This window comes from Eucyclogobius newberryi, unplaced genomic scaffold (genome assembly GCF_026437365.1).
Source record: "Eucyclogobius newberryi isolate DKJ021-1_F unplaced genomic scaffold, fEucNew1.0.hap1 SCAF_15, whole genome shotgun sequence".
Lineage (NCBI taxonomy): Eukaryota > Metazoa > Chordata > Actinopteri > Gobiiformes > Gobiidae > Eucyclogobius > Eucyclogobius newberryi.
Window position 1 is genome coordinate 33,854,662 of NW_027315779.1, and position 72,089 is coordinate 33,926,750.

The 72,089-nt window shown below is 46.8% G+C and overlaps 1 protein-coding gene across 1 annotated transcript; it reads left to right on the forward strand.

Annotated features, from left to right (window-relative positions):
• Nucleotides 1-2,930: 2,930 nt before the first annotated feature.
• emsy (EMSY transcriptional repressor, BRCA2 interacting) lies at nt 2,931-59,779 on the forward strand. Its single transcript, XM_072447013.1, has 20 exons — nt 2,931-2,992; nt 10,433-10,541; nt 11,366-11,465; nt 12,066-12,140; nt 17,401-17,576; nt 23,068-23,223; nt 24,928-25,187; nt 26,755-26,986; nt 27,395-27,613; nt 27,697-27,846; nt 29,184-29,357; nt 31,863-31,999; nt 41,318-41,491; nt 44,912-45,155; nt 49,984-50,145; nt 50,972-51,193; nt 51,858-51,988; nt 55,283-55,720; nt 56,465-56,827; nt 57,345-59,779. Exons 2-20 carry the CDS (start codon nt 10,436-10,438, stop codon nt 57,522-57,524), a joined length of 3,699 nt encoding a protein of 1,232 aa, XP_072303114.1. The 5' UTR covers nt 2,931-2,992; nt 10,433-10,435; the 3' UTR covers nt 57,525-59,779.
• Nucleotides 59,780-72,089: the final 12,310 nt, after the last annotated feature.

Consider the following 72,089-nt stretch of genomic DNA (forward strand, 5'->3'; position numbering starts at 1 on the left):
ACAGAAGTGTCATTACAACAGAAGTTTCATTACAACAGAAGTGTCCTTACAACAGAAGTGTCATTACAACAGAAGTGTCATTACAACAGAAGTTTCATTACAACAGAAGTGTCATTACAACAGAAGTGTCCTTACAAAAGATGTGTCATTACAACAGAAGTGTCATTACAACAGAAGTGTCATTACAACAGAAGTGTCATTACAACAGAAGTGTCCTTACAACAGAAGTGTCATTACAACAGAAGTGTCATTACAACAGAAGTGTCCTTACAACAGAAGTGTCATTACAACAGAAGTGTCATTACAACAGAAGTGTCCTTACAACAGATGTGTCCTTACAACAGAAGTGTCATTACAACAGAAGTGTCCTTACAACAGAAGTGTCGTTACAACAGAAGTGTCCTTACAACACAAGTGTCATTACAACAGAAGTGTCATTACAACAGAAGTGTCCTTACAACAGAAGTGTCATTACAACAGAAGTGTCATTACAACAGAAGTGTCCTTACAACAGATGTGTCATTACAACAGAAGTGTCATTACAACAGAAGTGTCATTACAACAGAAGTGTCGTTACAACAGAAGTGTCGTTACAACAGAAGTGTCGTTACAACAGAAGTGTCGTTACAACAGAAGTGTCGTTACAACAGAAGTGTCATTACAACAGAAGTGTCGTTACAACAGAAGTGTCGTTACAACAGAAGTGTCATTACAACAGAAGTGTCGTTACAACAGAAGTGTCCTTACAACAGAAGTGTCCTTACAACAGAAGTGTCATTACAACAGAAGTGTCATTACAACAGATGTTTCATTACAACAGAAGTGTCCTTACAACAGAAGTGTCCTTACAACAGATGTGTCATTACAACAGAAGTGTCGTTGCAACAGAAGTGTCATTACAACAGAAGTGTCCTTACAACAGAAGTGTCCTTACAACAGAAGTGTCATTACAACAGATGTGTCATTACAACAGAAGTGTCCTTACAACAGAAGTGTCCTTACAACAGAAGTGTCCTTACAACAGAAGTGTCATTACAACAGAAGTGTCATTACAACAGATGTGTCCTTACAACAGAAGTGTCCTTACAACAGAAGTGTCATTACAACAGAAGTGTCATTACAACAGAAGTGTCATTACAACAGAAGCGTCATTACAACAGAAGTGTCCTTACAACAGAAGTGTCATTACAACAGAAGTGTCATTACAACAGAAGTGTCATTACAACAGAAGTGTCCTTACAACAGAAGTGTCATTACAACACAAGTGTCATTACAACAGAAGCGTCCTTACAACAGATGTGTCCTTACAACAGAAGTATTGTTACAACAGAAGTGTCATTACAACAGAAGTGTCGTTACAACAGAAGTGTCATTACAACAGAAGTGTCGTTACAACAGAAGTGTCATTACAACAGAAGTGTCCTTACAACAGAAGTGTCATTACAACAGAAGTGTCCTTACAACAGAAGTGTCGTTACAACAGAAGTGTCATTATAACAGAAGTGTCATTACAACAGAAGTGTCATTACAACAGAAGTGTCATTACAACAGATGTGTCATTACAACAGAAGTGTCATTACAACAGAAGTGTCATTACAACAGAAGTGTCATTACAACAGAAGTGTTGTTACAACAGAAGTGTCATTACAACAGAAGTGTCGTTACAACAGAAGTGTCATTACAACAGAAGTGTCGTTACAACAGAAGTGTCCTTACAACAGAAGTGTCGTTACAACAGAAGTGTCATTACAACAGAAGTGTCATTACAACAGAAGTGTCCTTACAACAGAAGTGTCGTTACAACAGAAGTGTCATTACAACAGAAGTGTCATTACAACAGAAGTGTCATTACAACAGAAGTGTCCTTACAACAGAAGTGTCATTACAACAGAAGTGTCATTACAACAGATGTGTCATTACAACAGAAGTGTCATTACAACAGAAGTGTTGTTACAACAGAAGTGTCATTACAACAGAAGTGTCGTTACAACAGAAGTGTCATTACAACAGAAGTGTCGTTACAACAGAAGTGTCCTTACAACAGAAGTGTCGTTACAACAGAAGTGTCATTACAACAGAAGTGTCCTTACAAAAGATGTGTCATTACAACAGAAGTGTCATTACAACAGAAGTGTCATTACAACAGATGTGTCATTACAACAGATGTGTCATTACAACAGAAGTGTCATTACAACAGAAGTGTCATTACAACAGAAGTGTCATTACAACAGAAGTGTCATTACAACAGATGTGCTGATCCGTGTCAAAAGTGGGCCGGACTTTGCATTGCTCCTATAAGGAAATTACCAAAAACATTTTTTTATGATAAAAAAAATTAAAACGTGTTCTAGATGTTCTTAGAAGCTTTATAAAATCCAGAAATAAAATAAAACTATTAACATGAAGTAATCCAGCAGGTCAATAACCAGACATACATCAGTTATTCATGAAACCAGAGTGTGATTCAGAGCTAAGATGTTGTGTTTAGGAGACAAAGTGGGTTCCAGGTTACTACGGCAACAGGTCTTTGGCTTTGGGATGAGTCCTTGAGTTAGAATTGGGTGTAGTGTGGGCTTCTATATACTTCAGCACACACTTGAGAGAGAATACTGCAATTGCCTCTACAAATGCTACAAAAAGTCTGCTGGAATCCATCATTTCCTGAAGATTTGTTAAGTTTAAGGTCTTTTATTGCGGGCGTCACTTCTTGCAGAGTTTGTGGTGCCGCGCTCCTGTCCGCCTCCAGGTGGCAGCACTCGGCACACAAGGATCCCTCTTTTCCGGTCAGCTAACGCCGTTAGCCGCAGTTAGCTCCACACATATAAACACTGTGTTGCTGTCATTTTACCCTGCTTCTCCTGCCTCTTCCACCGCCTCCAGGACACAGCGCGGTCAGGCTCCAGAGGCTCGTCATGTCGGCTCAGGACGCGGCTCCAGGAACAAGCCAGAGGCGGTAAAAGCTTTGCTGTCGATGTGAAAGATTTCCCCCTCGGTTTGTAAACAGTGCTAACTATGCTAACTGTGCTAACTCCATTGATAAAGGTTTCCGTTCTGAATTGAAGGAATGGGCATTTGTGTTCAGTTTTATGAGGGTGTTTGACACGTTTTTATATCAATATGAGGTTTTGCATTTAAAAAATATATCATGTTAAAAAAAGAAGGGAAGGCTAAGGCTAACTATGTTTTTGGCATTTTGACGTTACGTACAATAGCCTAAGGAATTGTCATTATTATTGAAATAAACTGGTGCAAACTGGATACAGCTGCAGAGTGACACTTTATATTGTGAGTTTAGAATGAAGTGGACAGAGTCTGTTGACATCAGAGGCCTGGGCTCCGTGGACTGCACTGATCTAACGTGTCCCAGTCATAGAGCACAGGACACAGTATTACTGTGTACTGTGTACTGTATACTTCATACTGTGTACTTCATACTGTATACTGTGTACTGTATACTTCGTACTGTATACTGTGTACTGTATACTTCATACTGTGTACTGTGTACTTCATACTGTATACTGTGTACTGTGTACTGTATACTTCATACTGTGTACTGTGTACTTCATACTGTATACTGTATACTGTGTACTGTGTACTGTGTACTGCGTACTGTGTACTTCATACTGTATACTGTGTACTTCATACTGTATACTGTGTACTGTGTACTGTATACTTCATACTTCATACTGTGTACTGTGTACTTCATACTGTATACTGTATACTGTGTACTGTGTACTGTGTACTTCATACTGTATACTGTGTACTGTGTACTTCATACTGTATACTGTGTACTGTGTACTTCATACTGTATACTGTATACTGTGTACTGTGTACAGTATATTGTATACTGTGTACTGTGTACTGTATACTGTATATTGTGTACTGTATATTGTATACTGTATATTGTGTATTGTGTACTGTATATTGTGTACTGTATATTGTGTACTGTATATTGTATATTGTATATTGTGTACTGTATATTGTATATTGTATATTGTGTACTGTATATTGTATATTGTATATTGTGTACTGTATATTGTATACTATATATTGTGTACTGTATATTGTATACTATATATTATATATTGTGTACTGTATATTGTGTACTGTATATTGTATACTATATATTGTATATTGTATACTATATATTGTGTACTGTATATTGTATACTATATATTATATATTGTGTACTGTATATTGTATACTATATATTGTATATTGTATACTGTCCACACAGTCAAAGCTGGGATGGAGGAAACAGCTGCTTAAATCCTGGGGCACGTCACATTTCCCCTGATCATTTGGTTATAGTGGTATTCTGCAGACACATTCTTTTGTTGAATGTCGTTCCAGCTCTGACGCACCATTACACCCACTGTTTACACAACAGAACATTGTCAAAATATCCAAATTTGCATATATTCAAAACAACAGTCACAATATTATCTAAATGGCAAGATATTGCATACCTTTAGTTACAAGTGACGTGTGTGCTCTCCCCAGAATCTTTTATATTATTCTATCTTATACTATTACACGGTCTAAACACACTATTACATGGTGTATAAGTCTAAACACACTATTACATGGTGTATAAGTCTAAACACACTATTACATGGTGTATAAGTCTAAACACACTATTACATGGTGTATAAGTCTAAACACACTATTACATGTGTATAAGTCTAAACATACTATTACATGTGTATAAGTCTAAACACACTATTACATGTGTATAAGTCTAAACACACTATTACATGTGTATAAGTCTAAACACACTATTACATGTGTATAAGTCTAAACACACTATTACATGGTGTATAAGTCTAAAAACACTATTACATGGTGTATAAGTCTAAACACACTATTACATGTGTATAAGTCTAAACACACTATTACATGGTGTATAAGTCTAAACACACTATTACATGTGTATAAGTCTAAACACACTATTACATGGTGTATAAGTCTAAACACACTATTACATGATGTATAAGTCTAAACACACTATTACATGTGTATAAGTCTAAACACACTATTACATGTGTATAAGTCTAAACATACTATTACATGTGTATAAGTCTAAACACACTATTACATGGTGTATAAGTCTAAACACACTATTACATGGTGTATAAGTCTAAACACACTATTACATGGTGTATAAGTCTAAACACACTATTACATGGTGTATAAGTCTAAACATACTATTACATGGTGTATAAGTCTAAACACACTATTACATGGTGTATAAGTCTAAACACACTATTACATGGTGTATAAGTCTAAACACACTATTACATGTGTATAAGTCTAAACACACTATTACATGGTGTATAAGTCTAAACACACTATTACATGGTGTATAAGTCTAAACACACTATTACATGGTGTATAAGTCTAAACACACTATTACATGGTGTATAAGTCTAAACACACTATTACATGGTGTATAAGTCTAAACACACTATTACATGGTGTATAAGTCTAAACACACTATTACATGGTGTATAAGTCTAAACACACTATTACATGGTGTATAAGTCTAAACACACTATTACATGGTGTATAAGTCTAAACACACTATTACATGGTGTATAAGTCTAAACACACTATTACATGGTGTATAAGTCTAAACACACTATTACATGGTGTATAAGTCTAAACACACTATTACATGGTGTATAAGTCTAAACACACTATTACATGGTGTATAAGTCTAAACATACTATTACATGGTGTATAAGCCTAAACACACTATTACATGGTGTATAAGTCTAAACACACTATTACATGTGTATAAGTCTAAACACACTATTACATGTGTATAAGTCTAAACACACTATTACATGGTGTATAAGTCTAAACACACTATTACATGGTGTATAAGTCTAAACACACTATTACATGTGTATAAGTCTAAACACACTATTACATTGTGTATAAGTCTAAACACACTATTACATGGTGTATAAGTCTAAACACACTATTACATGGTGTATAAGTCTAAACACACTATTACATGTGTATAAGTCTAAACACACTATTACATGTGTATAAGTCTAAACACACTATTACATGGTGTATAAGTCTAAACACACTATTACATGATGTATAAGTCTAAACATACTATTACATGTGTATAAGTCTAAACATACTATTACATGGTGTATAAGTCTAAACACACTATTACATGGTGTATAAGTCTAAACACACTATTACATGGTGTATAAGTCTAAACACACTATTACATGGTGTATAAGTCTAAACACACTATTACATGGTGTATAAGTCTAAACACACTATTACATGGTGTATAAGCCTAAACACACTATTACATGTGTATAAGTCTAAACACACTATTACATGTGTATAAGTCTAAACACACTATTACATGGTGTATAAGTCTAAACACACTATTACATGGTGTATAAGTCTAAACACACTATTACATGTGTATAAGTCTAAACACACTATTACATGGTGTATAAGTCTAAACACACTATTACATGGTGTATAAGTCTAAACACACTATTACATGGTGTATAAGTCTAAACACACTATTACATGGTGTATAAGTCTAAACACACTATTACATGGTGTATAAGTCTAAACACACTATTACATGGTGTATAAGTCTAAACACACTATTACATGGTGTATAAGTCTAAACACACTATTACATGGTGTATAAGTCTAAACACACTATTACATGTGTATAAGTCTAAACACACTATTACATGTGTATAAGTCTAAACACACTATTACATGGTGTATAAGTCTAAACACACTATTACATGTGTATAAGTCTAAACACACTATTACATGTGTATAAGTCTAAACACACTATTACATGGAGTATAAGTCTAAACACACTATTACATGGTGTATAAGTCTAAACATACTATTACATGGTGTATAAGTCTAAACACACTATTACATGTGTATAAGTCTAAACACACTATTACATGGTGTATAAGTCTAAACATACTATTACATGTGTATAAGTCTAAACACACTATTACATGGTGTATAAGTCTAAACACACTATTACATGGTGTATAAGCCTAAACACACTATTACATGGTGTATAAGCCTAAACACACTATTACATGGTGTATAAGCCTAAACACACTATTACATGGTGTATAAGCCTAAACACACTATTACATGGTGTATAAGTCTAAACACACTATTACATGGTGTATAAGTCTAAACACACTATTACATGGTGTATAAGTCTAAACACACTATTACATGGTGTATAAGTCTAAACACACTATTACATGGTGTATAAGTCTAAACACACTATTACATGGTGTATAAGTCTAAACACACTATTACATGTGTATAAGTCTAAACACACTATTACATGTGTATAAGTCTAAACACACTATTACATGTGTATAAGTCTAAACACACTATTACATGTGTATAAGTCTAAACACACTATTACATGGTGTATAAGTCTAAACACACTATTACATGGTGTATAAGTCTAAACACACTATTACATGGTGTATAAGTCTAAACACACTATTACATGATGTATAAGTCTAAACATACTATTACATGTGTATAAGTCTAAACATACTATTACATGTGTATAAGTCTAAACACACTATTACATGTGTATAAGTCTAAACACACTATTACATGTGTATAAGTCTAAACACACTATTACATGGTGTATAAGTCTAAACACACTATTACATGGTGTATAAGTCTAAACACACTATTACATGGTGTATAAGTCTAAACACACTATTACATGTGTATAAGTCTAAACACACTATTACATGGTGTATAAGTCTAAACACACTATTACATGTGTATAAGTCTAAACACACTATTACATGGTGTATAAGTCTAAACACACTATTACATGGTGTATAAGCCTAAACACACTATTACATGGTGTATAAGTCTAAACACACTATTACATGGTGTATAAGCCTAAACACACTATTACATGGTGTATAAGCCTAAACACACTATTACATGGTGTATAAGCCTAAACACACTATTACATGGTGTATAAGCCTAAACATACTATTACATGTGTATAAGTCTAAATATACTATTACATGGTGTATAAGTCTAAACATACTATTACATGTGTATAAGTCTAAACACACTATTACATGGTATATAAGTCTAAACACACTATTACATGTGTATAAGCCTAAACACACTATTACATGGTGTATAAGCCTAAACATACTATTACATGGTGTATAAGTCTAAACATACTATTACATGTGTATAAGTCTAAACGCACTATTACATGTGTATAAGTCTAAACATACTATTACATGTGTATAAGTCTAAACGCACTATTACATGTGTATAAGTCTAAACATACTATTACATGTGTATAAGTCTAAACACACTATTACATGTGTATAAGCCTAAACATACTATTATATGGTGTATAAGCCTAAACATACTATTACATGGTGTATAAGTCTAAACACACTATTACATGGTGTATAAGTCTAAACACACTATTACATGTGTATAAGTCTAAACACACTATTACATGGTGTATAAGTCTAAACACACTATTACATGGTGTATAAGTCTAAACACACTATTACATGGTGTATAAGTCTAAACACACTATTACATGTGTATAAGTCTAAACACACTATTACATGGTGTATAAGTCTAAACACACTATTACATGTGTATAAGTCTAAACACACTATTACATGGTGTATAAGTCTAAACACACTATTACATGGTGTACAAGTCTAAACACACTATTACATGTGTATAAGTCTAAACACACTATTACATGTGTATAAGTCTAAACACACTATTACATGTGTATAAGTCTAAACACACTATTACATGTGTATAAGTCTAAACACACTATTACATGGTGTATAAGTCTAAACACACTATTACATGTGTATAAGTCTAAACACACTATTACATGTGTATAAGTCTAAACACACTATTACATGTGTATAAGTCTAAACACACTATTACATGTGTATAAGTCTAAACACACTATTACATGTGTATAAGTCTAAACACACTATTACATGTGTATAAGTCTAAACACACTATTACATGTGTATAAGTCTAAACACACTATTACATGTGTATAAGTCTAAACACACTATTACATGTGTATAAGTCTAAACACACTATTACATGGTGTATAAGTCTAAACATACTATTACATGGTGTATAAGTCTAAACATACTATTACGTGTGTATAAGTCTAAACACACTATTACATGGTGTATAAGTCTAAACACACTATAATCTCTGATTGGTTGCTGCGCAAACCAATCAGAGATTACGCAAAAATCTCTGATTGCCCATCAGCCCACCGGGAAAATCCCTGTATGTCAGTTCACCCTGTCACCCTGTCACCCTGTCACCCTGTCACATTGTCACCCTGTCACCCTGTCACCCTGTCACACTGTCACTCTGTCACCCTGTCACCCTGTCACCCTGTCACCCTGTCTCACTGTCTCACTGTCTCACTGTCTCACTGTCACACTGTCACCCTGTCACCCTGTCACCCTGTCACCCTGTCACCCTGTCACACTGTCTCACTGTCTGTCACTCAATGAATCACGTACATTTGTTTGAATTATTTTCAATTCTGGTTGGATTTAGTGTGCAGTGAAGATTTAGTGCGCGCTGAGACCTTTGGAGCAGTGCACATGTGCGCAGAGACCTTTGGAGCAGTGCACATGTGCGCAGAGACCTTTGGAGCAGTGCACATGTGCGCAGAGACCTTTGGAGCAGTGCACATGTGCGCAGAGACCTTTGGAGCAGTGCACATGTGCGCAGAGACCTTTGGAGCAGTGCACATGTGCGCAGAGACCTTTGGAGCAGTGCACATGTGCGCAGAGACCTTTGGAGCAGTGCACATGTGCGCATCTTAGAGGGAACAGTGTCTGGGATCAAACCTTTGGGACCCTCTCTCTGATTGGCCCCTACAGCCTCTCACATTAAACTGTTGGACACTGACGTCATATTTGGCTGTATAAACAAAATAAGTCCTTTTCTAGTCAAAATATTCACTGATGCAAATGGACTCAAAGCAGACTGAACTGATCCTTTAGATTGAGTTTCTCCTCTTCTTTAAAGTCCTTTTTGAAAAAGATGGATTGTTTAAATGCTGTAAAGAATTAAACAATTATATTGGCCCAGAGGGGCAAATATGAAATGAGCAGCAGCAACGTATTCAGAAGCTCTGGGGCCCGCTCAGGGCTCAGATGAAGGGGTTTCACATTTAGTGAAAAACATGTTTATAATGTTTCAGGCTTTTGAAATATATACTTTTTAAAATAAATGTTTGCTGTATGGCGTCATCTTTTTTGCTTTGTTATTGGTTTTGGTTTCTTCCTGGCTGCGTTCGAACAGTCATGATCTTGTATTTCTAATGAACTTGTGTCTCTTCCAGCCCATGATTCAGCTGGAGAAGCCCGTGGTAACAGGGAGCATGCCTGTGGTCTGGCCCACCATCCTGGACCTGGGCCGGGATGAGTGCAAAAGAATCCTCCGGAAGCTGGGTAAGGCCTTTACTGCTGGAGCTGGCCAACACTGAACACTTCAAGTGCAAATGACCAGTTAGATCTATCTCTATCTCTCTATCTCTCTACATATCTATCTATATATGTCGGTGTAATCCCTCATTCGTCCAGGCGTGTTCCATAGTAGAAAAACTTCAGTTGTAGTCATCTGGACTCAGTTAGAAAAAAATTAGACGTTTCGACTCTCATCCAAGAGTCATTGTCAATAAAAGAATTTAGGTCGAGAACTCCGATATTTATACTGTTCTGTGGTAAGACCCGCCCATTGGGCGGAGCCTTCCTGAAGTAGAAAGAGTTGTTTGTTTCAACAGAAACTCCCTCCTTGTATCTACCGAGCCTATTCAGAATCTTAATGGGCTATTAGAATCCTCTTTGTCTTTGTGAGACCCTGGCTCAACCACCCTGAGTACCTGATTAGCATCTAAATGTCCTGGTCCTGGTCCTCTACCTTTCCAGGGGTTCAGAATACCAATATAGATACCAGGAAGATTGAATCATAGCCCTCCATTCCTGTTTAAAGAAGGTATATATATGAGAGAGAAGTCATAATCGAGGTAACTTATTAAATGCTGGACCTGCGTTTGTGCAGGATAATCATCCTGGGCTTTGAGCCTCTGTAGGGATGAAATGGAAGAAGGTTTAAATAAACCAAACTCAGAGGAGTAACTCCAGCCTGTTTGACTGAGGGCGTTCAGTGTCACTCTGAGACTGTTGCTGCGGTAACAGTGTTTCTGAAACATCATAGAAACTTTGAAATCTGCCATGTACATGTCATATTGAAGTTGTAAGTGTGTGTGTTGCAGAGCTGGAGGCGTACGCTGGGGTCATCAGTGCCTTACGGGCCCAGGGCGACCTCACAAAAGACAAGAAGGATCTGCTGGGGGAGCTCACTAAAATCCTGGGGTACAAGAGTATTGTCTCTGTCAGATTTGAGCACTGTTCCCTGGCCCACTGTAGGGTCTAAAGTGTGATTATATCCTTCTCTCAAATTTGGGCATGTATCATATTTATTTTGAGGCTGAGTTGCAGAACTAAGGACGGCACAACTGATACAATATGTTTCTTTGTCCTTTTTGCCTAATTTTTGTCCATGGAGCTTTTGTTTTGCTCAAATTAACTTCATATGGTCAGATGGAAACTGAAAGTAGTTCCTCCGTTTGATAGCTAGCTTGCTAATGGCTAGGGGACATAAAGGACACTTCAACTCGCCCCACAACAATCAATTTCCTCTACCCAGCCTCAGAAACGTATGATTTATGGAGAGAAAGGTTCTGAACTGTGTGTGATCCTGTGATCCCTCTGTATCCATGTGAGTGTAGCTGCAGTGTGACTGTGTTGCTTTTCTACTGCAGTTTAAATGTGTTTAAAAGCTATATTGGAAAAATCATGTTCAACCTGATTGTTTATATTACTAAGACAAACTACCAACTCCATTAAGCAGAAATCTCTTGTTGACATTTGTAGAAACTCCACAAAAATCATTTCTTCTCTTGTTCATCCCAGTATCTCCACGGAGCGCCATCGTGCGGAGGTCCGCAGGGCGGTCAACGATGAGCGCCTCACGACCATTGCCTATCAGTAAGTGAAGAAATTCATGTTTTCTTCTAGAAAAATGTTTTGTGTTGGAATCTTGGCGAGCTTGTGATTCAGTCGTGTCTTGTAGTCAATCCTCTGTCAGTAAAAGGATGTTGTTCGTAAAAGTTCTACGGTGCCCCCCTGGACATATGTGGGGGGGCACACATTTGTGTGTGCGAGTACCATCAGCGTGAGTCGTTTTTTTAATGCCGCTTCTTCAGAGCGCAAAGCGGCTGCTCGGCACGAGTCAAAAGTGAAGCCACGGAACGAGAGGGAGCCTGACGACCTCTCGACCTGACCCAAAGAGGAGTCGGGCTGAACGATTACATATGCAATTTAATCGCAATGTGATTAAACGCGATTTGCTAATCGCAATGTACGCGATTAGAATGTGGTCATGTGCAGGGGTCTCGCTACGTACATTCAGGGATGGTGCCCCCGCCAAAAAATCTTGAAAAATGTAACCTTATCCCCTACACCAGTCTAAGTCAAAGGATTGAAACTATAAAAATGAAGGTTTTACCCAGATTTCTATATCTGTTCCAGACTCTTCCAGTTTCCATCCCCAAGCGGCTGTTTTATGAGTGGAATAAAGCAATCTCAAGATTTATATGGCAAGGGGGGAAACGCAAATCTGATTCAATACTTTACTATTATCAAAAGATAAAGGCGGCTGAGAAGAACCTTTCTATATTTATGTGACCAGAATAGGAAGCTCAATGGAAACATATTGAGAGTAATGTTGTGCCGGGGGTTCCTGTGCAGGTTGCACTGGCAGAGGACAGACGCTTGAGTCATTTGGAGGAAGTGAAGAATCCCTGGGTCGAATCTGTTCTTACAACAAACTAAACAAAGATGTTCAAATCTTAAACTGGTTGGCTTATGACTCACACCTAACAGCACAGTCTCAAGATGCTAAGGTGTGGACAACGAAGCAAAAATCAAAACGTTTTAAATAAAAACTTTAAAAAAATATATATATATTGTTAGATCCAGCAGCTCACAAAGGCGCCTGTACAGCTGGCAGCCCGGTGTAAACGCTCCGCTCTTTTCTCACACTTTTTTCACACTTATTGTGCTTTATCTTCTATTTTTTGTAAATATTTTTTTCTATTTTACTGTACAATAGGGACACGCGCTGGAATCGTTTTTAATTCAACTGTTTTTGACTTTTTTCGGCTGGAATATTGAGTGTTTTTCATCGTGATGTGAGCTAGCTCTGAGCTAGCCCCCGGCCCCCCCGCGCCCCCCGGCCGGCGCCATACCGCGTTTACACAAAGGAGGAACTCATGAAACTGCGGAGAACCATCGTATTACCCGGAGATCGTCACGTTATCCCGGCGGACATCCTAAGGAAAACGCAAAGAAGCAGAAGGACTGGACGTAAACTCCGAGAGAAGAGAGGGACAAACAAAAAGCCGGTTCCCGCCGTAGTCATGGGTAACGTGAGGTCCCTTCAAAATAAAATTACGGAAATAGCGAGCCTCATACGGTCCCAGAGGATTTATAGGGACAGCAGCGTCACAGAGACCTGGTTAACAGCAGAAATGCCAGACTCTATTGTAGGTTTGGACAAATTTCATCTGCTGCGGGCGGACAGAACGAGAGAATACGGGAAGAAAAGAGGTGGAGGTCTGGCGGTGTATGTGAACACGAGCTGGTCCAAACCCGAACACTGCACAGTGAAGGAGCAGCTATGTAACAAGGATATTGAACTTTTGGCTATTGGCATGAGGCCATATTATCTGCCCCGGGAGTTCTCACATGTGATTTTGATCGCAGTCTATGTGGCCCCGTCTGCCAATGCTGAATATGCTTGTTAAGCACTGCTCTCCTGCACTTGTAGGCTGCAAACACAGCATCCACAGGCTCTCTTCCTCATCTCTGGTGACTTTAACCACGCTTCTCCCTCTTCTGTTCTACCAACATACACCCAGTATGTTACCTGCCCCACCAGAGACAATAGAACATTGGACATGTTTTTTGCCAACACCAAAGAGGCTTATTCTTCTTCCCCCCTCCCTCCCCTGGGCAGCTCGGACCACAACCTTGTACATCTGAGGCCTGTGTATGAACCCATCGTGCGCAGGCAGCCTGTGGTGTCCCGTGAGGTGAGGGTGTGGTCTGCTGAGAGCGAGGAGGCTCTGAGGGACTGCTTCAGCACCACTGTCTGGACTGAGCTCTGCGACCCATATGGGGAGGACATCAACACCATCAGAGAGTGCATCACGGACTACATCAACTTCTGTTTCGAAAACATTGTTCCCTCCCGGACGGTGCAGTGTTTTCCAAACAACAAGCCATGGATTAACCGTGAACTGAAGGCTCTGCTGAAGGAGAAGAAGAGAGCCTTCAGGTCAAGGAACAAGGAGGAGCTGAGGACTGTGCAGAAGGAGCTGAGGAGGAAGATCAGGCAGGCTAAGGCCGGCTACAAGAGGAGGATGGAGGAGCAGCTACAGCAAAAGAACATTCAGGGAGTGTGGAGAAGCCTGAAAACCATCTCAGGCTTCAAAATCCCCCCTGCCCAGACAGAGGGGGATCTACAGTGGGTGAATGATTTAAATGCTCACTTCTTGAGATTTGATTGGTCACTCGCCCCTCCCCCTGCACAGCTGCATGCTCCCTCTTCCACAGCTGGACAATGCCCTGCATCCGTTCCTCTTCATTTCTCCACCCCGGACCATCAGCTCCCCTCTTCACCTGGACTCACCCATCCCCCCCAGCACACAGTCCCCCTGCCAACCACTGACTGTCACAGCAGCACAGGTGAGGAGTGAGCTGAAGAGGATTAAAGTGAGGAAGGCAGCAGGACCTGATGGCATCAGCTCCAGGCTCCTTAAGTCCTGCGCAGATGAACTGTGTGGAGTTATGGAGCATGTCTTCAACATGAGCCTGAAGCTGAGGGTGGTACCACAGGTCTGAAGACCTCCTGTCTGGTACCTGTGCCCAAGACACCGCGCGCCAAAGACCTCAACAGCTTCAGGCCAGTGATCTCACGTCCCACCTGATGAAGACACTGGAGCGGCTGGTCCTGGACCACCTCCGCTCCACCGTGAGCTCAGCCATGGACCCACTGCAGTTTGCATACCGGCCTTGCATCGGAGTGGAGGACGCCGTCATCTCCCTGCTGCACCGCTCTCTCTCTCACCTGGAAAAGCCTGGCAGCTCTGTGAGGATCCTGTTCTTGATCTCTCCAGCGCCTTCAACACCATCAGCTCCTGAGGGACAAGCTGGAGACGGCTGGTGTGGAGTATGACCTGCAGAGTGGATCCTGGACTACCTCACAGACCGACCCCAGTTTGTGAGAGCCCGGGACTGTGTGTCTGACACTCGGACCTGCAGTGTGGGGGCGCCCCAGGGTACTGTCCTCGCGCCCTTTCTCTTCACCCTTTACACTGCAGACTTCAGACACGACATGGACAGCTGTGTCCTGCAGAAGTTCTCTAACCACTCTGCCATCATCGGACTCATCACGGACGACGATGATGTGGAGGACAGAGGACTGGAGCAGGACTTTGTGGACTGGTGTCAGCGGAACCACCTCCTCATCAACGCGGGAAAGACCAAGGAGATGGTGGTGGACTTCCACAGAGGCCACGCCCCCCTCACCAGTGAACATCCAGGGACGGGACATTGAGAGAGTGACTCATACAAGTACCTGGTGTTCATCTGAACCACAAACTGGACTGGACTCACAACACAGACTGTACAGGAAGAGCCAGAGTCGGCTCTACCTCCTGAGGAGACTCGGGTCTTTTGGAGTGACAGGGCCACTCCTGACAGGGCCGCTCCTGAAGACCTTCTATGACTCTGTGGTGCATCAGCTCCTGTAGGTGTGGCCTGCTGGAGCAGCAGCATCACAGAGCGGGAGAGGAAGAAGCTGGACAAAGCTCCGTCCTGGGCTGTCCTCTGGACTCGGTGCAGGAGGTAGGGGACAGAAGGGTCCTGGCTAAACTCACATCTATGCTGGACCATGAGTCTCACCCCCTGCAGGACACTCTGTCCCCTGCAGGACACTCTATCCGCTCTGGAGAGCAGCTTCAGTGAGAGACTGATCCACCCTCGCTGTGTGAAGGAAAGGTTTCGTAGGTCTTTCCTTCTGCTGCTGTCAGACTTTATAACAAACACTGTTAGTCCTGAATCAAATCAATTTATTTTTGTAAGGCCCAAAATCACAACAACAGTTGCCTCTGAGGGCCACAGGGAGAAATGAATCAACAATGTCTGTGGTGGCGAGGGACAATGTCCCAGGGTCCTCTGTCCTTAGACTCTCCTTCTCGGCCAGGAAAAACTACAAAAAAAACCTCGCAATACTGACCTAACCATGTGCAATTCTGTCGTATGTACAATTACTGTGAAATTCATGTGCAATTACTGTCGTGATCACATGCAATGGTATTTATGTATTTATTCATTTATTTATTTTTATCTTTATTATTTTTCTATAGGAGTTTTTGTTTGTAGAAGATCTTCTACTGAAAGTATTTTTCAAACTTCCTTTAAGTGATCTGTTCTTTTCTTCTGTATCTACCTCTGTATCTACCTGCGTTGCAACAATGGAATTTCCCCATGTCGGACAATAAAGGAATATCTTATCTTATCTCTTTCACAGAAACACAACACAATGTGGGACATACAATACCATGTATGGACTTTTATAATATCCCATTTAAATGTTCTATCAGCCCAACCCAGTTCTTCTGGTTAGAACTGGCCCTGAGTCAAAGAACTCAGACCCTGTGGTGACAAACCCACTTTGTTTTTCTTGGGACAAGCTATGGAGAATTTATTCGAAGACAATTCTAAAATGGAGACATTTTTTATTCAGACTGTCTCCATGTTTCAGTGTGTGATTAAAATCTGTAACTAAACTTTGTTTGTAAACACATGCCATGTAAGATAAGATAAGATATTCCTTTATTGTGTTAAATATCTAATGTGTATGCGATATTTGCCATAATGTACATTCCCTTATTACCTGCTAATGATGTGTGTATTTTTGACAATGTTGTAATACTTTGTCATATATATACATATATATATATATATATATATATATATATATATATATATGTATATATATCTCTATAGCTATAGCTATAGCGATTCAAATAAATACTACAACAGATATAGGAATCAATAAGAGAATTGTTGAAGAGTTAATAAAAGCAATCATCATTATCATTGTTATTGATACAATCTACATTTTTTCTAATACAATTTGAATGGCTTCTTTTAACTTTTCCACTTCCCTCCTCCCCAGCATGTCCGGTCCTAACAGTTCATCAGAGTGGTCCATAGAAGGGCGTCGCCTGGTCCCGCTCATGCCCAGGCTGGTTCCTCAGACAGCCTTTACTGTCTCTGCTAATGCTGTGGCCAGTGCTACGGCCAATCAGAACGCCACTCTGCTGCTTCCTTCTCAAACAGGAAACAAAGAAGGTGGGTCCATCCTACAATGCTCTTGACCATAGAAGTTCTCCATCTCTACCCGTCACACTCTTGACCTCTGCTAACCAGAGCTACATCAAATCCCATGTTTTATTTATTTATTGACCTTTATTTCACCCGGAATTCTCTTGTTTTGTCACAAGTGAATGGTGAAAATCTGCTCTCATCACCAGTAACATGTAAAAGAGGATGTTTGGTGTCACCAGAAGTCTACACTTAGTTACACAAGTTAGATGCCAATTATTATACACGCCGAATATGATCTAAAATAAAACATCAAACGCTTTACACAATCAACAGGGACTTTTAACGAGGCTTTGATGCCTAAATGTGGTCATTGGCTTGGTACAAGTAAACATTTCTATTCATAACGTGCATTCAGGGCTCCCGATATACCGTCCCGTCAAACACAGCCCTGTCAGTTTCATCACTTGGTGGTGGAGTGGCAACAGTATCAGGACGGTGCCAGTATCATCATCTTTAATGAGAGCCAGACGCACCCGTGTGTAAGTTTTCCTCGTCCTCCTCTAATGGTGCATTCAGACCACCGCATCAAGGCGTCCTGTTTATATTCAAAGTCTATGTGGTGCGTGTCCAGGGCGTTTGGAGTGTTTGATGCGGTGCGTGTTGGGCTTCCAGAGTGTCCGACATAGGAATTGAACAAAGGTGACCTTTGGTGGCCGACACGGCACAGTAACCATCCATCCATGCATCCATCGACTTCCGCTTATTTGGGTCCGGGTCGCGGGGGCAGTAGTCTAAGCAGAGACTTCCAGACTTCCCTCTCCCCAGACACTTCTTCCAACTCCTCTGGGGGGATCCCGAGGTGTTCCCTGGCAAGCTGATAGACATAGTCCCTCTAACGTGTCTTGGGTCTTCCCCGGGGCCTCTTCCCGGTGGGACATGCCCAGGAGGCTCCGGAACAGATGCCCGAGCCACCTCAGCTGGAGGAGCAGCGGCTCTACTCCGAGCTCCCCCCGTGTGACTGAGCTCCTCACCTTATCTCTAAGGGAGCGCCCAGCCACCCTGAGGAGGAAACTCATTTCGACCGCTTTTATCCGCGATCTTGTTCTTTCGGTCACTACCCAAAGCTCATGACCATAGGTGAGGTCAGAACGTAGACCGACTGGTAAATCGAGATCTTTGTCTTTCGCCTCATACACACCAAAGCCACTCTCTCAACCTGGTCCGCCATCACCAAGGAAACGGCTACACCGGGAAACACAACAGTTCCAGGTCGGACGCACGTTTGCTGGTGTGTTTATTTTTTTTGCGGTCTGAAAGCACTTATAAAGCTTAGTTTATGCTTGAGGAGGATAATCCAAGCTTAAAGAGAAGACGTTAGCAGTATGTTCTGTGAGTTCATGGCATTTTATTGGTGTGTTTCTTTCCACTATTTCATGTAGAGCACTCAATCACCAGTTTGGAGTTAAATTGTGAACATTTAAAATAGCGTTCAATAAGTGTACCAATACACTCTTTTTAGTTCAATCAGCCGATGGCTGCTCCATTATAGAAAATATAATCACAATATTCTTTGTCATTGTAATCACGATTATTCGAACTATTATTCACTTTGGTTTAAAAACCTAAATGACATGTCTTCTGTCCCTATAGGATAAAGAATCAATTTGTTTATTAAGATATTTTTAATAAAAGTATTTCCACTGCCTTTCTGCTTATCTACACATCTAAATGAGTTTTTGACTCATTTCTAGTTTGGCCCACTTTAATTTGCACTTCCTATCGGTCTATTATGTGTTCTTATTTATTGAATTCATTTGACCTGTTGATCTATATAGTGCTAAAATTAAATGCTTTAATGCATGAATTAATGAATTCATAATATATGTCATTAATGTCATTATGATACATAAATGATTTGTAATAATTGAATTTGATAAATGATTCAATTAAATTATAAATAATCTTTCATCAAACTCAAAGGGCGGGACTTGGTCTGCTCTGGCAGAGGTTCTACGGAGGGGTCAAAGGTCAGGGGGCACTGCCTTTTTCTATGATGTCGCTCAGATTAGTTGGAAAATTATGGAAATGTATCACTGCTGTTTCAATCAAAATGCACTTCAGAGTGTGTTTCTGAAAAACCCTAAAGCCCGAGGCACGTTCACTATATTCACACGTCTGAGGAAATGGACTTGTGCATCACGGCTGCTCCTGTCTTCAGTGGGACGAGGAGGAGGCGTGGCTCTGTCCTCGTACCACGTGGGTAAATGTTTAATGGGTAAATTGGCAGAAAGGTGATGGTCAAATATTTCAATAACAAAAGTTTGTTTTTGTTTTTATAATAATACAAATTAAGGGAGCGGAGGAACATTGGGATTGATTTTCAAGACAGTCCCCAAAAAAGTCAGTCTGGAGCCCTGCATGTGTTATTTGGGGGCTAATGCTAAGAGCTATAGTAATGCTGTGTATTTGTATGTGGCCCTCTCTGCTAATCCTGACAATGCTCGTGTAGCACTGCTCCTGCACCCACAGGTCACTGACACAGCACCCACAGGTCACGGACACGGCACCCACAGGTCACAGACACGGCACCCACAGGTCACGGACACGGCACCCACAGGTCACGAACACAGCACCCACAGGTCACAGACACAGCACCCACAGGTCACAGACACAGCACCCACAGGTCACGAACACAGCACCCACAGGTCACAGACACAGCACCCACAGGTCACAGACACAGCACCCACAGGTCACAGACACAGCACCCACAGGTCACGGACACGGCACCCACAGGTCACAGACACAGCACCCACAGGTCACGGACACGGCACCCACAGGTCACGGACACGGCACCCACAGGTCACGGACACGGCACCCACAGGTCACGGACACGGCACCCACAGGTCACAGACACGGCACCCACAGGTCACAGACACGGCACCCACAGGTCACGGACACGGCACCCACAGGCTCTCTTCCTCGTCTCTGGTGACTTTAACCACGCTTCTCTCTCATCTGTCCTGCCAACATACACCCAGTATGTTACCTGCCCCACCAGAGACAATAAAACCCTGGACTTGTTCTTTGCCAACACCAAGGAGGCTCATCCCCCTCCCTCCCCTGGGACCACACCCTTGTACATCTGAGGCCTGTGGTGTCCCGTGAGGTGAGGATGTGGTCTGCTGAGAGCGAGGAGGCTCTGAGGGACTGCTTCAGCACCACTGTCTGGACTGAGCTTTATGACCCACATGGGGAGGACATCAATACCATCACAGAGTGCATCACAGACTACATAAAGCAGTTTGTATACCGGGCTGGCATCGGAGTGGAGGACGCCGTCATCTCCCTGCTGCACCACTCTCTCTCTCACCTGGAAAAGCCTGGCAGCTCTGTGAGGATCCTGTTCTTGATCTCTCCAGCGCCTTCAACACCATCAGCTCCTGAGGGACAAGCTGGAGACGGCTGGTGTGGAGTACGACCTGCAGAGTGGATCCTGGACTACCTCACAGACCGACCCCAGTTTGTGAGAGCCCGGAACTGTGTGTCTGACACTCGGACCTGCAGTGTGGGGGACCTGCAGTGTGGGGACCTGCAGTGTGAGGGACCTGCAGTGTGGGGGACCTGCAGTGTGGGGACCTGCAGTGTGAGGGACCTGCAGTGTGGGGGACCTGCAGTGTGAGGGACCTGCAGTGTGGGGGACCTGCAGTGTGAGGGACCTGCAATGTGGGGGACCTGCAGTGTGGGGGACCTGCAGTGTGGGGGACCTGCAGTGTGGGGGGGCCCCAGGGCATTGTCCTCGCACCCTTTCTCTTCACCCTTTACACTGCAGACCTCAGACATGGACAGCTGTGTCCTGCAGAAGTTCTCTGACCACTCTGCCATTATGGGACTCATCACTGACGACGATGATGAGGAGGACAGAGGACTGGAGCAGGACTTTGTGGACTGGTGTCAGCGGAACCACCTCCTCATCAACGCGGGGAAGACCAAGGAGATGGTGGTGGACTTCCACAGAGGCCACTCTTTGTACTGAAGATGGCAGAAGTTGGGCTACTCATTCCAGCACCCACTGCTGGTATGTTTTGTTTTTGGTCAAATATAGTTGTCTGCTAAGAAGGTATCATTGTAGATCAAAAGTATTCACGCAATATTATTTCAATTACATTTCTTTTTTCCACACTGTGAGAGAGGTTTCTCTGCTCTTAACAGAGTTAAAACGGACCATAGGAACAGGATGTCCCAGAAAACATTGAATAATTTGATAATTGATTGATAATTTGCTGACCGTTAAACCAGAGTTCAACTATAACAAGGCTGTTGATGTTTGGGCTCAAAAGAGAAACCGAAGAATTTAAATGTAAATATCTTTTGTTGACTTGTTGCCCTGCGACGAGTTGGCCACTGTCCAGGGTGTACCCCGTCTAAGGCCCAAAGTCACTGGGATAGGCTCCAGTCACCCGCGACCCATAACAGGAAAAACGGAAGAAAATGAATGAATGACGTGTTGCACAACCCACCACAAAAATAGCATGTAAACAAATACATTGTTGTTGATAAAGTTATATTATTCTTCATTTGTTTGTGTGCCTCTTTTAAGGAGTAGCTATGTGCCCTTTTTAAAAAAAATTCCACTACGCCCTTTTGAAATCCTGGGGGAAACACTGCATACAAGGACCTGGTGTTCACCTGAACCACAAACTGGACTCATAACACAGACTGTACAGGAAGAGCCAGAGTGGGCTCCACCTCCTGAGGAGACTCAGGTCTTTTGGAGTGACAGGGCCACTCCTGACAGGGCCACTCCTGACAGGGCCACTCCTGAAGACCTTCTCTGACTCTGTGGTGCATCAGCTCCTGTAGGTGTGGTCATCACAGAGAGGGAGAGGAAGAAGCTGGACAAAGCTCCGTCCTGGGCTGTCCTCTGGACTCGGTGCAGGAGGTGGAGGACAGAAGGGTCCTGGCTAAACTCACATCTATGCTGGACCATGAGTGTCGCCCCCTGCAGGACACTCTGTCCCCTGCAGGACACTCTGTCCCCTGCAGGACACTCTGTCCGCTCTGGAGAGCAGCTTTAGGACTGATCCACCCTCGCTGTGTGAAGGAGACGTTTCACACTCTGTCCTTCTGCTGCTGTCACACTCTTCAACAAACACTGTTTGTGTCACTCTGCTTCAGAATCATGTGCAATACTGTGACATACTGTCAATCATCCTGGTGCAATATTTTCTGTCCGTATAACAGCTGTAAATAGGAGTGTTAGGAAATATTAAATGTTTTATTTTTTAATCAGTTATGCGTTTTTTTATTTTTATACTTTTGTGCCTAATCTGTGTTGCAACACTGGAATTTCCCCTTTGTGGGACAAATAAAGTTTCTTATCCAATCAATTTGTGTCTGTTCTCTTAATATTGTGCCCCTCATAAATCCTATGGACACCTTGGTACTGATGATTCTGTACATTGTGACATACACTTTAGAACCCTGTTTTGTGTTTGTGCGTGTGTTTGTCTTGCAGTGGTGGTGTGTTACTCCTACACCAGCACCACTGGCACCTCCAGCTGTGCTACGGCCCCTGGGGGAGTGATGGGGGCCATAGTGAAGTCCCCTCGGCCCCCCAGCCCCTCCTCCAACGTGGTGGTGCTGCCCAGTGGAAGCACCGTCTATGTCAAGAGTGAGTTTACTACACGACCTGCTACACACGACCGTGTGTCTGTGTCTGTGTCTGTGTCTGTGTCTGTGTCTGTCTGTGTGTGTGTCTGTCTGTGTCTCTGTCTGTGTGTGTGTGTGTGTCTGTCTGTGTCTCTGTGTGTGTGTGTGTGTGTGTCTGTCTGTGTCTCTCTGTGTGTGTGTGTGTCTGTCTGTGTCTCTGTTTGTGTCTCTGTGTGTGTCTGTGTGTGTGTCTGTGTCTCTGTGTCTGTCTGTGTCTGTGTCTGTGTCTGTCTGTGTCTCTGTGTGTGTGTGTGTCTGTCTGTGTCTCTGTCTGTGTGTGTGTGTGTGTGTCTGTCTGTGTCTCTGTGTGTGTGTCTGTATGTGTCTCTGTTTGTGTCTCTGTGTGTGTCTGTGTGTGTGTCTGTGTCTCTGTGTGTGTGTGTCTGTCTGTGTGTGTGTGTGTGTCTGTCTGTGTCTCTGTGTGTGTGTGTCTGTCTGTGTCTCTGTCTGTGTGTGTGTGTGTGTCTGTCTGTGTCTCTGTCTGTGTGTGTGTGTGTGTCTGTCTGTGTCTCTGTGTGTGTGTGTGTGTGTGTCTGTCTGTGTCTCTGTGTGTGTGTGTGTGTGTGTCTGTCTGTGTCTCTGTGTGTGTGTGTGTGTGTGTGTCTGTCTGTGTCTCTGTTTGTGTCTCTGTGTGTGTCTGTGTGTGTGTCTGTGTCTCTGTGTGTGTCTGTGTGTGTGTCTGTCTGTGTCTCTGTGTGTGTCTGTCTGTGTCTCTGTGTGTGTCTCTGTGTGTGTCTGTGTGTGTGTCTGTGTCTCTGTGTGTGTGTGTGTCTGTCTGTGTCTCTCTGTGTGTGTGTGTGTCTGTGTCTCTGTCTGTGTGTGTGTGTGTGTCTGTCTGTGTCTCTGTGTGTGTGTGTGTGTGTGTCTGTCTGTGTCTCTGTGTGTGTGTGTGTGTGTCTGTCTGTGTCTCTGTGTGTGTGTGTGTGTGTGTGTCTGTCTGTGTCTCTGTTTGTGTCTCTGTGTGTGTCTGTGTGTGTGTCTGTGTCTCTGTGTGTGTCTGTGTGTGTGTCTGTGTCTCTGTGTGTGTGTGTGTGTGTGTCTGTCTGTGTCTCTGTGTGTGTCTGTCTGTGTCTCTGTGTGTGTGTCTGTGTCTCTGTGTGTGTGTGTGTCTGTCTGTGTCTCTCTGTGTGTGTGTGTGTCTGTGCCTGTCTGTGTGTTTGTCAGCTTGTGTTCTGGTTCGGTCCTGGTCCGGTCCTGGTTTGACGCCCCCAAAACTCCATTTGCTCATTAAATCCTCTGGACAACAATGTGAAAATTCTCAAGGCATCAGCGTAACAGCAGCCGCCGGCCCGGTCAGCCCTCGGACAGTGGTCAGGCTCTCACCCTCTCACGGCTCAGTCTCCGGGTAAACTGACTGCACATATGCACCTGTCATGCACCTGTGCTCTGACCCCATGGAACAAAGATTCACTGGGCACTTGCCATGGAGCTTGATTTAACGGTGTCAAATTAAATCATTACTAGTTTTCTTTTTTCCAATATTTGTTTTGAAACTGGTTGTTTTCTGATTTTGGATTTCCAATTTCAAAAGGAAGATCAAATGTCCCGCAGATACACAGGCCTTTTCTCTTCCACATGTTGCCCAAAGCCACACGTCCTTCATGCATTATGGGACTTTTGGTTCTAGCAGTAACTATTGCCTAATTAACTTCTTTGTGCTCTGTAGGTGTGAGTTGCTCAGACGAGGACGAGAAACCCCGAAAGCGGCGGAGGACCAACTCGTCCAGTTCGCCCCCGGTCATGCTGAAGGAGGTGGCCAAGGCCTCTCCCCCAGTGTCCAAGAGCATCAGCGTCCCCATGAGCGGCAGCCCCAAGATGAGCAACATCATGCAGAGTATCGCCAACTCTCTGCCCCCTCACCTGTCCCCTGTCAAGATCACCTTCACCAAGCCCACCATCCAGACCACCAACGCCACCACGCAGAAGGTCAGCAACGCCACGTACACCTTCATACAACAGTGTTTGAAGGCGCGGCACTCCTTATAAAAACCTCAAAAGCAGGTTTAGTTCAAGTGTGTGCTGTGTTCACTCACCTAAAGCATTCTGAACACCCTCATTATTCACCGTGATGACTTTTTAAGCGCTTTTCACAATTGACTGTAAAGCGAACAAACATTAGCAGAATAAACAGCTCTGTAATTAGATGCATACAGCACAGCGGTCTCATTTTGACCATAAGAGCTGCTTTGACTATATATCTGAACTAGGGCACAGGGCTGTAACAATATAGGCCATATCGCGGTAGCAATCACTTCAGCAGAAAAGTGAAGATGACTACATATCCCATGATCCTTCACTGTCAGAGACGTTTGAGCCAGTGGGATCCAACACTCACGTTAACAACAACTCGCTCGTTAACAAACCCCTGCTCCTAGTCCCAGATTTGGTTTGATTTTGCCGAAACAACAAGCGACAAACATCCGCACATTTTCACATCAAGTTTTGTTATTTTTTTTTTTTTTTATAGATCAAAAAATGCCTAAGCTCGTTCTGGGCCTCGTGTCCCAGGCTTTATAAATGAGGCCCCAGAGTTCTAATGTGGACAAAACCCTGAATATAAACTTTACTGCGTCGTTTTTATTGGACCTTCACATTTCAAATTGGCACAAAACAAAGTCAAAATGCTTTACAGAATAAGAAAGTGTTATTCGTACTAATATTATTTGTATTATTCCACCAGGCTGTTCTCCGTGTAGGTTCTTGACATAACGTGAATTTCCCAAGAATCACAGGATAATAATTTGGATATTATGCTTATTATTGTACGCAAAACCTCAATATCGTGAGCCTTCCCACAATAACGCAATAGATTTCATACTGCTATAATATCTTATTGTGAGGTTTGCATATAGTTACATGTCTACTGGGGCAAAACAGATTTTACTTAATATTTTAACTTAACTCTTTAAACCCTTTTAACCCTTTAAATAAAAACAATAAAATCTGTGCACACGGCTGAACAAAAGACTCTATAACTGCTGTTTGAACACATGGTTTAGTCCGGATTAGGACTGGACCACGGTGTCAAGTTGCTAGCGTTAGCCGCTTACCTTCGCTTGCCCTGTTAAAAGATCAAGAACCAAGTATAATAAACCATGTATGATTAATATTAGTGCATAAATACTGCATCCACTGTTGGAGTTTCATCAAACCTGTTACAGTTGCATGGGGCACTGGCACAACTGTGTATTACAAATATATTTAGGAAAGACAAATGAAAGGCAGACTGGACAGACTTATAGAGTTCTAAGATGTTATAGCCAAATAAAATGCCTAAATACAAATCTGTAAAGTAAGAGGAAGTGTGGACCAGCTTCTATAATGAATCAAATGTATAACAATACTCTGGTTTACAATAAACTAAATGGAAAAAAAAGGAATTGCATATGTTACAAAATACCAGAAAACCCCCATCCATGAAGGAGCTGTGAACCTCACCCAGGACATGACATGTTCTCACACCACGTTCTGTCTTTGTGTTGTGGTGGAGCAGGTGATCATCGTGACCACGTCCCCGAGCTCCGGCTTCGTCCCAAACATTCTGTCCAAGTCACACACGCCCAACAGCGCCGCCATGTCCAAGCTGGGCTCCACGGGCATGCTCAGCCCGCTCTCTCACAAGCAGACAGTGGTGTTCCCCTCCAGCTCAAGCTCCTCCCACACCGTCGCCGTGACAACTGTGGTGTCCTCTTCACCCTCTGTGCTCATGTCCACCATGGCTCCATGTGAGTTTACTCTGATTCTACTGTGTGTGTGAGAAGTGGTTAGGGCTATGGTGTCAAGATTATTAGCTCCATTTTTAGAAGCAAACTTAAGTCTTTTTAGTTCTGTCTAAAAAATAGCCCAAAAAAACCCCTAAATGTTAAGAACTTTTTTTTATCTGGCTGTTTAAGTCACGTTTAACCTTATTTTGTATTTCAAAAAGTGCACTTCTTGTAAAGCTGCTCACAGACTTGGTGTTGCTCACGGTCTCTGTAATCGCAGATAATCCTTCAATCTTTTTTCTCACAATAATCCGAACATTTCCGAAGATTTGACATTGCGACGTCCCAAGTTTTAGATAAGTTTGAATCTAAATTAGGACGAATGAAACTACGTTCTGAAGTCCAACCAGCATGTGCTCTTTCCTCTAGCGTGTCCTTCAGCTGGAGTGAAGGTGGCGCCGGCCCGACTGCCCTCGCCAAAGACCCTGGTGGGCTCTCCCTCCCAGATCCTGGCCCAGCTGCCCAAACAGCAGTCCCCCAAGCAGCTGCAGCAGAGCTCTACTATGGGAACAACCAGTGTGAGCCAGAGCCCGGGCTCCAGCGCCTCCCCAGGGGCCAAACCCACCATCCAGATCAAACAGGAGTCAGGTAGGAATACAAAGCATACGATGATATGTATGATATGTATGATATAGTGTGAGCACAGGTCCATGATGTAAATGTGTCCACAGGAGTGAAGATCATCACTCAGCAGGTGCAGCCCTCCAAGATCCTGCCCAAGCCCTCGTCTGTGGCTCTGGCCAGCAGCAGCTCCTCCCCCATCATGGTGGTGAGCAGCAACGGAGCCATCATGACCACCAAGCTGGTCTCTCAGCCCACCGGTGAGACATGGCACACACAGCAGGGGCTTTTACCAGTCCTCACGCTGTCTTCAGCTCTGGATGACCCACAGGCTATTGTAGAACGCCTCCCACTTCCTCAACATGTAAAAGGGTTTGTAACTCGCACACCATCTTTGAGGTTGAGGGTGTAACTCAGGGCTGTCGAACTCATTTTGGGTCACGGGCTGAATGTTGACGCTCAGGCTGGGTCACGGGCCCAACACGAGGTAAAAAATGAAAACACAAAAAGTACAAGAAATGTGACTGTGTCGTTGCTGAAAAAAAACTGTCTAAAGACCAGGCTGTAGTTTGGAACAAAGTCTAAACAATACAGATATAACATTTTTCTTTTTTTTTTCTTATTTCGGACACTAAAGTAAATGAACAAAGGGAAAATGGGAGACATGAGAGAATCTTTGTCGTATGCAGTGTTTCCTCCAGCCCTTTAGCGGAGCGGCCGACACGCCCTCATCCTGAACCAATCAAACGCCTCATGTATCAGCTCTACGTAGCGGCCGACACGCCCTCATCCTGAACCAATCAAAAGCCTCATGTATCAGCTCTACGTAGCGGGCGACACGCCCTCATCCTGAACCAATCAAAAGCCTCATGTATCAGCTCTGCGTAGCGGCCGACACGCCCTCATCCTGAACCAATCAAAAGCCTCATGTATCAGCTCTACGTAGCGGGCGACACGCCCTCATCCTGAACCAATCAAAAGCCTCATGTATCAGCTCTGCGTAGCGGGCGATAGTTCGGTAAAGTTAGCGTCATTTTCACAGATTCAGACTTCCGAGGTCAAGAGCTTCAAAACGCACAAGTCTTTACAGATCATACACATGCCTGAATACTCTTATTTATTGATTCACAATTCATAAAATAAAGAACGTTTTTCAATATTTTATGAATTGTGAATCAAAATGAATTGAAATGTAAGATTTCTGAATCTTTATGCCCACAGTTTGTAGTTCAAAGAGTCGATGTAAAACTAAACTTGATTTAATCTGTCAAACAGTATTGATCCACAAGAGACATGACTTTGTAGCACACACATTACAATGAGAAGAGAAAGAACAATAGTAACAAAATTAAATAAATAAAGTCGCAAAAGATACGAGACAAAATAAGATAACATCTATTTCTGCTCAAGGCTTTGGTAAAGATCTAAGACATACGGGTGAGTTGAAGGTTAAAGGTTAAAAACGACACATTACTGAAGTACAGATACAGAATCTTGACATTTCTGCAGTAAATTCTCAACATGGATGTTCATTTTCATGATATATTGCAGCTCAAATCACCGCTTTCTAATGTCCTTTTTGTTTTCCCTGTCGCAGCCTCACAATCGACGTACACCCGCCCCACTGTCAGCCCGAGTCTCGGGGCCCGGCTCTCTGCTTCCAGTGGAGGGGCCACCTACGTGAAGACCACCAGCGGAAGTATCATCACTGTGGTGCCCAAGTCTCTGGCCAGTTTAGGAGGGAAGATCATCAGCAGCAACATCGTGTCTGGTGAGAACTCTTCTAATTGATTTTACAGTTCGAAATGTACTTCTCTGGCTGGTAAAACGTGCAGTTCCTCATTGGATCGCCTGTAGATACAGTCAGCAGTCGTTACCCAGGGAACCTGAGTGAGCCGTGCCTTTCTCTCTCTCAGAGGCCTGTGCTGAGCCTCTGTGTGGAACCATGGAGCAAAGCTCACATCAGAGGAGACAAACTGTTTTTGACACTTTTTATTTCATGTAAAACAACCCAGGAACCACTGAAATACCACCCACTGTGTTCTTTCTCCGAGAGCGCCATGCACCGATCACCACGATCAGAGGCAACGCACACGCTCTGAAACCTGCCTCAATCATATTTGTCTTGAAATATGAACAGAAGAGGCTCATAACCTGCTCCCACAACTGTGATGTCCTAAGAGAGGAACCGAGAGGAACCGAGAGGAGGCGAGAGGAGGCGAGGGGAGACGAGAGGAGGCGAGAGGAGGCGAGAGGAGGCGAGGGGAGACGAGAGGAGGCGAGGGGAGACGAGAGGAGGCGAGAGGAGGCGAGAGGAGGCGAGAGGAGACGAGAGGAGGCGAGGGGAGAAGAGAGGAGACGAGAGGAACCGAGAGGAGGCGAGAGGAGGCGAGAGGAGGCGAGGGGAGACGAGAGGAGGCGAGGGGAGACGAGAGGAGGCGAGGGGAGACGAGAGGAGGCGAGAGGAGGCGAGGGGAGACGAGAGGAGACGAGAGGAACCGAGAGGAGGCGAGAGGAGGCGAGAGGAGGCGAGGGGAGACGAGAGGAGGCGAGGGGAGACGAGAGGAGGCGAGAGGAGGCGAGAGGAGACGAGAGGAGGCGAGGGGAGACGAGAGGAGGCGAGAGGAGGCGAGAGGAGGCGAGAGGAGACGAGAGGAGACGAGAGGAACCGAGAGGAGGCGAGAGGAGGCGAGAGGAGGCGAGAGGAGGCGAGGGGAGACGAGAGGAGGCGAGGGGAGACGAGAGGAGGCGAGAGGAGGCGAAAGGAGACGAGGGGAGGCGAGGGGAGACGAGAGGAACCGAGAGGAGGCGAAAGGAGACGAGGGGAGGCGAGGGGAGACGAGAGGAACCGAGAGGAGGCGAGGGGAGGCGAGGGGAGACGAGGGGAGGCGAGGGGAGACGAGAGGAGGCGAGAGGAGGCGAGAGGAGGCGAGAGGAGGCGAGGGGAGACGAGAGGAGACGAGAGGAGGCGAGAGGAGGCGAGGGGAGGCGAGGGGAGACGAGAGGAGGCGAGGGGAGACGAGGGGAGGCGAGGGGAGACGAGGGGAGGCGAGGGGAGGCGAGGGGAGGCGAGGGGAGGCGAGGGGAGACGAGGGGAGACGAGAGGAGACGAGAGGAGACGAGAGGAGACGAGGGGAGGCGAGGGGAACCGAGGGGAGGCGAGGGGAGACGAGAGGAGGCGAGGGGAATAGAGAGGAGACGAGATGAACCGAGGGGAACCGAGAGGAGGCGAGAGGAGGCGAGAGGAGGCGAGAGGAGGCGAGATGAACCGAGGGGAGGCGAGGGGAGGCGAGGGGAGGCGAGGGGAGGCGAGAGGAGGCGAGAGGAGGCGAGAGGAGGCGAGAGGAGGCGAGAGGAACCGAGAGGAACCGAGAGGAACCGAGAGGAACCGAGAGGAGGCGAGAGGAACCGCGAGGAGGCGAGACGAGATGAGAGGAGATGAGAGGAGATGAGAGGAGATGAGAGGAGCCGAGCGGAACCCAGAGGAGGCGAGAGGAGGCGAGAGGAGGCGAGAGGAGGCGAGGGGAATAGAGAGGAGACGAGGGGAGCCGAGAGGAGACGGGGGGAACCGGGGGGAACCGGGGGGAACCCCGTGGAGCCGAGAGGAGCCGAGAGGAGCCGAGAGGAGCCGAGAGGAGACGAGAGGAGACGAGAGGAGACGAGAGGAGACGGCGTCTGCTCTTGTGGTTGAACAGTGTATATAAAGCTGACATTAACATGAGGTCCATTAGGGGGCGCTGTGTCTCATGTGTGTGTGTGTTCTGTTGTGTGTCTCTTGTGTGTCTCTTGTGTGTCTCTTGTGTGTGAGTGTGTGTTCTTGTGTGTCTCTTGTGTGTCTCTTGTGTGTGATGAGTGTGTGTTTGTGTGTGTCTCTTGTGTGTCTCTTGTGTGTCTCTTGTGTGTCTCTTGTGTGTCTCTTGTGTGTGATGAGTGTGTGTTCTTGTGTGTCTCTTGTGTGTGTCTCTTGTGTGTCTCTTGTGTGTGATGAGTGTGTGTTCTTGTGTGTCTCTTGTGTGTGTCTCTTGTGTGTGTCTCTTGTGTGTCTCTTGTGTGTGATGAGTGTGTGTTCTTGTGTGTCTCTTGTGTGTGTCTCTTGTGTGTGTCTCTTGTGTGTCTCTTGTGTGTGATGAGTGTGTGTTCTTGTGTGTCTCTTGTGTGTCTCTTGTGTGTCTCTTGTGTGTGATGAGTGTGTGTTCTTGTGTGTCTCTTGTGTGTGTCTCTTGTGTGTTCTTGTGTGTGATGAGTGTGTGCTCTTGTGTGTTTTTGTGTGTCGTAGGCACCACCACAAAGATCACCACGATCCCCATGACGTCCAAGCCCAACGTGATCGTGGTGCAGAAGAGCACGGGGAAAGGAGCCACCATCCAGGGCCTGCCTGGCAAGAACGTGGTGACCACTCTGCTCAACGCTGGGGTCAGCGCCGGGGTCAGCTGGACTTCACTCACTACTGTCCCACATTCCACAAATGTACATATGTCATCTCATCCTATACGTTTGTCCCGTGGACGTCACTCTGTCTTCTGGAATAATCCAGAAGAAGTATTCAATCTTAAAATGTATATTTAGGGTAAAGCTTCCGCTATCTATTCTATCTCCGGTTCTATATTAGTGATCTCTCCATTATTGTCTTCAATTATTTGAGTAATAAGTTCATATTTTTGTACATTACGTGAACCATTTTAAAAGCACATTCAACATTGAAATACATGTTATAGTTCATAGTAATAAACAAAGAACAAATGAAGAGTTTCAGCTTAAAAGAAAACATTGTCCCCAAAACGACAGCATTTCATTTCAGTCCAAACGTTTGTTAGAATCGAGAGTTACGTATGTAACTAAGGTTCTATGAATTCCTCCTGACCGCCAGAGGACGGTGCTTAGCACCTGGATATCTACATGTGCGCAGCACATAGGTCGAGATTAATACCAACAAAGTCACGTGGTGGACGTGACATGGGTGACGTCAGAACCAGCCCATATATATAACTGACACACCCAGCACTCTTTTCTTTCGAAATCCATCCATCCATCCATTTTCTACCGCTTGTTCCCTTTCGGGGTCGCGGGTGACTGGAGCCTATCCCAGTGACTTCGGGCCTTAGGCGGGGTACACCCTGGACAGTGGCCAACTTGTCGCAGGGCTCGAAATGCACTCGCAAAAACTCTGAGTGACAGGAAACTCTGGTGGTCATCCGGAATTCATAGAACCTTAGTTACATACGTAACCCTCGTTCTATTTCATTCCTCCTGACCGCCAGAGGACGGTGCTTAGCACCTGGATGACTCATACCAACAAGGTCACGAAGAGTCTGCTCTTAGCAGGATTAGTTGCCGATTGCAGAAGCAGACAACACCACTGGAGCCACTGGATGAGGAGCCGCCATTCACTCTGTAGAAGCGGGCGAAGGTACAGGAGGAAGCCCACGTAGCTGCAGCACAGATGTCATTCAGTGGGACACCCTTCAGCCCGGCTCAAGAGGTGAACATTCCTCTGGTAGAATGGCAAGTAACTTTGGGAGGCTGAAGAGCCCTAGATCGATACGTCTGAAGGATGGCATCCACAACCCAATGTGAAAGCCTCTGTTTGGAGACAGCAGAGCCTTTTTTGTGACCCCCATAACAAACAAACAGGGCATCCGTGTTGCGAAGCCCAGCTGTCACATTAATATAATACCGCAGCATACGGACAGGACACAAAGGACTAACATCAGAGTCCCCAAGTTCAGACTCTGGTGCATAAACAGCCAGCGAAAGTGGCTGATTAACGTGAAAAGCAGAGACTCTCTTTGGTAAAAAAGATGTGTTAGGCCACAAGGTAACACCAGACATATTCGAATTCCAGCAAATGCAATTGTCAGCGATTGACAAAACATGGAGCTCCCCAATACGCTTTGCAGAGGAGATTGCAAGCAGAAACGCTGCCTTCACTGACGCCCATCTCTCAACTGAGCCCCATCCAATGGCTCAAACAGTGGGGAACACAATCCTTCTAGAACTAATGGAAGATCCCAAGAAGGCACTCGAGTAAGCCTTGGAGGCCGCAGGCGAAGGGCACCCTTTTAAAAAAACAGCATACTAAGGAATGCGACCCCACTGAACGACCATCAATCAAGGAATGGCAGGCTGAAATGGCCGCAACATAAACCTTAATAGTCGAAACCGAAAGATTTTTATCAAATAACGTCTGAAGGTAGTTTAGTAGTACTGGGACAGAGCAGTGCACTGGGTCCACATCACGAGTCCCACACCAACTAACAAACAGTTTCCATCTGTTCTCATACAGCGCTCTTGTCGAGGCAGCACGAGCGTTCAGGATTGTTTGGATAACTGCCTGGTCACAAGAAGTCAACACAGAGTCCGGCCCTTCAATGGCCACAGGTACAGGTGAAGGCGCTCTGGGTGAGAATGCCATATGCTCCCTCCCAGCTGTGACAGGAGATCCTTCCTCTGAGGGAGAGGCCACGGTTTCCCATTGAGAAGTTGGAGAAGCACGGGAAACCATATCCTCCCTGGCCAATACGGAGCAACTAATAACACTCTGTGATTGCTCCTGGCTATCCTGTGTAGCGTTAGCAACAGGAGTGGAAAGGGAGGGAATGCATACAGGAGGCATTCTGGCCCCGGGTGTGCCAGTGCATCTTGCCCCAGTGGACTGTCTGGTTCTGAGAAGGAAAACCACCGTTGACAATGTGTTGTCGCGCTCGAGGCAAATAGATCTACCTCTGCCATGCTGTACATCCCCCAGATTTCCTGCACCACCATCGGGTTCAACCTCCACTTTCCCGGTTGTGGTTTCTGCCGCGAGAGAAAATCTGCAGTGCAATTCTGCACGCCTGACAGATGAACTGCCCTGACACTCTGCAAATGGGGCAGCGCCCACAGGTGGAGCTTCCGTGCCTCCACTAGTGAGTGAACAGATCTTGTGCCCCCTTGATGATTTATGTGGTAAACTGTTGATGTGTTGTCTGTCCGAACAAGAACATGTCTCCCCCTGAGGGCAGGAAGGAAGAACATGAGTGCCAAGCGAACAGCTCGCAGTTCCAGCACGTTTATGTGTTGGAGCCTCTCTCGAGGATTCCAAACACCTCTGACCATCCGGTGGTTCCAGGCAGCCCCCCAGCCTGTAAGTGAGGCGTATGTGACTACTACCGCTCGACGACACGGGAGGGAGCCCAGAGGAACGCCACTGCAAAGGAACTCTCTGTTTCCCCAAGGCCGGAGATGCCGAAGACACGGAGTGGAGAGCTACACAGATCTGTGCTGGTGCAGCAGTAGATGTAGGCCCAGATTGTTGAGCCAAATCTGTAAGGGGCGCAAGTACAGAAGCCCCAGAGGTATCAATGTTGACACGGACGTAAGCTTGCCCATCAACTGAAGAAGCAGACCGAATGACACTCTGATTCCTCTGAACACGAGAAACGAGATTGAGCACATCTGTCACTCTTTGAGGGGACGGAAAAGCCTTCATGGTCACAGATTCGATGGCAATGCCAATGAAGATTAACCTTTTGGCTGGGAATCAATGAGCTCATCGCAACGTTCACTGAAAGCCCCAATTGTGACACATGGTCCAGTAGAATGGAAGTGTCTCCGAGTGCTTGTTCCAGACTCCGAGCACACACAAGCCAGTCGTCCAAGTACGGCAGAATTCTCATTCCGCGGGCTTGAAGGGGCGCAAGAACTGCCGCCACACACCTTGTGAATGTACGGGGCGGCAGAGGCCGAAGGGGAGCACTCTGAACTGGTACGCTTGATCTTCGAAAGCAAAGCGAAGAAACGGTTTGTGGTGTGGTGCCACAGGTACATGGAAATAAGCGTCCTTTAAGTCAACACTTGTGAACCAATCCCCTTCCCTGACCGACTGCAGGACATCCGTGGTACGGAGCATGTGAAAACGTAGCACCTTGACATAATGATTTAGGCGCCTGAGATCGAGAATTGGACGAAAACCTCCATCCTTTTTTGGAACTAGAAAATAAATTGAATAGAACCCCTTTAACTGTTCTGAACTCTGAACAACTTCTATGGCACCTTTCCGCAAAAGTTATTGAATCTCCTGTCGGAGGGCCATGGACCTCACTGGGTCGGAAACAACGGTTCTTTTTACCACCTCGAACTTTGGGGGACGCCGTCTGAACTGAATTTTGTAGCCCTCAAACAGGGTTGAAATCACCCACGGGTCTGTAACGAAGGCCTCCCAACGACCGCGACGGCTTTCGGAAAAACTGCTGGGGGCCAGATGTAGAGTGTCAAACTCTACTTGTTGTGGCCGCCTTGAGGCCTGGGGGGGCGGTCCCGGGCGAACCTGGCGGTCATTTCTTGGGGCCCTGCCTCTTGGTGGCCGAAACGTGGGCTGGAGAGAGGGTCGACTGGCCTGACCGTGGCCATCAAAAACACGTCCAATCCGAGCCGCCGCATCATAACCTTTAGTAATGAGGTCATCCGTAACTCTGCACTGAGGACGTGGGCAACGGGCTTCCGGTCGAGCAGCATCCACAGGCGCTACAACCAGGCCCGCAATAGTGCCATCAACGGAGGGCATGCGATCCAATCCGTACTTAGCTGCATCTTGCATAGCACTCAAACTCCTGAATTTCTTTGGGAAATCAGTAAACGACTTGGGATCTGCCCAACATCGTTGGCGCTCCTCAATGTATGGCAAAGAGGCCGGAACGCTGAATACAGGCTTCTGGGAGACTTTGAAAAAGGCACTTGTAGGGACAGCCGTCACAGGTGTATCTACTCCAAGTCTCGATAAGGCCAACTGAATAGCCTGGTGAACAGAGGAAAACTCAGGCTCTGTCTCCAAGGGCTCCAGGTCTGAGGAGCGGGAGCTCACAACAGAGGGGTTAGGAGAGTGACAGCCTTCTACCCGATCCCCCAGAAAATCTGCACCATCTGCTCTGAACAAAGTATCTGAAGCAGCAATGGATATAGCATCCTCCTGAGGATGATCAGCACTGGAGTCTGTCTGTTTATCCTCATCATCCAGAATGGGGCTAGGCACAGTGGGAGGACCACTAGGTTTTAGACTGAGGAGCAAAGACTTAATCTGAGAAAATTCAGAAGCCAGTGTGTCCACTTTGTGTCCACTTTGGCAGACAACGCCTGATCAGGATGACTTCTCTTGGCCTCAGGGGCCTCCATGCGGGGACGCTTGCGGCGTTTATGGTCCTTAACAGAACTAGAGGCAAGAGTCAGTTTGGGCATAATACTCTCAACCGCTGCCAATCTAGCGGTCCTGTCTGCCAGTGGAATGGAGATACAATTGAAACAGGCATCTTCTGTGAGAACCTGTTTCAGATGTCCAATCCCCAGACAATGTGGACATAGGGTATGGCCATCTTCTGGGCTTAGAGGAGCCAAGCAACTGTTGCAACCATGCAACAGGGATGACATCATCTTTTGAGCTTGCCGAAGCGAATAACACTCACAAGTCACTGGCTCATGTACTGCGCTTAATTAGAAGGCGCGGGTGAACACGCACAGGCTACGTCGCCACAAACTGAGGCAGTAACAACGGGCTAGTGAGCGGGAGAAACACTCACGAGTCCCAGACTTGCGGTGTTACAGGAGCGGAGAGCACTCACGGAACACCGGTTGAGATTGAGAATAGTCAGTAACCACGGTGCCGTTGGAGCGAAAAAACACTCACGAGGCACCGGGTCACGCAGGTGTAAAAATACAATACAACCGAAGTATAGCTAGCAACAAGACAAGCTAATAAACGGTCAAGTCACAGGAGCGGAGTCACTCACGGGGCGCAGGCACACACAGCGTTAAAAGAAAAAAAAAAAAACACTCACGAAATGGCGGTGCCGCAGGAGCGAAAAACCACTCACGAGGCACTGGTGTACTAGCCTAGCAGGCTCTGAATAGATGCGCTAATGTATCAAAGTCCGCAGACTGTCGGATCATTAGCTGAGAAAAAATGGCCGCCAAGCCTATTAGGGCTAACCAGCTAGTAATAGTCGGTGTCAACACACAGCCTATCAATATTTAGCCAGAAAACGGCAAAAAATACTCACTGCAGGTGATAACAGTCAGAAAATGTGATACCGTCTCGCAGCCTCCGGAGGACGCGACGCGCAGCTCCAATATATGAGGCTCCAAGCGAGAACGGGTTGAAATCCAAAGCAATATTCCAAGAAGGAACTTTGACCTATCGCTGATGCGAGAAATGTAGAAAGAAAAGAGTGCTGGGTGTGTCAGTTATATATATGGGCTGGTTCTGACGTCACCCATGTCACGTCCACCACATGACTTTGTTGGTATTAATCTCGACCTATGTGCTGCGCACATGTAGATATCCAGGTGCTAAGCACCGTCCTCTGGCGGTCAGGAGGAATGAACTAGAACTACGACTAAAGTCACCGAGAGCGGTGGTGATGGTGTTTGTGGAGCAGTGATGATGGTGTTTGTGGAGCAGTGATGATGGTGTTTGTGGAGCAGTGATGATGGTGTTTGTGGAGCAGTGATGATGGTGTTTGTGGAGCAGTGATGATGGTGTTTGTGGAGCAGTGATGATGGTGTTTGTGGAGCAGTGATGATGGTGTTTGTGGAGCAGTGATGATGGTGTTTGTGGAGCAGTGATGATGGTGTTTGTGGAGCAGTGATGATGGTGTTTGTGGAGCAGTGATGATGGTGTTTGTGGAGCAGTGATGATGGTGTTTGTGGAGCAGTGATGATGGTGTTTGTGGAGCAGTGATGATGGTGTTTGTGGAGCAGTGATGATGGTGTTTGTGGAGCAGTGATGATGGTGTTTGTGGAGCAGTGATGATGGTGTTTGTGGAGCAGTGATGATGGTGTTTGTGGAGCAGTGATGATGGTGTTTGTGGAGCAGTGATGATGGTGTTTGTGGAGCAGTGATGATGGTGTTTGTGGAGCAGTGATGATGGTGTTTGTGGAGCAGTGATGATGGTGTTTGTGGAGCAGTGATGATGGTGTTTGTGGAGCAGTGATGATGGTGTTTGTGGAGCAGTGATGATGGTGTTTGTGGAGCAGTGATGATGGTGTTTGTGGAGCAGTGATGATGGGTGTTTGTGGAGCAGTGATGATGGTGTTTGTGGAGCGGTGATGATGGTGTTTGTGGAGTAGTGATGATGGGTGTTTGTGGAGCAGTGATGATGGTGTTTGTGGAGCAGTGATGATGGGTGTTTGTGGAGCAGTGATGATGGTGTTTGTGGAGCAGTGATGATGGTGTTTGTGGAGCAGTGATGATGGTGTTTGGAGCTGGAAGTTTGCAGTCATTTTGCAGCTTGCAGTGGTCACTCTCTCTGTGCAGTGGTCACTCTCCTTGTGCAGTGGTCACTCTCTTTGTGCAGTGGTCACTCTCTATGTGCAGTGGTCACTCTTTGTGCAGTGGTCACTCTCTTTGTGCAGTGGTCACTCTCTTTGTGCAGTGGTCACTCTCTATGTGCAGTGGTCACTCTTTGTGCAGTGGTCACTCTCTTTGTGCAGTGGTCACTCTCTTTGTGCAGTGGTCACTCTCTTTGTGCAGTGGTCACTCTCCATGTGCAGTGGTCACTCTCTTTGTGCAGTGGTCACTCTCCATGTGCAGTGGTCACTCTCTTTGTGCAGTGGTCACTCTCTATGTGCAGTGGTCACTCTTTGTGCAGTGGTCACTCTCTTTGTGCAGTGGTCACTCTCCATGTGCAGTGGTCACTCTCTTTGTGCAGTGGTCACAGAAGTATTTGAATGTTATCAAAGGATTTGCCTTTTATGAAATACATTTTAAGCATGTAGAAGGTTTTAACTCTTAAGGCCACAAGGTGTCGCCAGTGTTCTTCTGCTGCTCGGTCCAGTGTTCTTCTGCTGCTCGGTCCAGTGTTCTTCTGCTGCTCGGTCCAGTGTTCTTCTGCTTCCCGGTCCAGTGTTCTTCTGCTGCTCGGTCCAGTGTTCTTCTGCTGCCCGGTCCAGTGTTCTTCCGCTGCCCGGTCCAGTGTTCTTCTGCTGCTCGGTCCAGTGTTCTTCTGCTGCCCGGTCCAGTGTTCTTCTGCTGCTCGGTCCAGTGTTCTTCTGCTGCTCGGTCCAGTGTTCTTCTGCTGCTCGGTCCAGTGTTCTTCTGCTTCCCGGTCCAGTGTTCTTCTGCTGCTCGGTCCAGTGTTCTTCTGCTGCCCGGTCCAGTGTTCTTCCGCTGCCCGGTCCAGTGTTCTTCTGCTGCTCGGTCCAGTGTTCTTCTGCTGCCCGGTCCAGTGTTCTTCTGCTGCTCGGTCCAGTGTTCTTCTGCTGCTCGGTCCAGTGTTCTTCTGCTGCCCGGTCCAGTGTTCTTCTGCTGCTCGGTCCAGTGTTCTTCTGCTGCTTGGTCCAGTGTTCTTCTGCTGCTCGGTCCAGTGTTCTTCTGCTGCTCGGTCCAGTCAGAACCCCTTTAGCATGTGATAATTACCCTGTGGATCCTGTACTAAGCACATAAAACAACAAACAGTCACAGAAAATAGAGCTAAAATGTCAATAAAACAATCATGTGAAACGATCGCTCTGGCACTCTGGAAAGTCATTAACAAGTGCTTTAAATGAATTAAGACATCATTTTATGAGACTGTGAAATAAAAATGTCCTGTGATCTTAACCGGCCAAAAGCTTCAGCTAAATCCCAGTGAGACATGTTCAGTTTTATCTGGACATCGGCCGAGATCAGTTCATTTGCTGGTCAACAAATAGAAATCTACATTAGCACTGCATTTAAGAAGCCCCTCCCCCTCAGGGTGACCACTGCTCTAGTCTCACTTTAAGCCACGTTTTCATCGGTCACTTTGGAGCAGATCAGTGGTTTGACTTGCTCTCGGCTCCTGGAACGCTTTAGCTAAGACGTGGCTAATGCTAATGCGAACGCACCGGAGCCAGAACGTGGACCCAAACCAGAGAAACACAAAAGAATCATGTGTCTTCAAACTCTGACTTGATCTCGAGCTAAAGCGCCGTATTTCCACTGATGCTAACGACTATGTGAAGCCTTAGCAACACAGAGCTAGCGTAGCATGTTAGCAACAGCCGTTTCCTGTTCATGGCCGCACGGCACTCGCTTTGTCAAGAGCCACAATCTGATATTTCCAGCTCATAAAGCGTCTGACATGATCCAAAGACCATGAAATACATTTTTACTCATGTTTTTGTCACTTATAGTTGTGTTTTTGTCATTTTTAGATTCTTATTTTTTGCTTCTAGTCACATTTTTGTTACTTATAATCATGTTTTGGTTTCTTCTATTGACAATTTGTCCAGTCTCATCCTATTTTTGTCACTTATTTTTCTCTATTCGGCATATTTTTCATCGAGTCATGTTTTTATGCTTATAGTCGTGGTTTTGTCGCTTCTTGTCACGTTTTTGTTGCTTTTAGACACTTTTTTGTCGCATTTTCACGGCACTCGATGTGTCAAGAGCCACAATCTGATATTTCCAGCTCATAAAGCGTCTGACATGATCCAAAGCCAAAGACATAAAGAGAGGTTTGAGAGAAGTCAAAGAAATGAGGCAAAACTGTTCCTGTGCACGCTCGCTTTAGCCACGCCCCTCACACACGCTTGCTTTAGCCACGCCCCTCACACACACACACACACTTGGATTACTAAACGTCTTTTTGTGAATTGCTCAAATCCGCTTCAGGATTAAACTGTAACATTCAGGTATTCAGAGTAATGTTTGTGCTTCTGATGGACTAAACGCTCCACTGTGACTGAACTGCAGCAGTCAGTAGCTCCGCCTCACCGTTTGTCCTGTGTGTCCTGCTGTAGGGCGAGAAGGGTCTCCAGGCCGTGCAGGGGACCAAACCGGCCATCATCACCGCCTCTCGGCCCATCACCAAAATGATCGTGACGCAGCCTAAAGGGATGAGCTCCGGGGCCCAGACCACCACCACCAAGATCATCCCCACCAAGATTGTGTACGGGCAGCAGGGCAAGACGCAGGTCAGGTCTGCACACTCCGCCCTCGCACTCCGCCCTCACACTCCGCCCTCGCACTCCGCCCTCACACTCCGCCCTCGCACTCCGCCCTCGCACTCCGCACGAGGTTTGGCTGTTGAACCTTTATTTAAGCAGGTGAAACTCATTGAGACTGAGACTTCTTCCACAAATTAAAAAAACATTTACGCATTTAAAAGAGACATTTTAAGAACAACTTATTATTATCATTTTTTTCTTTTCGAATGTTTGCCCTTCACACAACCTCAACTCTCAGTGAAAGGAGTTCCAAGCTGCGGGAGCTTCTTAAGAAGACATAAGTCACAGACTGCTACGTTTTGTATTAAGTTCAGAGCAATATTTCATACAAGTCATTCATGTTGTAGTTGATATAGTTAGTTATAATATAAGTTAATATAAGTAAAAATCCTGTATGAATGGATCCTTCGGGTGTTCGAGCACAGAACGGCCACATTGTAAAGGCAGCAGGTCCATACAGCACCTGAAAGAGCATCTCTAAAGGACACACCACCCAAGAAAAGAGTCATTATTCTAAACACCAGCAGATCTGACTGAAGTGGGTCTAAATCAGGGATGAACTGCGTCTGACTCAGGACCACGTGATGCAACTTTAGTTCTAACCAAAAATGAAAGCTCAAATGTTCATGAGAGTGGCACCAGAAGGAGCTCCGCCCTGTGCACCGGCTCCACTCTGGATCCTTTCTCATGCACTCAAAGACAATCAGGTCTTTTTAGTCTGTTGCTTCTGCTTTTTCAGACACATTTGTTTGTGAAAATACAATTCACCAGAATAGTGTCAAAATCCCCTCCTAAAGGTCATAAAGTTCTGTTTCGTGAGGGAAATACAGAATAAAGGACTCATTTCCAACCCTCTTTATTTATTTACCTACTATTATACCATCATTAATCATTGCTTGTGATCATTTATCTAGTGTTTACTACATATGAATTGTTATGTTAAGTCTCACATGTTTTAATTATTACAATTATTGCTCTGATCACAAAACAAAAAGGGTTTTCTCAAATCTCGCTCGTTCTGTCCTTCGACTTGTCTCTGATCTTCAGTGGCTTTAAAATAGAAGTGACTAATATCTCGTCTCTGCTTAGAACAGAAAGTCATATTTAAAGGTTGAATGGACGATTTTTTTGAGCAAAATCTGAGTCTTATTTCCTCGTGGCGTGAACTGCCGATTTATCCTGCCACGTATCACTCATAAAACACACCTATCGTTCACCTGCAGCCGCGTGCGGATCGTCCCATGTTTCCGCGTGCCTAAGCGCATTGATCTATCATAATATAGTTCCCTCAGTGTACGGGACAAAATGAAGACAGAGAAAGACAGTTCGAGCTGACGCAGAAGTGGACAGAAATCTACAGGAGACGAGAGATGTGATGCACTCCGTCGCACTAATAAACAAACGCACGTGTGTGTTGTATCAGTCCACACGGGGGAGTGGCATGCGCACGGGGGAGTGGCATGCGCACGGGGGAGTGGCATGTGCACGGGGGAGTGGCATGTGCACGGGGGAGTGGCATGTGCACGGGGGAGTGGCATGTGCACGGGGGAGTGGCATGCGCACGGGGGAGTGGCATGCGCACGGGGGAGTGGCATGCGCACGGGGGAGTGGTATGCGCACGGGGGAGTGGCATGTGCACGGGGGAGTGGCATGTGCACGGGGGAGTGGCATGCGCACGGGGGAGTGGCTTGCGCACTTCCGCCTGAGTTCTCAAATCACCGAAAAATCGTCCATTGCGCCTTTTAAGCAGGAAAGTCTAACTAAATCTTAAATCTATGTTAAGACTGATTTTTCTTTGTTACATTGGAAAGAACAGCCCCCAAAATCAATAAGACAGATTAACACTAAAACTAGCACTGAATCCAGATCATAACTAAGATAACATGTCCTTTATTTGTCCCACAGCGGGGACATTGTCGTTGACAGTGTTGCAACAAAGATTAGGCACAGAAGTATAATAATAAAAACAGATAACGTAGAAATAACTTATAATCTCAATGATAATAGCGCTCTTATTCACAGCTCTTTTATGGACAGAACAGTGCACATTGTATCCAGTGTAAAGTGATCCAGTGTGTGCTGCTGTCATGACGATGGTAAACACAGAGACAAACAGTGTAAGATGGTGTGAATTACTGTGGATTACTGTAGTACTGTGAATGTACCTTCAGTGTGGTGGAAGTGGAAGTACCACATCAAGAACTGACTTTGAATCAGACACTGTTCTCCTACGCTCTGGTGTAGATGCTCTCTCATTGGTCAACTCGAATGGTAACGCAACTAAATCATGTTCAGGCTTTAGGTGTTTATTCTTTATCATGTATTTTGGATCGGAGCCTTTGCGAGATTATTTTTTCTGAATTTGCAATGTACGGTTTTTAAATGAGAGAATATGAACTGCTAATACTTATAGTTTAACAAATGACCATTTTCAGTTCTTTACGACAATCAAATGGTTTGAAACTCTGTTGTGCAGAATCAGAATTTGAACAGTGCATTTTTGTCATGGAATGAGACATACACCGATGCTATTCCGTAACACATCGAGAACACAATTCAACTTAGAATATGAAACGACACAGAAATAGCAGACATTTGTATGGCAAGCTTGGGAGAAAACGCCAAGACTGATCCTCCTGCGTCTCACACCGTTTTTTCTCATGCTGGTTGGTTTTATTAGATATTCTGGAATAGGCGGGTCACATTTCTCATTGGTCAGCTTCACATCAAGGCACTTGTTTTACAGCTGGTATTTTTCCTAGAGATCAAGCCTTGGGTAAGCATTACCCAAACTCCTCTGGGCTGTCACACCCCCCTAGGGTAAACATCCTTTGGCCCATCTTTACGACACCTTCACAAATGCAGTTTGTCACACACCCGTTCTTCTCTTAGACTAATGATGCAGATAAAATATCACTATTATGCAGAAATATAATCATATATTCACATTTTATCACAAATTTACGTTTTTATTTTTAGAAAAAAAATACTGTTATTGAGAGATTTGTTTGGTAACATTTAAATTGTACTCTAAAGTTTGATAACTTGAAAATTATGATAACTGTCATTTATATTGTAGAAAAAGCTTCAGTTGTTTGTCAATGGGCTGGACTTGCCACAGAATAGTATAAATATCGGAGTTCTCGACCTAAATTCTAGAGTCGAAACGTCTATTTTTTTTTTCTAACTGAGTCCAGATGATACAACTGAAGCTCTTTCTACAATGGAACACGCCTGGACCAATGAGGGATTACACCGACATATGTCATTTATATTGACTATTGGGCAAAATCAGACAAAAATGTCATTTGCATAATCATTTGGAACACAGTCCATGAGCTGCTGAGTCGAGCGGATCTGAAGTCTGTCGTCTGGTGTTGGTTCCAGGTGCTGATCAAGCCCAAGCCGGTGTTCCAGACTGCTGTGGTGAGTGAGCAGGCCCGGCAGCTGGTCACAGAGTCTCTACAGCAGCAGGTGAACCGCTCTGCTGCTGAGCCGGGCCCTCAGGACGCAGGGCCCAGAGAGGAGCCCGCCACCGCCGCCGCTACCACCACCACCACCGCCCCTGCTGCTGCTGCTGCTGCTGAGGCCGGAGCGCTGCTGACGGACACTGCACCAGGAGCGTCACAAGGTACTGCCCTTTACTCTATGATTAAACTCATTCTAATCCAGATCAAGATTCAGTCGTCTCTTATCATCAGGGATTAGCTCGGGTCGTTTTAATAGAGGTCTAAGCCAAACCTCCCAGGCCTTTGATGTGGTCATATTCCAGTCATTTAAGTTATTAAGCACTTTCATATCTTATTGTGACGGAGCCAGTCCGTCTTTAACTGGTGTCGGCGCTTATTTGCTGAGCAGCCGCGCGGCCCTTCATGCCCATGCGCACTTTCCAACACATACTCATACATTCCCCGCTCCCCGCGTTTCCCTCTGTTTCATTCATTCGCATTAGACGCTACACACGCATCTTTCCCCGCACTCCTCCGTCACTAATCCGCCAAGGGTGCACACTTGCGCGCGTTAGCTTCATTCTAAGCACACACGCCAATTGTTACCTGTTTTGTCACGAAGCCGCGCTCCGCCGATGCGTCGCGTTGGGTCGAAACCGAGCCAGGACTTCCTGGAAGTTTAAATGGCCGTTGTTCGCGCCGTGGTGCTGACCATGTGACACCGGGTATTTTATGTGTTTATATTGCTTTATTTTGAACACGTGTATATAATTAATGATGTATTATGTTGTAGGAAGAGGCCACAACAGTTTATTGTCAGTTTATTTGGGATTTGAATTGTCTAGTTATTTTGCTCAGTGGGAGGGGCAAGTGAGGAATAAAGGTGATCCGCTCTTGGCTGTGGGAGGAGTCTGTCTCCAACAACAGAGAAGGTAACAGTGTGAGAGAGAGTAAAAGAGAGAGAGAGTGAAAAGAGAGAACGAGTTAAAGTTGAACTCATAGTTGGAACTCTGTAAATATATGTTTTTGGATTTTTTGACCTTTTTGCTCACTGTATATATTTTTGCACTGTTGCACTATTTTTGCACTTCGGTTTTGGCACAATAAATCCACCTGAGCACTTGAAATCTGACTTCGCCATTGTTTTGAGAGAGAGCCCCGCTACACTTATCTCTTCATGTTTTCGCACTAACATGGAGCAAAGAATCATGGTGAATGTTCCCTCTGTATTTTAGTTGTTGCTGTAACTGATTGACAATACAAAAGAATCATTACAACCCTAATTACAATCCTTTGCTTAAGAATATCATCTTAAGCAAAGGATTGTAATTAGGGTTGTAATGATTCTTTTGTATTGTCAATCAGTCACAATTAGTTGATAAATGGTATTTTGATCATCGCAATCATGTTCTTGGCTCTTCATGGTTGCAGTCACATGACTTTGGTCACTAGGTGGCAGTAGAGTGTGTGACTTCAGACATGGACACAGTCTCTGTCCAAAAAGACCTTTTACAACAAAGACAGTGGCATTATTAAATCAAAATGTCAAAAAAGAAACAACAATACTCTTTATTTGTAAATGAGCCCCATCTTGAAGCCTTCAGTCACATTTCAACACCTATTTTTATTCATTATTTCACATATTTATTTGACAAGTCTTCATGTTTAATAATCCTTTGAATAGTTTCACTGAGTGAAAGTACGTCACATTCAAACCACCTGAGCTCACATTCAAGTGACAGTTTTGTGTGTGAAAGGCACTGATTAAAAGTCTGTATATTGTTCATGTTTAGGGACATTTTGTTGGATTTTATTCATAGAAAATACAATTTTTAAAATTGTGAAGAAAAAAAAAAACTCTTTTTGTTTTGATCATTAGGCCTTGGCACAAAAGCAGGAATGAAAGTGAAAGTGCAGCTTTTACATCCTCTTGAAACTGAAAATACATTTGAGTAATTCATATATTATTATAGTTCATGCCTTGAGGAGGATTACTTATTGTAACTATGGTTTTTGACAGGGGCCGAGGGCCTTTATGAGCACGGACTTGGTCGAGGGCCGGTTCATTTAGCCTTAACAGGCCAATAATTACATTCATAACCAAACTACATATCTATTAAACTGTGTAACTATTTGATATTATTCATCTTGTACTTTTGAATTTGAAAACTCAATCTTAATTCACATTTTGAACCAGTGAGTGATAATAACAAAACCACAGTTAAAGAAATATCAATAAATAAAAGCGCTTTGTATTAAATCTAGCACCAACTCATTCAATACAAGCACGCGGGCGACTGAAAGGAGCCCAAAGGGCCCCGCATTGGGGCCCCTGGTTTATGATTGGATGATGCTTTCAAAATGTGTGCGTTATGGTTTTGTACGGACGTAATCACTGGGTCAGAGCTGGAAGCTCAGGGAAAACCCGCCAGAGCAAAGTGAAAGAGAAAGTGATGTAATGACCTCTGTGGAGATCAGGCTGGGACTGAACGTGTGTGTAATAGTTGTGGTGTGTTGTGACAATGTGTTGTGGCGGTGTGTGTGACGGTGTGTGTGTGACGTTGTGTGTGTGACGGTGTGTGTGTGACGGTGTGTGTGTGACGGTGTGTGTGTGACGTTGTGTGTGTGACGGTGTGTGTGTGACGTTGTGTGTGTGACGGTGTGTGTTGTGACGGTGTGTTGTGACGGTGTGTGTGTGACGTTGTGTGTGTGACGGTGTGTGTGTGACGGTGTGTGTGTGACGGTGTGTGTGTGACGGTGTGTGTGTGACGGTGTGTTGTGACGGTGTGTTGTGACGGTGTGTGTGTGACGGTGTGTGTGTGACGGTGTGTGTGTGTGACGGTGTGTGTGTGACGGTGTGTTGTGACGGTGTGTGTGTGACGTGTGTGTGACGGTGTGTGTGTGTGACGGTGTGTGTGTGTGACGGTGTGTGTGTGTGACGGTGTGTGTGTGTGACGGTGTGTTGTGACGGTGTGTGTGTGTGACGGTGTGTTGTGGCGGTGTGTTGTGACGGTGTGTGTGTGACGGTGTGTTGTGACGGTGTGTTGTGACGGTGTGTTGTGACGGTGTGTGTGTGACGGTGTGTGTGTGACGGTGTGTGGTGACGGTGTGTGGTGACGGTGTGTTGTGACGGTGTGTTGTGGCGGTGTGTTGTGACGGTGTGTGTGTGTGACGGTGTGTTGTGACGGTGTGTTGTGACGGTGTGTGTGTGACGGTGTGTGTGTGTGACGGTGTGTTGTGACGGTGTGTGTGTGACGGTGTGTGTGTGACGGTGTGTTGTGACGGTGTGTGTGTGACGGTGTGTGTGTGACGGTGTGTTGTGGCGGTGTGTTGTGACGGTGTGTGTGTGACGGTGTGTGTGACGGTGTGTTGTGACGGTGTGTTGTGGCGGTGTGTGTGACGGTGTGTGTGTGACGGTGTGTGTGTGTGGCTGTGTGTTGTGGCGTGTGTTGTGGCGGTGTGTGTGTGACGGTGTGTGTGTGACGGTGTGTGTGTGACGGTGTGTGTGTGACGGTGTGTTGTGACGGTGTGTGTGTGACGGTGTGTGTGTGACGGTGTGTGTGTGTGACGGTGTGTGTGTGACGTGTGTTGTGACGGTGTGTTGTGACGGTGTGTGTGTGTGACGGTGTGTGTGTGTGACGGTGTGTGTGTGTGACGGTGTGTGTGTGTGACGGTGTGTGTGTGACAGTGTGTTGTGGCGGTGTGTTGTGACGGTGTGTGTGTGTGACGGTGTGTTGTGACGGTGTGTTGTGGCGGTGTGTGTGTGACGGTGTGTTGTGGCGGTGTGTGTGACGGTGTGTTGTGACGGTGGGTGTGTGACGGTGTGTTGTGACGGTGTGTTGTGACGGTGTGTGTGACGGTGTGTGTGTGACGGTGTGTTGTGGCGGTGTGTGTGTGACGGTGTGTTGTGGCGGTGTGTGTGACGGTGTGTTGTGACGGTGTGTTGTGACGGTGTGTTGTGACGGTGTGTTGTGACGGTGTGTGTGACGGTGTGTGTGTGACGGTGTGTGTGACGGTGTGTTGTGACGGTGTGTGTGTGACGGTGTGTGTGTGACGGTGTGTGTGTTGTGACGGTGTGTTGTGACGGTGTGTGTGTGACGGTGTGTTGTGACGGTGTGTGTGACGGTGTATGTGTGACGGTGTGTGTGACGGTGTGTTGTGACGGTGTGTTGTGGCGGTGTGTGTGTGACGGTGTGTGTGTGACGGTGTGTGTGTGGCGGTGTGTTGTGGCGGTGTGTTGTGGCGGTGTGTGTGTGACGGTGTGTGTGTGACGGTGTGTGTGTGACGGTGTGTGTGTGTGACGGTGTGTGTGTGTGACGGTGTGTGTGTGCGGCGGTGTGTGTGTGCGGCGGTGTGTTGTGGCGGTGTGTTGTGATGGTGTGTTGTGACGGTGTGTTGTGACGGTGTGTTGTGGCGGTGTGTGTGATGGTGTGTTGTGACGGTGTGTGTGTGATGGTGTGTTGTGACGGTGTGTGTGTGTGATGGTGTGTTGTGACAGTGTGTTGTGGCGGTGTGTGTGTGATGGTGTGTTGTGACGGTGTGTGTGTGATGGTGTTTTTTGACAGTGTGTTGTGACGGTGTGTTGTGACGGTGTGTTGTGACGGTGTGTTGTGACTGTGTATTGTGACTGTGTGTTGTGACAGTGTGTGTGTGTGTGTGTGGCGGTGTGTCGTGGCGGTGTGTGATGGTGTTTTGTGACTGTGTGTTGTGACGGCGTGTTGTGACGCTGTGTTGTGACGCTGTGTTGTGACGGCGTGTTGTGACGGCGTGTTGTGACGGCGTGTTGTGACGCTGTGTTGTGACGCTGTGTTGTGACGCTGTGTTGTGACGCTGTGTTGTGACTGTGTGTTGTGACGCTGTGTTGTGACGCTGTGTTGTGACGGCGTGTTGTGACGGCGTGTTGTGACGGCGTGTTGTGACGCTGTGTTGTGACGCTGTGTTGTGACGCTGTGTTGTGACGCTGTGTTGTGACTGTGTGTTGTGACGCTGTGTTGTGACTGTGTGTTGCAGAGGCAGTGGTGCACATGGTGTCCTCTCGAGAGGCGGAGTGGGCGGAGCAGGAGGTGTCTGTGGAGTCTGGTCCCACCATCATCTACCAGGAGCTGTCCACAGGGGAGTCTCAGTCTGCCACCTCCACCATCAAGGCCCTGCTGGAGCTGCAGCAGAGCGCAGGTGAGAGGCCACGCCCCTACACTCTAGCCCCACCCACAGAGCACAGGTGAGAGGCCACGCCCCTACATTCTAGCCCCACCCACAGAGCGCAGGTAAGAGGCCACGCCCCTACATTCTAGCCCCACCCACAGAGCGCAGGTGAGAGGCCACGCCCCTACATTCTAGCCCCACCCACAGAGCGCAGGTGAGAGGCCACGCCCCTACAGTCTTGCCCCACCCACAGAGCACAGGTGAGAGGCCACGCCCCTACAGTCTTGCCCCACCCAGAGAGCACAGGTGAGAGGCCACGCCCCTACAGTCTTGCCCCACTCACAGAGCACAGGTGAGAGGCCACGCCCATACAGGATATGTAAAGTATGCATTTGAAGCACAATTTTCATTTAAATGTTAACACTTTTGGGACTTGTGTGTGTGTGATGAAATGGGTATTTTGTGTACAATAATGGGAGCAAAAACCAAAGTGGTGCGTTTAAATTTTTGGGCCTTAGGCGGGGTACACCCTGGACCGGGGCCAGCTCGTCGCAGGGTTAAATGTGTTCCGTGTAGTTCTATATAATATATTTTACTTCTGAAGAGTGGACTGAGCTGTTCCGTTAGAGTGGCGGGGGCAGAGGCACAGGACGGCCTGGATCAACACTAGACAAGTGAGTGGTCAGAGGAGAGTGCTGCTGTACAGGCGCGTCTGGTTTGGAGCGACAGGTGCTGCTGGGGGCTGTACAGGTGCGCTGTCTGGTTTGGAGCGACAGGGGCCGTACTGTTTGCGTTAGCAGACCCTAAAGTTTGTCTGTACAACACGTTTGAGTCCTTAAACATGGTCCTGTCACAGTGAAGGAGAAGGCCGAGGCCAAAGTGAGGCAGCACACCATTGACCTGAGTCAGATGGTCGTGCCCCTGCAGCTGGCCCCGCCCCTGCAGCTGGCCCCGGAGAAGAAGGGCCCTCCTGAGCCCCAGAGAGCTCCCACCTCCTGCACCACCTCCTCCTGCTCCTCCTCCACCACCCCTCCCACCTCCACCCCCGCAGAGCCAGGCGCAGGGGCGGTCTCTACAGGTACCACACCACAGGAACCACACCACAGGAACCACACCACAGGTACCACACCACAGGTACCACACCACAGGAACCACACCAAAGGAACCACACCACAGGTACCACACCACAGGTACCACACCACAGGAACCACACCACAGGTACCACACCACAGGAACCACACCAAAGGAACCACACCACAGGTACCACACCACAGGTACCACACCACAGGAACCACACCAAAGGAACCACACCACAGGTACCACACCACAGGAACCACACCACAGGTACCACACCACAGGTACCACACCACAGGAACCACACCACAGGAACCACACCACAGGAACCACACCACAGGAACCACACCACAGGTACCACACCACAGGAACCACACCACAGGAACCACACCACAGCTACCACACCACAGGAACCACACCACAGGAACCACACCACAGGAACCACACCACAGGTACCACACCACAGGAACCACACCACAGGAACCACACCACAGGTACCACACCACAGGTACCACACCACAGGAACCACACCACAGGAACCACACCACAGGAACCAGCAGCACATGTTCTAGAGCTGTACTATGTGACTGTAGTGTTTAAAGGGAGGAAATGGAGAAAGTCATCATGTTTACCCAGGATGCCTCTGGTGGGCTTGTGTACTTTTCCAGGTAAAGTGAGAGAAGAGGAGCTGTTGGTGTCCTCTGCTCAGCCTCTGGGAAAGACGCTGAAGGCCGCTCCTGTTGCTATGCCCTCTTCTGCCTCCTCCTGTGTGAGCACCTCTGGACATTTCAGCCACACGGTACATTCTACATTTGAATCCAAATTTCAGTGGTCTGAAACGAGCAGTATAAAGCAGTCTTTATGTACATGCAATACAATGTACTCTTACATATAATATATATGTAATATAATGTACTCTTATATATAATATATATGTAATATAATGTACTCTTATATATAATATATATGTAATATAATGTACTCTTATATATAATATATACATATGTAATATAATGTACTCTTATATATAATATATATGTAATATAATGTACTCTTATATATAATATATATCTAATATAATGTACTCTTTAAGAACGACATGTGTCTTCTGAGCTCTTGACATGTATAAACCAGCTCACCCTGTGGTACAGACCTGGAGATGACTCATGGCCCGTGGTGGAGACATGGTGCATGCCATGACCAGCGCCGCTACAGCGAGGCAGAGCGAGGCAGGGCGAGGCAGAGCGAGGCAGGGGCAGGGCGAGCCAGGGCGAGGCAGAGCGCCGCTACAGCGAGGCAGGGCGAGGGAGGGCGAGGCAGGGCGAGGCAGAGCCAGAGCGAGGCAAAGGCAGAGCGAGGCAGAGCCAGAGCGTGGCAGAGGCAGAGCGTGGCAGAGCGAGGTAGAGCGAGGCAGAGGCAGAGCGAGGCAGAGGCAGAGCGAGGCAGAGGCAGAGCGAGGCAGAGCCAGAGCCAGAGCCAGAGCGAGGCAGAGCCAGAGCCAGAGCGAGGCAGAGCCAGAGGCAGAGCGAGGCAGAGCCAGAGCGAGGCAGAGGCAGAGCCAGAGCGAGGCAGAGGCAGAGCCAGAGCGAGGCAGAGGCAGAGGCAGAGCCAGAGCGAGGCAGAGGCAGAGGCAGAGCCAGAGCGAGGCAGAGGCAGAGCCAGAGCGAGGCAGAGGCAGAGGCAGAGCCAGAGCGAGGCAGAGCCAGAGCCAGAGCCAGAGCGAGGCAGAGCCAGAGCGAGGCAGAGGCAGAGCCAGAGCCAGAGCCAGAGCGAGGCAGAGGCAGAGGCAGAGGCAGAGCCAGAGCGAGGCAGAGCCAGAGCGAGGCAGAGGCAGAGCCAGAGCCAGAGCGAGGCAGAGGCAGAGCCAGAGCGAGGCAGAGCCAGAGCGAGGCAGAGCCAGAGCGAGGCAGAGCCAGAGCGTGGCAGAGCCAGAGCGTGGCAGAGCCAGAGCGAGGCAGAGCCAGAGCGTGGCAGAGCGAGGCAGAGCCAGAGCGAGGCAGAGGCAGAGCCAGAGCGAGGCAGAGGCAGAGCGAGGCAGAGGCAGAGCGAGGCAGAGGCAGAGCGAGGCAGAGCCAGAGCGAGGCAGAGCCAGAGCGTGGCAGAGCGAGGCAGAGCCAGAGCGAGGCAGAGGCAGAGCCAGAGCGAGGCAGAGGCAGAGCCAGAGCGAGGCAGAGGCAGAGCCAGAGCGAGGCAGAGGCAGAGCCAGAGCGAGGCAGAGGCAGAGCGAGGCAGAGCCAGAGCGAGGCAGAGCCAGAGCGAGGCAGAGCCAGAGCGTGGCAGAGCGAGGCAGAGCCAGAGCGAGGCAGAGCGAGGCAGAGCCAGAGCGAGGCAGAGGCAGAGCCAGAGCGAGGCAGAGGCAGAGCGAGGCAGAGGCAGAGCGAGGCAGAGGCAGAGCCAGAGCGAGGCAGAGCCAGAGCGAGGCAGAGCCAGAGCGAGGCAGAGCCAGAGCGAGGCAGAGGCAGAGCGAGGCAGAGCCAGAGCGAGGCAGAGCCAGAGCGAGGCAGAGCCAGAGCGAGGCAGAGGCAGAGCGAGGCAGAGCGAATCATTCAAAAGCTCATTTGAAGAAAACTGAGAAAAAGGTCATGATCTGTAACAGTTTGATTCCAGTGCGCTCTCTGCTCACATCATATTTAAGCTGGTGTGATACTTAAGCCCTGTAATGTTTAATGTAGCTCAGTAGAACGACTGCTCGTCTCCATGGAGATGGTATTCATTTGCCTCTTCATGTTCCACAGTATAATATTAAACTTGCATGTCTTGCATATATTATTATTACAGGTAGAAGTACAAAAATAAAGATAACGTGGCAATTGTTGTGCACTATAATCAAAACTATTACAAAAGAATTGTAGAAACGTTTAACATCTTCCAAACAAGAGCATGAAGTGATATTTTAGCCCTTTTGTGGTTTATTTGATTGATTTTATGATTGTGGCACATGGATTTTCATTGTAATTTCTGATCACGTCACAAACGCCATGTGTGACGTGGGGGATTCCCTTCGAGCGTCTGGACTTTTCCCTCGCGTTCCGGACTTCCTGCTGACGCAGGAATCGTTCTGAAGCACGAGTATCGGTGGAACCTGTTCCACCTCCAGTGATTTACTGACGATCTAACGTTTGACTTCCTCTGGAACAAAAACACCCGTTGTAAATGAAACTAAATGACGGTTGGTTGATACTGCGTGTCATTTAATAGATCATAGTCATCAGCAAACGGGTTTTATGTTACACAGTTTAGATTCTGACGTAAAAGCAGAAGAGCTGGTGAACACTGGTGTCATCTGAACATGTCCCCAGTAAGATCTGTGGAGAGGCGAGCCCACTCCCAGAAGCTCACTGTGGGTTCTGAAGCAGCTGGAAACGAGTGCAATGGAACAAAAGCTAGATAAATATGTTTAATGTCCTACTGTGGAACATTACAGGTAAAGTGAGTAGCAGCCCTTCATCAGAAACATCACAGTGTATAGTGTCTTTGTTCTCTTGGGCAAATAAAGCACCAATACAGTAACACTAAAGCAGCATGTATTGTGCAGGCTCATGTTTGATGTCATATTTGAGGAGTGGAAGGAATCATAGTGCACCTTTTAACTTAAACAACACTTAGTAATAACTACATCTTTATTAGCCTGAATAAAGTGGATAATATGCATACTTTATTGTAATACAGCGAGTGCTAGGGTCTAATCACTGGTAGAACTGATGCGGTTCCACATTTGTGCATTTATGTTTTAGATCTTTCTCTTGAAATGACATCATCCCATTCAAGAGTGAAAAACACAATCAAGTATTATTCAGGCTTAGTCACTAACACAGCAATACCCTGACATGTTAAGCACTCGGTATGATGACTGCACTTTTATCAGCCTCAATACACACAAACAAAGGCTTCATTCATAATGGACAAATCGTTGAATAAGAATAATTCAGGGTTTGTACTACGTAATACCTTCATCCTCACACCTTACTTAAATAATGACTAAGCTTATTTGTCCATTATGATAACGACGTCTTGACTGGTCGTGGTAAAGCATGAACAAAGACGTAGTTCATAAAGTGGCACCACAAGTGTCCTGATGTCTGTTCCCCTGTAGGTGTCAGACAGCAGTAAGAGCGAGGGTGTTCTGGAGGTCAGCGAGGTGGAGGGGGACACTCTGGACCCTCAGACCGGCCTCTTCTATCGCTCCGCTCAGAGCCCCGCCCAGCAGGAGGCCCCGCAGCTGCACGGCAGGGCCCAGCTCGGCCCCTCCACACCGCCCCTCGCCAAGAAGCCCCCCAAACTGATGAGAGAGTCCCTGCAGACGCCGTCCCACAGCCCCAAGGACCAGGCCGCCGCCGCCACCGCTCTGGCGCAGGCCTCGAGCAAGGGCTCCGCTCCTGGGACCCCCACCAAGCCTCCGGTCACCCCCCAGCTGCCCAGGCTCCAGCATGCCCCCACCTCGCACCACAGACCCCTGCGCACAGACATCTCCCACCCGCCCCCTCTGCAAGCCCACCACCCCATCAGCACGGACAAGGGCGCGGCCAGCCAGGTCAGTGCACGTCCAGATGAGGGCCCCCTGTCCCCATGTCCCACAGTGTTAACTCACCTCTCTATTGTCATACTGGAGGTTTTTAAAAGGTGAATTTGTTTAAACGGGTTTCTTCGTTTTGTCAATGTTAAGCTTTTGTTTGACCGTTTCTAATACATTAAGACGTGAAACCATCGAGTCTCCTGAGATATACTACTGCAATATACTTTTCATCAAAGGGCTAAAAGACATCTTTTCATGTGTCGTCTACAGATATTGTGTAAGCAGCTCTTAAGATTAGAATGAGATCGCTGTGTGCTGTCTGCATCTAATTACAGTGGCAAGAAAAAGTATGTGATGGTCGTTGAAGTCACAAACATGAACACTACAGTCAAAGTACTCCACGGAATCCTAAAAGGTTCACATACTTTTTAGTGCTGTATTCTCCTCGAAGCAGGCGGTGAGCCTTTAGCATGCTAATTAATGTCTGTTAGCATGCTAATGTCTGTTAGCATGACGATAAACTCTGCTCTTATATCTGACCAATGTGAAAAGGGCTTTATTAGAATAATCCAAACGCATTAGGCAATTGGGGAATAAGTTTGGACGCCAGTTGAACCTTCGTACGTTCTGTACAAGCAACATTCTGTTTCTCTTCCTGCTTTGAATCATGTTTGATCAGAAATGAACACTTTTGAATATTGCGGTTGATATTTGGACATTGTGTGCAGTGAGTTAAGGCCCGTGTTCTGTGTTCTCCTGCAGCTGCCCATCATCACTCAGAGTGCCACAGTCACAAAGATCACCTTTGGCCCTCACACCACAGCCACCTACACCAGCGGAGAGGCCACGGCTAAGCTCCTGCCTGAGTCCAGCTCCGGGCCCTCAGGGGAAAAGTCTGTGTCGGACATCCTCAAGATCTCCATGATGGAAGCAGAGATTGACCCCTGCACAGAGCCCATGGTGGTGGGTTCGTCCAGTGACTGCGGGCCCCTGGGGAAAGCCCGCGAGGTGCAGGCCCTGGAGTCTGGGCCGTTCATCAGCAGCTCCCACAGTAAGGGCCCCCAGTACAGCTGTCTGCAGAGCCTAGCAGCGCAGCGGAGCAAGGAGGACATGGACGTCATCGAGGTAACACCACCAAACCCACTGACCACTGCACAACACGAGATTTACATGATAGAAGGCTTGAAGTACTTCAGTACTTCAGTACTTCAGTACGTCATTACTGGTATGTGTACACAAGCATGCTGCCAGGGCTGCCACTATCCATTATTTTTATTAACTAGTTTACGGTTGAAATATAGTGACTGATGACTTTACAATTAAATTGTATTTCTCTTTTTACATTTTAATTTAATAATGCCACTTTCATGTGTGTTTTACACGAGTGTGAGTCTATTGTCTAGAAAACTATGATAAATACAACCATCCATTCTTCACAGTTAAAGCATCATGAGGCTCTTCTTGTGCCGTTGTATCATGTAAAGAACTAAAGTCATCACAGCTTTTTAGAGTTGATGTGATTTTTGGTCTCAAACATGAAAGTCTATTGTGTGTGTCCAGCCCTTTTGAGCTAACTGCCCGTTGTAGCTAACTGCCCGCTGTAGCTAACTGCCCGCTGTAGCTAACTGCTGTGCTCCTGCAGGTGATCCCTCAGTACTCCATCCTGCCTGACTCCAGTCAGTCCAGTGTGGTGGTGGAGCCCAGCGGTTTCCTGGAGATCACCAACTACACCAGCCAGCAGCTGGAGGAGGACAGCCCCATGGAGACGGAAGTGGACAGCAGCAACGACGAGGCCACGGCCAGTCCCTCCGAGCAGGCGTAGAGCCCGCTGTATCAGGCAGAACCCACTCTCTATTGGCTGCGTTCTCACTCCACAAATGTACAGTGTCATGGTTCAGAGGGAGTGAAATGATCCGCCCGGGTAAAGCCACGTTTCGACTGATTCACTTGCTACAGTTCGTAAGTGAACTGTAGCGGTCTATTTAAGTGCAGACATGGTTTGAAGTAACAGTCTCTTACTTACAGAAATAGTTTTGAGCCTTTAACATTCTTCCCTGGAGCAGCGTTCAGCTTCATTCACACTAGAGGAACGCTCTCCCCTCCGACCGTCAAACAGTCCTTTCTGAAACGCTGCAATAGCTGACGTTTCTTTTTTGTCGTCTAATCACAATCAGTAAAACTGCGTGCTGAGACCAGGAAATGAGAGGCCTTGCTGTAAGCAGTGAAATATTTCGTGCGCCGCTCTTTCAGATATGATTTAATTTGTCTCATTTTGTGAGATTACGCCCTTGAAATGACTCTTACTTGAGTAATAGTTTCCCCAAATACTTTTTTTTTTACTCTTGAGTTATTTCTTGGACCAGTACCTTCTACTTCTACTTTAACCATTTTTAGAAACTCTACCTACCTCTGTTTACAGTAAGTGAGAGGTACTAGCTTCCAAAGCGGTTTGGTTCTCTTTTGGCTCCCAGAACACTTTAGCGCGAGATGATTGGACCAGAAAGAACGAGAGTCATGAAGCAGAGAAACACAAAAGAATCATTTGTCTCCAAACTCTTGACGTGTTTCCACTGATGCTAACGACTATGTGGAGCCTTAGCAACTCAGCACTAGCAAAGCACGTTAGCAACAGCCGTTTCCTGTTCATGGCCGCACAGCACTCGCTTTGTCAAGAGCCACAATCTGATATTTCCAGCTCATAAAGCGTCTGACATGATCCAAAGCCAAAGACATAAAGAGATGTTCAACCGCGGCGTCGAGGCTTTGAGAGAAGTCAAAGAAATGAGGCAAAACTGTTCCTGTGCACGCTCGCTTTAGCCACGCCCCTCACACACGCTCGCTTTAGCCAAGCCCCTCACACACGCTCGCTTTAGCCACGCCCCTCACACACGCTCGCTTTAGCCACGCCCCTCACACACGCTCGTTTTAGCCACGCCCCTCACACACGCTCGTTTTAGCCACGCCCCTCACACACGCTCGTTTTAGCCACGCCCCTCACATGCAGAGAAGTCAAAGAAATGAGGCAAACGTGTTCCTGTTTACCCAAAGCATGAGTTCTGTTGTGGTGAGGTCACAGGTCACTCGGGACCGGAGCCTGGAGACAGAAGCGTGCGCTCTAAAGTGAATGGCTCTGGGGACGAGGGCCAGTCGAAACGTGGCTCATGGATGTTGAGCATGTGCTGTGGTCGAGTGGGTGGAAGAGGGGGAAAGTACCAAATGATGTACACACTACAAAGTAAATCTAATCTAGTAAAGACTACTCACCATGAGATTATGTCAAGGTCAAGACCTTTTGTTGTCATCTCCTTTATGACTTTAGAATCAACAGCAGCAAATTCTACCTTTTATATCAAAGTGAAACCACAGGCTCTTTGGAACTTTCCCATCCCATGAATGGGGTTCAAGTCATGGTTTATAGCCAATATTTGAGGACAGATATTTTATTTTGAACTGTTAGTTGCTAGCTGTGCGGTGCTAGACTTTCATCACTCTTAAACCCGTGGATATAAACCAGGCACAGACATACAGCAAAACACTATTCTGACCTCAACGGAAACCAACGTCACAGGTCAAACTGCCAGAGCAGTCGCTTTTTATTATCTATCTGAAATGTGGTGATCCAAGTGACTCTAAAGAGGATGAACCATATTTTGTAGATTTTCACGCCCATTTTGTTCCAGTGAGACTTGTGAAGAAACTCACTGAACAGAAATGGAAACGCCGTTTGGATTCTTGCGTGTCATTTTTGGAGTGAAATGTTTGATGTTTTGGTTGTTACGTTTGTAGGTAGCATCATTTCAACGTCCATGCTCTGCTTTTAACTCGGCTCACACATCACGGACGACAAAGGGAGGTTTTCTGCGCTGAAAGAGGTTGAAGACAGAGCTTCACGTGGACTGGATATGGAACTGATGTGAAGTCCATTGTACTTTTGTAAGATACGAGATGATTCCAGGATTGCATTTGTGTTGCATAGTGTTTCAGCTGTGCATTTGTTTTCTACTTTTTCAAACCACACAACGATTTCAGAAACAATCATTTAATCTTCACAATAAATGAACTGAGTAGAATCACCACAGCTTTTTGTTGTAATTATTGAAAAACCTTTAAATACTTTGTCCTCAGAACGTTAAAAACTCTGAAAAGGAGGAAAAAGTGAAGTGTCCCTTCCAGATATCTGCAGTAGTTTAGGGCGTTGTAGACGGGTGGTTGTTACCGACGCCAAGTCATTGGTTTAATTCCAGCTGTGACCATTTGCCGAATGTCTTCATCCTCTCTCCTCCCATTTCACGCTACAACTGTCCAGTTGAATTAAGTCTGTAGGCCACAGAAAGCTTTTTAAAGTAATGTTTCCGGTTCAAATATGTATCTGAGTCTTGGACGGGGGCTCGGGTGAGGCGTAATGACACAGGACACTCCAGGGACCACCAGGCGGCATGGTCAGTCTGTGAAGGCATGGTCAGTCTGTGAAGGCGTGGTGAGACTTAAGACCTGATGGTTTGTAACTGATCAGTGACACGTCCCCCATGACGGGGCTGAAGATGGCCGCAGCAGTCGCCCAAACATGTCGAGGTAAATACATGTCACTACAGAGTCTAACAAAAGATATTCTATGTTATCTGTGACTGAAGGACGTGTTTTACAGCTCTTTATGGTCAGAGTCACATCCAAGTTGGTGGCAGAGCCTCCGCTGGCGTTGAACCTGCAGCGAGCGTGATGCACAGGGAGGAGACACTTCAACACATGTCACATGTCAAAGAAAGTAGTTCTATAAATGCATTTTACTGATCTGCAAAACCTTAAGATCCTTATGGTACCGATCAGAAAAACGGCGGTTACGTACACAGTCCAACAACAGCAGTAAAACTACACGTAACTTGTACTATAAGCACTGATCGTAATCATAGCATTAATGGGGTTCCCAAAATCATATTGTTATGACTAACTTACCTTATTGCCATGTTGTGTCGGTCACCTGTGGTCAGGCTCCAGTTGGACAATGAAGGGAAATCTGACTTTTTATTCATTAAATCTGTAATAAAACAACATAGTGTCTGAAGTAATACTCTTATATTCATTCATGTATGTTGTAAATATGCTGTGACGCTAGCCTTGTTAGCATGAAAAGACCCGTTAGCTTAAGGTGCTAACTAGTGCTAACAACACGTTGTCTTAGTTTTAAACAGTTGTGTCTCCACACTGGCTCATCTTAGCCAATGGACCAAGGGCATTACATACGTCATTGGGATTTCTAAAGTGACTTAACTGTCATGTTTGCAGCTAAAATTAGTCCTGATGTCAACACCCAGCGGCGGCTGGGGCGCCGCCCCCCGTCAATAATTTATTCAGAAATATCTTATATTATTATTTGTGTAAAATAATAATATATAAATTGTTGGTTCTAATTACTGAGAATAACGAGACAAGATTATGGTCGTTAAAATAAAAGTATTTATTCCCATCGATTACAAAACATCTGCTCCTCGTCTGGGGGCCTCTCACACAGGACAAAGAATATGAATATTCATAAGAAGGTGGATCTTTTCCGGCACCAGCCGTACCAGGCTGTACCTGCCAGGACGTCCTAATATGGTCGTGAGATGTGACCTTTGACCCAGACAGAGAAGCTGGGGGAGAAGCCGTGTGTCTGTCTGTCTGTTTCACACGCACGCCTACAGGAAGAGCCACACGCCGTGTTTTCCGTGTTTAAGTCTTCAAACTGCATCTACATGTGACCGGAGTGTTCCTGCCTTGAGTTATGGAATCCATTTGTCAATCGAGTGGCCACGAGACACGGTTTTAAACACTAAACAAGTTCACATGTGCCACGAGGAAAGCCAAACTAAAAGGGATATAACACAATTAAATCAATATACAACATATAAAACATGAAGGCCGACAGGAGGCATGGAGGAGATATTAAAAGGGAAGAGGAAGTCACGACCCTCAAAGTTATACTAGTGTGTCAAGGGGACACATGAAGAAGAAGGGGCTGGAGGACCAAGACAGCACAATAAAACAAATACCAGGCATGTTGAACACAATATTAAACATCCTTGAACCGACACCTTAACGTGGTGGAGGGGTTTGAGTGCCCGAATGATCCCGGGAGCTATGTTGTCGGGGGCTTCATGCCCCTGGTAGGGTCTCCCAAGGCAAACAGGTCCTAGGTGACGCGTCAGACAAAGATCGGTTCAGAAGCCTCTTATGACGACGACACAATCAAGGCAGTTCACGTCGCCCGGATCGGCGTCACCGGGGCCCCATCCTGGAGCCAGGCCTGGGATGGGTGCTCCATGGCGAGCGCCTGGTGGCCGGGTCTTACCCCACGGGGCCCGGCCGGGCACAGCCCGAAAGAGCGACGTGGGGCCGCCCTCCCGTGGGCCCACCACCCGCAGGAGGATCCATAAGGGGCCGGTGCAGAGAGATCTGGGCGGCAGTCGATGGCAGGGGCCTCGGCGACCAGATCTCCAGACACAGAGACTAACTCTGGGGACATGGAATGTCACCTCGCTGGGGGGGAAAGAGCCTGAGCTTGTGCGGGAGGTTGAGCGATACCGACTAGATATAGTCGGCCTCACCTCCACGCACAGTTTGGGCTCTGGAACCCATCTCCTCGAGAGGGGCTGGACGCTCCACTTCTCTGGTGTTGCCCGCGGGGAGAGGCGGCGGGCTGGTGTGGGCTTGCTGATAGCCCCTCAGCTCAGCCGCCACGTGTTGGAGTTTACCCCGGTGAACGAGAGGGTCGCGTCCCTCCGCCTTCGGGTGGGGGACAGGTCTCTCACTGTTGTGGCGGCCTACGGGCCGAACAGCAGTGCAGAGTACCCGGCCTTCTTGGAGTCCTTGGGAGGGGTACTGGACAGTGCACCGACCGGGGACTCCGTTGTTCTACTGGGGGACTTCAACGCCCACGTGGGCAATGACAGTGACACCTGGAGAGGGGTGATCGGGAAGAACGGCTTCCCCGATCTGAACCCGAGCGGTGTTCAGTTATTGGACTTCTGTGCTAGCCACGGATTGTCCATAACGAACACCATGTTCAAGCACAAGGGTGTCCATCAGTGCACGTGGCACCAGGACACCCTAGGCCGGAGGTCAATGATCGACTTTGTTGTCGTGTCATCAGACCTCCGGCCGCGTGTCTTGGACACTCGGGTGAAGAGAGGGGCAGAGTTGTCAACCGATCACCACCTGGTGGTGAGTTGGATCCGCTGGCGGAGGAGGAAGCCGGACAGACTTGGCAGACCCAAGCGCATTGTGAGGGTCTGTTGGGAACGTCTAGTGGAGCCCTCTGTCAGTAGGGTATTCAACTCGCACCTCCGGGAGAGCTTCTCCCATGTCCCGGGGGAGGCTGGGGACATTGAGTCCGAGTGGACCATGTTCTCCGCCTCCATTGTTGATGCGGCTGCTCGGAGCTGTGGTCGCAAGGTCTCCGGTGCCTGTCGTGGCGGCAACCCCCGAACCCGGTGGTGGACACCGGAAGTAAGGGATGCCGTCAGACTGAAGAAGGAGGCCTATCAGGCCACTCTGGCTTGTAGGTCTCCGGAGGTCATCGACGGGTATCGGCAGGCCAAGCGAGCCGCGGCTCGTGCTGTCGCAGAGGCAAAAACCCGGGCCTGGGAGGAGTTCGGGGAGGCCATGGAGGAGGACTATCGGTCGGCACCAAAGAAATTCTGGCAAACCGTCCGGCGCCTCAGGAAGGGGAAGCAGTGTCTCACAAACACCGTTTACGGTGCGGGTGGAGGCCAGCTGACCTCGACTGGGGATGTCGTCGGACGGTGGAAGGAATACTTTGAGGATCTCCTTAATCCCTCAGTCACGTCTTCCGAAGAGGAAGTAGAGACCGGGGACTCGGAGGCTGGCTCATCCATCACCCAAGCTGAAGTCACTGAGGTTGTTCGCAAACTCCTCGGTGGCAGGGCTCCGGGGGTGGATGAGATCCGCCCTGAGTACCTAAAGTATCTGGATGTTGTAGGACTGTCTTGGTTGACACGTCTCTGCAACATCGCGTGGCGTTCGGGGACCGTGCCTCTGGACTGGCAGACCGGGGTGGTGGTCCCTCTATTTAAGAAGGGGGACCGGAGGGTGTGTTCCAACTACAGAGGGATCACACTCCTCAGCCTCCCGGGTAAGGTCTATTCCAAGGTACTGGAGAGGAGAATCCGACCGATAGTCGAACCTCGGATTCAGGAGGAGCAGAGTGGTTTTCGTCCCGGTCGTGGAACACTGGACCAGCTCTATACCCTCCATCGGGTGCTCGAGGGTTCATGGGAGTTTGCCCAACCAGTCCACATGTGCTTTGTGGATCTGGAGAAGGCTTTCGACCGTGTCCCTCGGGGTGTCCTTTGGGGGGTGCTCCGGGAGTACGGGGTCCGGGGCCCTTTGCTCAGGGCTGTCCGGTCCCTGTATGACCGGAGCAGGAGCTGTGTTCGCATTGCCGGCAGTAAGTCAGACCTGTTCCCAGTGCATGTTGGACTCCGCCAGGGCTGCCCTGTGTCACCGGTTCTGTTCATAATTTTTATGGACAGAATTTCTAGGCGCAGTCAGGGGTTGGAGGGGGTCCGGTTTGGGGACCACAGGATCTCATCTCTGCTGTTTGCAGACGATGTTGTCCTGATGGCTCCATCAAACCCGGACCTGCAACATGCACTGGGACGGTTTGCAGCCGAGTGTGAAGCGGCTGGGATGAGAATCAGCACCTCCAAATCCGAGGCCATGGTTCTCGACCGGAAAAAGGTGGCTTGCCCTCTCCAGGTGGGTGGGGTGTCCTTGCCCCAAGTGGAGGAGTTTCAAGTATCTCGGGGTCTTGTTCACGAGTGAGGGAAGGATGGAGCGTGAGATCGACAGGCGGATCGGTGCAGCAGCTGCAGTGATGCAGTCGCTGCATCGGACCGTTGTGGTAAAGAGGGAGCTGAGCCGAAAGGCAAAGCTCTCTATTTACCGGTCGGTCTACGTTCCTACCCTCACCTATGGTCATGAGCTTTGGGTAGTGACCGAAAGAACAAGATCGCGGATACAAGCGGTCGAAATGAGTTTCCTCCGCCGTGTGGCTGGGCGCTCCCTTAGAGATAAGGTGAGGAGCTCGGCCACACGGGGGGAGCTCGGAGTAGAGCCGCTGCTCCTCCACGTTGAGAGGAGCCAGCTGAGGTGGCTCGGGCATCTGTTCCGGAGCCTCCTGGGCGGTGGTGTTTCAGGCATGTCCCACCGGGAAGAGGCCCCGGGGAAGACCCAGGACACGCTGGAGAGACTATGTCTCTCGGCTGGCCTGGGAACGCCTTGGGATCCCCCCGGAGGAGTTAGAGGAAGTGTCTGGGGAGAAGGAAGTCTGGGAGTCCCTGCTCAGACTGCTGCCCCCGCGACCCGGCCCCGGATAAAGCGGCAGAAGATGGATGGATGGATGAATACAGATTAGGGTGATTATACTACAATAATACATGAACTGGTCACATACAGAGTCTGTGACTAAAGGTCCGTCCAAAACGACTCAGAATGAGCTGCTCAACTGTTTGTTGCTTTATTTGTGTTGAAATGAAAAGCGGCTGATTTCATATCAATCCGAGCCGAGACATTTGTCTGTCAAACTCCGAGCTCCGTTACCATGACAACAAACATGCAGTTTTCTTTAGTTTATTACTTGCATGAGGCTAACGCTAAGCATTAAGTATCGCTTAACTTCTATTGATAAAAATATGCTTTGTTTATTAGAAAACCTATGAAAGAAAGTTATAAATGACATGTTTCCAACAGCAATAATGTCTGTGATGATTAAATATAAAAATGTAAATGTTACTCATGTAGTTCAGAGTCACTAATGCCACTGAAGCTGTTTTATGCCAACAATTGTCTGTTTTTATTCCTCTTCATGTCGTAATGTTACTCTGCTCTATAAGTGACAGAATCACTGAGATGTTAGTTTTATTCTTTTCAATCTGATATTTTATAAAGTGTAAAATGTCCTTTTATGTCAAATGTATTTTCTCACAAATGGAATCTGCCTCTAAGTCGTTGTATTATCATGACCAAAAGTGGAAATAAAGTGTGTTTACTTCATTAATTCAGTAAATGTGGATTTAAAATATGTATTATACAGTCAATGTAAAATATTCAATTTTGGACATTTAAAAAAAACAAAAACACGGTCATGTCAAATAGCGCCCCCTATATTTTGTACCACCAGCCGCCACTGTCAACAACACAAACAACTTTAGGCAACTACTTCTGATTGGTCCAACTGTTGCACGGCAACCCTGATCAGGGCGTTCCCTCCTGAGCTCATTTGCATTGTTTTACATGTTTCAGCAAAAGGAGCAAAGAGTGAGAGGCTAATTTATTAAACAAACCAGTAAGAGTGCACATGCCCCTCCCCCGTGCACATGCCCCTCCCCCGTGCACATGCCCCTCCCCCGTGCACATGCCACTCCCCCGTGCACATGCCCCTCCCCCGTGCACATGCCCCTCCCCCGTGCACATGCCACTCCCCCGTGCACATGCCACTCCCCCGTGCACATGCCACTCCCCCGTGCTCATGCCACTCCCCCGTGCGCATGCCACTCCCCCGTGCACATGCCCCTCCCCCGTGCACATGCCACTCCCCCGTGCGCATGCCACTCCCCCGTGTGGACCGATACAACACACACGTGCATTTGTTTATTAGTGCGACGGATCACATCACATCTCTCGTCTCCTGTAGATTTCTGTCCACTTCTGCGTCAGCTCGAACTGTCTTTCTTCGTCTTCATTTTGTCCCGTACACTAAGGGAACTATATTATGATAGATCCATGCGCTTAGGCACGCGGAAACATGGGACGATCCGCACGCGGCTGCAGGTGAACGATAGGTGCGTTTTATGACTGACACGTGGCAGGACTAATCAGCCGTCCACGCCACGAGGAAATGAGACTCAGATTTGGGCCAAAAAAATTCAACCTTTCAACCTTTAATTAATTAATATATTGTTAGATTGTGTTTTAAATGCATAATTTAATTAGGTTTAAAAAAATATTTCAAGAATTTCAACATCAGATGTGCCGCCTGTGGCCACACACCAGTGTCACGCCTGTTCAAAAGCTTGGATCATAGTTACATGGCTTATTAAAAGAATCAAATACAGCAGCAATTTTCATGAGTTTAAATTAAGCAATTTGGCCTACTTAAAAATAAAAAATAATAATAATAATAATGTTGTTCATGAGATGTATAGTTATATGTGAGAGTCCTACTTTGGCCTGGCTGTGGTCCAGTTGTGGCCTGGCTGTGGTCCAGTTGTGGCCTGGCTGTGGTCCAGTTGTGGCCTGGCTGTGGTCCAGTTGTGGCCTGGCTGTGGTCCAGTTGTGGCCTGGCTGTGGTCCAGTTGTGGCCTGGCTGTGGTCCAGTTGTGGCGTGGCTGTGGTCCAGTTGTGGCCTGGCTGTGGTCCAGTTGTGGCCTGGCTGTGGTCCAGTTGTGGCCTGGATGTGGTCCAGTTGTGGCTTGGCTGTGGTCCGGTTGTGGTCCAGTTGTGGCCTGGCTGTGGTCCAGTTGTGGCCTGGCTGTGGTCCAGTTGTGGCCTGGCTGTGGTCCAGTTGTGGCCTGGATGTGGTCCAGTTGTGGTCCAGTTGTGGCCTGGCTGTTGTCCAGCTGTGGTCCAGTTGTGGCCTGGCTGTGGTCCAGTTGTGGCCTGGCTGTGGTCCAGTTGTGGCGTGGCTGTGGTCCAGTTGTGGCCTGGATGTGGTCCAGTTGTGGTCCAGTTGTGGTCCAGTTGTGGCGTGGCTGTGGTCCAGTTGTGGCCTGGCTGTGGTCCAGTTGTGGCCTGGATGTGGTCCAGTTGTGGTCCAGTTGTGGTCCAGTTGTGGCGTGGCTGTGGTCCAGTTGTGGCCTGGCTGTGGTCCAGTTGTGGCCTGGCTGTGGTCCAGTTGTGGCCTGGCTGTGGTCCAGTTGTGGCCTGGCTGTGGTCCAGTTGTGGCGTGGCTGTGGTCCAGTTGTGGCGTGGCTGTGGTCCAGTTGTGGCGTGGCTGTGGTCCAGTTGTGGTCCAGTTGTGGCCTGGCTGTGGTCCAGTTGTGGCCTGGCTGTGGTCCAGTTGTGGTCCAGTTGTGGCCTGGCTGTGGTCCAGTTGTGGCCTGGCTATGGTCCAGTTGTGGCCTGGATGTGGTCCAGTTGTGGCTTGGCTGTGGTCCGGTTGTGGTCCAGTTGTGGCCTGGCTGTGGTCCAGTTGTGGCCTGGCTGTGGTCCAGTTGTGGCCTGGCTGTGGTCCAGTTGTGGCCTGGATGTGGTCCAGTTGTGGTCCAGTTGTGGCCTGGCTGTGGTCCAGTTGTGGCCTGGCTGTGGTCCAGTTGTGGCCTGGCTGTGGTCCAGTTGTGGCCTGGATGTGGTCCAGTTGTGGCCTGGATGTGGTCCAGTTGTGGCCTGGATGTGGTCCAGTTGTGGTCCAGTTGTGGTCCAGTTGTGGCGTGGCTGTGGTCCAGTTGTGGCCTGGCTGTGGTCCAGTTGTGGCCTGGATGTGGTCCAGTTGTGGTCCAGTTGTGGTCCAGTTGTGGCGTGGCTGTGGTCCAGTTGTGGCCTGGCTGTGGTCCAGTTGTGGTCCAGTTGAGACATACACTTTTCAGACATAACATTTTGTGCTGTAGCTTGTGACACGTTGTACATTCCTGTAACTCTTTGTAAAATATCTAATTACAGTATTTCTTTTACCCATAAATGATCTTGTAGTAACAGAATGTAATGATTACTATTCATAAATAAAACATCTTAATAAATGTCACTAGAATATGCACAAATATTGACTTTGATTTGACCTTTGTGCACGTTTGTCCTTCTCACGTCTCCAGTGGTTGGACACTTTGTCCAGGTCGATGCTTCTTCTGCTTCTTTCATCAGCTGCTCTAAATGTGCCACTTCAAGACCATTTCTGATGCTGTTTTGATTAGACTCATTTCTCAGTGAGATATTCGTCTAATTTGAGATGGATACGTGTTTGATAAAACACACAGCATTTTAAAGTTTAACAAACAAAGAACACATCACAGCTGTCCCCTCTGTCCCCTCTGTCCCCTCTGTCCCTTCTGTCCCCTCTGTCCCTTCTGTCCCTACTGTCCCTACTGTCCCCTCTGTCCCTTCGGTCCCCTCTGTCCCTTCTGTCCCCTCTGTCCCTACTGTCCCCTCTGTCCCTTCTGTCCCCTCTGTCCCTTCTGTCCCCTCTGTCCCTACTGTCCCCTCTGTCCCTTCTGTCCCCTCTGTCCCCTCTGTCCTTGATGACTCTGTGTCTGTGTCTTCACATCTGGATCATCTGCTCCTGAGCTCGTACTTTTCCAGTGAGTGAGACATTAATAATGATGCACATGTGAGTCAGTTCTGGCCAAGAAGGTTTCATTTACACGACAGTGACACGTCCACTGCTGCGTCTCTGGACTCATCAAACTATTCACATTTCAGACAGTATGAAGAACGAGGCCCTGAAGGGCCAGATTCTGGATTTGGGAAGACCACACTCAGGAGCAGAAGTGAAGAGTGTTTGGTTCAGGAAATACTCAGCAAATACATCTTTTATCCTAAAATCATTTGATCCAAAGAGACGGTCACATTTAAACAGATGTCGGAGAAGGGCTCATTATTCCACTCATTGTTCTCGACATCATATGACACACACATAAATGACACATATGAAACATGTATGATGCATATGACATATATATATATATATATATATATATATACATATCTATATATATATATATATATATATCTGTATATATATGTGTGATTACTGTTGTGATTCATGTGCAATCTATGTGCTGTCGTGACACATATTCATGTGCAATTACTGTCGTGATCACATGCAATGGTATTTATCTATTTATGTATTTATGTATTCATTTATTTGTCTATGGAAGTTTTTGTTTATAGAAGATCTTCTACTGAAAGTGTTTTTCAAACTTCCTATAAGTTATCTGTTCTTTTCTTCTGTATCTTCCTGCGTTGCAACAATGAAATTTCCCCATGTGGGACAATAAAGGAATATCTTATCTTATATGTGTCATATGTGTCATATGTGTGTATTTACAGCCCTTATATGGACGGAGAATATTGCACCAATATGATTTCCATTATGTCAAGGTATTGCACATGTACACGACAGTATTGCACATGATTATGCAGTGCAGAGGGCTTTTGGCATGCCACCGGCACCCGCCATGCTGAAAAGATACCGCCAGGTATTAAGATAACCGTGCGCGCGGCGCGAGCATTTAAGGTGCTGCTGTGCTCGCTTGTGCGTTCAGGTGCCACAGGCGGCGCGAGCGAACAGCACCACGGCGCTATACGCCGCTCCTAAGTGGCGGAGTGTGATCATATTGGCTTTCCAAATAGTTGAAGTACTTTTTGCTAGTGCCACCTACGGCGGTGTCCCACCGCCATCCTCAAACCTCAGCCCAGCGAGAACACTGATTGTGTCAGTATTGCACATGGGTATGACAGTATTGCACATGGGTATGTCAGTATTGCACATGGGTATGACAGTATTGCACATGATTATGTCAGTATTGCACATGGGTATGTCAGTATTGCACATGGGTATGACAGTATTGCACATGGGTATGTCAGTATTGCACATGAGTATGACAGTATTGCACATGGGTATGTCAGTATTGACCATGGGTATGACAGTATTGCACATGATTATGCCAGTATTGCACATGGGTATGTCAGTATTGCACATGGGTATGACAGTATTGCACATGGTTATGTCAGTATTGCACATGGGTATGTCAGTATTGCACATGGGTATGACAGTATTGCACATGGGTATGTCAGTGTTGCCCATGGGTATGACAGTATTGCACATGGGTATGACAGTATTGCACATGGGTATGTCAGTGTTGCCCATGGGTATGACAGTATTGCACATGGGTATGACAGTATTGCACATGGGTATGTCAGTATTGCACATGGGTATGACAGTATTGCACATGGGTATGTCAGTATTGCACATGGGTATGACAGTATTGCACATGACAGTATTGCACATGGGTATGACAGTATTGCACATGGGTATGTCAGTATTGCCCATGGGTATGTCAGTATTGCACATGGGTATGTCAGTATTGCACATGGGTATGACAGTATTGCACATGGGTATGACAGTATTGCACATGGGTATGACAGTATTGCACATGATTATGTCAGTATTGCACATGGGTATGACAGTATTGCACATGATTATGTCAGTATTGCACATGGGTATGACAGTATTGCACATGTGTATGACAGTATTGCACATGATTATGTCAGTATTGCACATGGGTATGACAGTATTGCACATGGGTATGACAGTATTGCATATGATTATGTCAGTATTGCACATGATTATGTCAGTATTGCACATGGGTATGTCAGTATTGCACATGGGTATGACAGTATTGCACATGGGTTAGACACATCTGTGAATGCTTTTATGAAACAACAATCGGACCTGAGTGAAAACTCCTTCATTTCAAGAGGTTTCACTCCCCGACACGGCCAGCAGGTGGCATCACACATGGCCAGCAGGTGGCAGCACACACGGCCAGCAGGTGGCATCACACGGCCAGCAGGTGGCATCACACACGGCCAGCAGGTGGCATCACACACGGCCAGCAGGTGGCATCACACACGGCCAGCAGGTGGCATCACACACGGCCAGCAGGTGGCATCACACGGCCAGCAGGTGGCATCACACACGGCCAGCAGGTGGCATCACACGGCCAGCAGGTGGCATCACACGGCCAGCAGGTGGCATCACACGGCCAGCAGGTGGCATCACACGGCCAGCAGGTGGCATCACACGGCCAGCAGGTGGCATCACACGGCCAGCAGGTGGCATCACACGGCCAGCAGGTGGCATCACACGGCCAGCAGGTGGCATCACACGGCCAGCAGGTGGCATCACACGGCTAAGACATATTCTATGTTTTGTTTTCAAACATGAACTATTGTGCGGCTCGATGGTCATGTGAGCCGGCCACAGAGTCCTGAGTTTGAATCCAACAATTTGCTGCATGTCCTTCCCCAGGTTCATCCCCATGTCACTCTGCAATGTCCTCTCCAATAAAGCCAACAGACCAAAAAAGCCTTTTAAAAGAACATTGAGGAACATTGCTGCTTGTGAGTCTGCTCAGGGGGATGAGATAAGCATTTTATAAATAAAGATTGATAGTTCTAAAGTTCAGAGGGCAATGTCAAAAACAGTCTGCAGAGCATTGTCAACTTCAGTCCAATATTTCTGAGCAACAGGACAGTCCCAGGACACATGATAGTGGTTTGCCTCCTGGTGGCGCTGTTTCTCCAACAGTTGCATTTCCCTGTGAATAATGAGACCTTTGACCTGGAGTTATGAAGAAACATGACACATTTCCCACTTCTCATCTGTCAAAACAAG

Coding starts and splice junctions, on each gene's coding strand:
- emsy (XM_072447013.1), top strand. CDS start 10,436: ATGATTCAGCTGGAGAAGCCCGTGGTAACAGGGAGCATGCCTGTGGTC. Junction 29,358..31,862: donor CAGCAGCAACATCGTGTCTG/GTGAGAACTCTT, acceptor TGTGTGTCGTAG/GCACCACCACAAAGATCACC. Junction 50,146..50,971: donor GGAGCTGCAGCAGAGCGCAG/GTGAGAGGCCAC, acceptor GTCCTGTCACAG/TGAAGGAGAAGGCCGAGGCC.